We start from the raw sequence: 72,089 nt of genomic DNA, 5'->3' as shown, positions 1-72,089 counted from the left end.
AAAGGAAAGAAAACGGACAAATTTCTAAATAATAGTTCATCATTCTAGTAACTCCCCTCCATATCAAAATCTCATTATTATCCCTCTCGCACTCGAATCTCCTTCAAACTTTCCCCATAAAAGAGAAAAAAGAAAAAAAAAAGGGTCAGCGAAGTATCTCATCGTTCCTCTTTTTAACTTTTATTTATTTTTTCTTTTTTTATTGAAAACGATCCAATATACTGCAGGAAATATAAGTGTTCCTACATATTGTATAATACATAATACATACATACATACATACATAGATTTATCATGAGAAAAATGTGATCCACGTGTCAGCTAGTATTCTTCTATTAATTATATGATAGAATGTGCAAAATTTAAGGAAGAAAATTATTATACAAAATTTTATTATAATTATATTATTATAATTCTTCTTACGATTATTATAAAACAAAATGAAGACTATTAGAAGTATCACGATTTATTTTCTATATTATTCTTTCTAATTTTTATAATTTTTTAGATATTTTATCTGATTTTTTCTTTTCTATAATTCTTCACTCATATATTCCATCTTTTTTTCCATGCAAATTTTCATTCATCCTTTCTCCTCCCTCTCTCTCTCTCTCTCTCTTATACTTATTTTTCTGTAACTATCTCTGTCTTTTTTTCCCTTATCGTTAGCCCCCGATCCAACCAAGTTCACCAAGTAGGATCCAATTTTGTTGTGCCAACATACACGTAGTATTCGTCCAGTGAGCAGAGAAAGGGGTAGAGGGGTGGGTAGGGGGGGGCAGAAGAATGGAAGGGTCGTTCGAGGTAACCGTCGAAACCCCCAACCCCAACCCCTTCCCGTAATTTGACCGGTTCTGGGGGGGAACTTCGTGATATCCGGTCGGCGTCGAATACTCGAAAATTCGACGCCGAAATGAAACCAAGTAAGAGTGAGGGTGGCGAGGGGGGAGGGAGAGAGAGAGAGAGAAAACGTATAAAAAAAAACAGAACAAAACAAAAAACACGGGAGCCGCCGATGAAAAAAAAAAAATAGAAAAAAAGAACAAAAAATAAATAGGCGCACACCGGCGCCGGGTAAACGACACGTCACGTGATCATCGTCACGTGCGCGCGCACGATCACGTGACGATCGGCGCCAATTTTCGGCGGCTACAACGTTTCGTTCTTTTTTCTCTTTCTTTTTTTCTGTTATCAATTTTTTTGCGCGTGTGTTTTACCCCTTTTTTTGTTGTTTTTCTTTACAATCGAGTAAGAAAAATAAAAAACGACGAGTATTTTTCGAGTGATCAAAATTAAACAAAAAAGAGCGAACGAAAGAATGGGTGGGGGAAAAATTGATTGAACGAAAAACTGATCGTTTTTGTTTTTTTCTTTTTTTTTTCTGTACGGGAATACAAGAAGCAGTTATCAAAGTGACGGTTTACTGTTGGTAAAAATTCTTTTTTTTTTGATCATTTAATTTACCGTTACTAGAGGAAACATTTTATTTTTGACATTTATTTATTCGATATATTTGTTATACAGATAAATTAAATAAAATCATATTTTATATTCTAAAATATATGAAATCAAATATTTAAACGAGCTTCTCCGTTCTAATAATGATAAATATTTTCAATAATATTCCAAGTATTGAAAATACAACTTATATTACGATGGAAAAGGAAGGGAATACAAGAGACAATAATCAACAAGAACACGCGCATACAGAAAATGAGAGAGAAAGATCTGTAGAGTGGGATGAAATTATTTTTCCGATTCCATTGAAAAGACGTTGTTAAGGAAGAAAAATTCAATTTATTCGAATGGGTATATAGATGATATATATACATATATATATATACATATATACATACATATCCATCTATACATATATGTATTTTCTATAGAAGTTGACCCTATCGCTCGAGGTTTGGATGATATAAGCGCAATTAAATTACAAGTTGAAATACGAGAGAAATCTTATAAAGAATTTTTCTCCATTCTCCTCCTACTTATTATCGAAGGGTGTGGAAAATAAGAAGAAAAAAGAAGAAGTAAAAAGAAAAAGAAGAAGAAGAAGGGAATTGAACGTGCTGAGAGAATCTCTCACAGATCAAATCTACTTTCCCTCAAGGGCAAAAATCGAAAAGCAATAAGAAAAGAAGATAATCCAATCGAACTACCACCTACACACCGGTTTCTTTCATTTGTCAATTACGTTTGACGTCTTGAATATTAAACAATTTGTTGTTATAGTTTCCTATATCATTTTTATTAAAAGATTACTCAAATACTTAAACAGTCTCTTCAAAAAAAAAAGAAAAAAAAAAAACAATTAGTGAATTGTACTGTTTAAAATTAATTACTAAAAGTATACGTGTAAATTTGGATCCCTTTTTTGTTGAACATTGTCTTCAATTAAAGTAGTAGTAGACAAGCTAATATTCGAACGTAACAAGAAAAAGAGAGGGATAAAAAGTAAATTTATTTGTCAATTAGGATCCGCTAGTTTGGCCAATTACTGCGTGAAAATGGTGACCAGTTTCCCTAGGATATATATAGTGCTGTTAGGTCAGTCGATACATTACGAACCTAAACAATTGCTTCTCTTAAGGATATAACTCTCTTTTTTCTCCCCTTCGTACGAAAGTCTTATCTTTTTTTTTTTTTTTTCCGAAAGGATCTTTCCACGAGCTTATTAACTTTACAACTGGGAAAAAGAATTATTGTACAGAATAATAAAAACATTTTTATAATTTTTATTATTATAGTATTGTATGTTATGCGAATGTTAAAAGTCTCGTAATTTTATATAAAATATAATTTGATATTAATATCTTGATAGTTAATAAATATTAATTTATTGTCATTTTTATTGTTAAAACTATGTTACGTTACAGTATATTATAATAAGGTAATTTGTAACTTTAAAGTAACATGATTATTGCTTGTTCTAAATTATTAATGTTTTTTTTTTTAAATATAAGTTTGACCAATAAGGTTGTAATATAATTATTTCTCACATTAGATAATATTTTGAATCATTTTATAAGGGTTAGCAGATTCTTGCTCAAATTGGTCATCAATTAATATTCTTGACAAGTATAAACGTAAAATAATATTGAATTGTTTAATTATACGATACTTACAATTAGTCAATTGGACAATAAAGCGATTAGAAAGGTGTTTAGATTGGATGGTAAGACTAACAATAAAGGAAGATTAGTATGCGACTGATACACATTGTTCCGTTGAACGTTAAACCCAAAGTGGTCGTTAGAAGCATGTTTGATATCAACCCTTCCAATAGATCGTAAAGTACTTCTAGGGGAATTGTCGTGTCAATCGAACTGAACGAGGGTGAGTAACCACTTCTATTTATTGTATTATATATATAAAGTTATGAAGGGTTTCCAGTATTTCCCCCACGTAGATCGATTAAACATGGTATATAATTAAATGGTCACTTTCATTTAACTTTTATCTTCGAGTATCATATAATAAATATTAAGTTTATATTTCTCTCTCTCTCTCTCTCGATGATCGATGCTATTCTATCGTGGATATTTAAATGTATGTATTAATATTCATTTAACATAATACGAACTGTTACAGCATTTATATATATTTTGCGTTTTATAAATTACTTTTATTAAAATAATTTTGAAGAGAAGACCGAGAATAAACATTTAATAAAATAAAATTAAATTAAAATAAGCACACACGCACACACACGTACATAGCAAACACAGTCGAGTACGTACGTGACCGAAGAAAAAGAAAGATGAAAAAATATATATATATGGGGGGTGGTGGTGGGGGGAATGTTTCTCTTCGTTTATCACGAGTAGACGAGAAATTAATATATATATATATATATATCGATTCTCGAACAGTCAAGCTTTTTCATTCGACTAATAGCAGCAGCCAATAGTAACAGCACTAACAGCACCACCACCACCACACCACCAGTAATATAGCAGCAGTAATACAACAAGCAGTATGCCCTGTAATCCGACAACTGTAATATCACAAGCAATTTCGATAGAAAATACGATGGTGTGTTGTGTGCCTCAGTCGTAGTATAAACTGTGTATCATTGGAAAGCAATAACAATTGGACCTAACGGAAACGGAAACGTACGTGACGTCAACAAGCGTGCAATTTCTACTACGACTATTGACAATTGTTTCCCCCCCTCCCCTCCTCCTCCCACACAGACTCTTTCTATCACTCTTCACTATCACCTCACTCTCGTTTCGTTTTCGTTCTCTTTCTCTCTCTCTCTCTCTGTCTGTCTTTCTCTCTCTTACTCATTCGTTCTCACACGTTATTTCTTTTCTATATATCAGATTCATCACAAAACTTTGAAATTTTTGTATTAACCCTTTGCACTCGAGCGGCGCCGATACGGCGCCCGGCTGATTTCCAGTTTCATTAAATATCACAACGAAACTAATTAGAGAGTGTAGTATTTATCAAAGTTTGTTTTTTTCGACATATAAATGTGATAAACTGATGATTTTATTATTTCTATACGCTTGTTGAAGTTATACTTCTTTTGGCGCGTTTGGGAAAATGTAATGGGAGTGATTTTGTTCCGAGCGTATGGAAAAACGACACCATGAAGTTTGTCGGTATTTACGACGCGCGGCAAAACGATTTCAAGTTTACGGCATGAAGTTGTCTTCTCTTCTTCTTCCCCTTTTTTCTCAAGCGGGTCACCCATCCAAGTACTATCGTACTCAGCGCTGCTTGACTTAAATGATCGAGCGGGAACCAATGCTATCGCAGCGCCATGGCCGTTGACGCGTGAAGTAATTCGATATATCTCTTTTATTTAGTATGGACTGATATCTATATTATGATATTTTCTTTTTCTTTTTTTATTCTTTCTTATATATATATATATATATATATATAATAATATATATATATATATATATATATATATATATATATATATATATATATATATAATTATTTTTTTTTAAGTTATTTTTTCTTTGAAGTTTTTTTTTAAGTTATTTTTGAGGTTATTGAGGTTATATTTGTTTTGGTACGCAAAAGAAGTATAACTTCTTACGTGCGTACATAAGTACACACACAGTTTTTGTTTATAAATGTTTTTAGAGTACCCGTAAAATGTCTACTTAATTTGGCCGAAATCGTCTCTGATCGAGTTGCTGGTTCGCGCAAGAGAAAAAGGCCTCGAGTGCAAATTTTAGTTAAATTTTCCCCCAACGAACGATTTGTACGCCACAAAGTCAGCCGTAATTTTGCATTAATGTTACCAAATACACGGCCACGTTTTGTTCGACTACGATCGTAGTTCAAGGGACTTCGATAATCCTCCCCTAAGCGCTCTCGTACCACCCCCGCCCCAATCCTCCCCTCTCTTCCTTCATTCCATTCTTCTATTACAAACATCGAACGTTTACTAACGCACGAGGATTAACGATACGTAATCTGATTGCGTTTTAGGATATAAATGTTTAATATTTATTCTATGTTTACGATTTTCATGCCTGATATGGATTGAAAATGTAAAATAGTTTTAATAATGTTTGATTAAATTATTCATTATTTCGTTTGACACGAATAATTGTGTTGAAATGTATTATAATGATGAATACGAATTTGTTTTTATATGCAATGTGATTTAAGATAAAATAAATAAATCAATAATATTTCTTTTTTTTGGATATACAATGGTATGAAAAGAAAAATTTCCAAGAATTTTTTAACCACGTGTCAATTGATAACATGACAGGAAATAAAGAATGTGCACGGTGAATTAATTAATTACTCTAATCGAATGCGTTTTATTTTTACATGTAAATATCTTGAGAAAATAAATAATTTTTATCCAAAAATCATATTTTAATTTACATAGGGTATAAAATTGAATCATATAATAGTAATGCAATGATAAAATTAAAATAATACATACAGTACCATAGTATTATATTTACCGTAACGAATAAAAACATTAGAAAAAAAGAAAAAAAAGCAGGAAAAAAAAACCAAGAAAAAAAACCAACAACGAAATAACTAGAAAATAAATTTTACAATATATTTAAAACGAAGTTATCCAAATAAAAGCGAGCGGTTTGTGTGTTATATTTCGTAAAGGATTAATTTATTTCTTCTTTTCAGAGAGTCCCACCCACCCCCCTCTTTTTTCCCCTCTCCTCCTCCTCTTTATTCGGATTTCTTTGGGTAGATATTATTTAATAAGCTTTGAATTGGAACAAAAAGGCGAACCCTTTGTCTTTGTCTTTGTCTTTGCCTTTGCCTTTATTCTTGTAGACCGACGAAAAAAAAAAAAAAAAGAAAAAAAAAAAAGAAAGAAATAGAAAAAGAAAAAAACAAATCAACGCTCTTACACCAAGCGAAAGAAATATCAGGTGAAACGCTTGACTTATTATTAGAAGATTTCGTTTTTGCATAATTAAGTTCACTCGCTGAGAAACACACGTTTAGGACTTATACTCGTTATTCCCCAAACACACACACACGCACACACACGCACATTATATATACGAAGAGAGTTGGTTAAATATTTGCATGTTCTCCAGAGAATGCTCGTCCTTTCATACAACTCGATCCTTTTTTTTTTTATCCCTTTCCGTACCTCATCCTCACCCTTCGCACCCTTCGTCCTCTCCTCCCCCCCGGGTAACCACCCCCTTCAATCGTATTTTCCGCCCTGATTCGCGAATCTTTTTTCTTGTTTTTTTGCCTTCCTATTTTTCTTCTCCTTTTTCTCTTTCTCTTTTTTTCGATAAACAAAATGAAAAGAAAGGAGAGAAAAAATGGAACGCGTTGGAAGAAATTCGCGCACTCGACGCGCGTATTTTATCGAGGGAAAATAGAAGAAAAAAAAAAAAAAGAGAAAAGAAAAAGAAAAAAAATTCCTCGGCGAAATAAAACTTTTTTTTCCTCCCCCCCCTTCGAACTCTGATCTTGAATTTAATTCTCGTTCTCGATGAAAATGAAAAGGAAAAATCAAAGGAACGGTATATAATACCAAAATTTTCGTTATATTCTTTTTTTATCGAATTATCGAAATTTTTATTTAACGTTTCATTTATATAACATTCGATAACAAAAATTCATAACATTTAATTCGTATAATTTTTTTTTTTTTTTTTAATAATTTCTCTTAATAATTATAATTATAATTATTCATTAATTTTTCTCTTTCTCCCCACCTCCCCTCTTTCACCCAACTACTAACATATTTATTTATTTATTTATTTATTTATTTCCCCCCCACCTTTTATCAGACTAATACCACACACCCTTTTTCGTTATTTTTCACATACGAGGGTTTTTCTTTCCGTCTCTTTCGTTTCCATTGAAAGAATATCTGTATGCATGCATGCATGCATGTATGTATGTATGTATGTATGTATTCGTGAGCAAGAAAAAGAGAGAAAAATATAATAAATTTTCGATACGTCGAAAAAGTTTCGCAGTGAAAAGTTAAGCGTCGATGGTTGGGTCGAGCACGTTCATCGTCGTCGTCGTTCCTTGCCGTATTTTCACCCTTCGCCAACTTACCCTTCCCCTTACCCTTCTATTACCTTTTGCACACTCTACCTCTTTCCACCCCATAACCACCCTTCTCTCCTTTCCTCGTCTTCCTCTCTCTCTCTCTCTCTCTCTCTCTCTCTCTCTCTCTCTCTTCTCGTTGAGATTACACATATCTCTATGATGGGTCCAGCAAAAGAGCATAAATCAAGCCTTGCTTCAAAAAAAAAAACAAGAACAAAAAAAAGGATCGAGAGTAAGGTAATATTATTTATTAATCATTTGCTGTCCTTTGATTCCTAAATAGCACATGCCAATTTCGTTATTTTTGATCTGACATTTTAATGGAATTCAAAATTAAACGTAAAAATCATGAATTTTTGTTCAAAATCAAAAGAACAAAACGTGTAAAAATATTTATACGATCGAGTATAACAATTTTATTTTTAGTAATATTTTCATTCAATTGATTCAATTGATAAATCAAAAAAGAAGTAAGATAAAACGCGAAAAAAGTTCGAAGTAAAAAAGAAATGTGGGTAGGGGGTGGGCATTGAAGGGGGGGTGTTACAAAAATTGGAAATAACGAGAACTAAGAGAGAAGGGAAGACATTTTTTGTTGAGTTGTTTTTTTTATTTTTTTTCGTTAGATATCAGTCACAAATTCGAAGTAAGTAGAGAGTGAAGGGTGGAAGGGTGGGGAAGGGTGAAGGGTTGTGCGAAGAAAACTGCTGAGGGCAAATAAAACGTGGAACGAAAAACTTTGACGCTTTTGTCAAGAAAAGAAAAAAAGGAAAAAAAGAAAGAAAGGAAGAAAGGAATAAAGTAGGTAATAGGAAAGGGGGTGAAAGATAAGAGGGGGGAAGGGGGGGTTGAAGAGGGGAAAAGGTGGTCCATGCCAATCAGTGTCCGCTCAGAGCTTTTTGCTTTAGCACTGGCAGACACGTTGTTGCTGGAATAGAAAAGAGAACGAGGGTAGAAATAACATAATAAGAAATGATTTTATTTCTGTCTTCTTCTCTTTTGTATTAGTTAACACGAACACGAAACACGAACATTGAACACGAACGCAACTGCCGTAACTTTTACGCACGTTCTATCTCTCCCTTTCTCTCTCATTCTCACTCATACTCTTTCTGTCTCTCTCTCTCTCTCTCTCTCTCGTTATTCCAAGTCACGTCGTCATTCGTATTTCTAATTTTATTTTACTTTTCTTTTTCCCTCTTGTATCAACGTCAGGACAATACTACTTCAACTAAACAACATTTTAGGGATTCCCATTAATGGCATAGTTGAGTTCCTATTGCATGTTAATAATCATGTGATTTATGTTACTTTTTGTAACTTTTTCTTTTATTTGGTTTCATTATTTGGAAAATATCGATTATATTTCGTATTTCTGTTTTTTTATTTATAATTTTGTTTAACGGGAGAAACGAAAAGTAATTAATTAAAAATTGTTATTCTTATTTAATAATATCTTTATTTCTTAAACTTAGTATTATATAATTTGAATTTAATTTAATATATATATAGGGATTGGATATTTTTGATATAAATTAATGACAATTTATATAATTTCAATCTAACATTAATAGAAATTTCGTGCTAATAATAATTTTGAATGAAATAAAATCAAATATTACAATGAATCGATGCATACATTATAAATAATATTTCTGTTTTTGAAGTTATACTTCTTTTGGCGCGTTGGGGAAAATGTAATGGGGAGTTGATTTTGTTCCGAGCGTCTGGAAAAACGACACCATGAAGTTTGTCGGTATTTACGACGCGCGGCAAAGCGATTTCAAATATACGGCATGAAGTTGTCTTCTCTTCTTCTTCCCCCCTTTTTTTCTCAAGCGGGTCACCCATCCAAGTACTAATCGTACTCAGCGCTGCTTTACTTAAACGATCGAAGCGAGAACTAATGCTGTAACCGCGCCATGACAGTTGACGCGTGAAGTAATTCGATATATCTCCCTTATATTTAGTATGGACTGATATCTATATTTTGATATTTTCTTTTTCTTTTTTTTATTCTTTCTTATATATATATATAATAATAATTATTGTTTTTTTTAAGTTATTTTTTTTCTTTGAAGTTTTTTTTGAAGTTATTTTTGAGGTTATTGAGGTTATGTTCGTTTTGGTACGGCAAAAAAGTATAACTTCTTATGTGCGTACATAAGTACACACACCAGTTTTTTTTTATATATATAATTTTGTTTAACGGGAGAAACGAAAAGTAATTAATTAAAAATTGTTGTTCTTATTTAATAATATCTTTATTTCTTAAACTTAGTATTATATAATTTGAATTTAATTTAATATAAATATATAGGGATTGGATATTTTTGATATAAATTAATGACAATTATATAATTTCAATCTAACATTAATAGAAATTTCGTGCTAATAATAATTTTGAATGAAATAAAATGAAATATTACAATTAATCGATGCATACATTATAAATAATTGCAAACAGATTTTTTTTTATTGTTTATACATATTTAGACACGTATATAAATAATTAAATATGTGCATATACGATAAATATCACTTTTTCTTTTTTTGCTATTAAATTAATAGTAACTTGCATATTGATTATTACTTATATTGCGAGTAAGTGTATCGTGAATATTCATAAGACGGAATTAAACAATTAGCAAAAGCATGTAAATTAAGTTGAACGTTGAAATGAAAATACTTCTCTCTCTCTCTCTCTATGTGTGAATATTTTTATATTACATAAATATAAGATCGTATCAATTATTTTCTCACGGATTATTCTATTTTATCATTCTGACGTAACGCATTACATTTAAAGATTATTTCCTAGAGAATCTCATCGGGTTTCTTACGATGAACACACCGTGTTCCCATTTACTATGCCATTTCGTTTATATACGACAGGCGAAAGTTCATTGCGTGGAAAATACCGAGAAATCTTGCGAACATGGTTCCTAACGAGAACGTATGCTGTGTCCTTGATATTTCTCAGACATTTTATTCCCAAAAGATATGAATATTTTCTACGTTGAAAAATAAGAATGATAGAGTTCGCGAAATGATCATATTCAGAATAAATTGTTAAGAAATGTTAAACTGAAATGAAAAAGAACAAATTATAATTAAACTATAATAATAATAATAATAATTAATGTGAGAAAATAATATTACAACAATGAATCTATCCGAAATTCGTATAAAATCTATTAAATAACTGCCAATATAATAAACTGAAATAAAAAGAATAAATTAAAATCATAAATTCGTAAAAAAGTAATATCAAAACATTAACATATTTAATAACTCCAAAATATAATATAATAAAACATAATTAATAGAACACTTTAACCCTTATATTATCATAAATAAATGAACGAACAATTTTCGATGATTAACAAACAAAAATTAACAAAATAATATTAATAATAATAATTGGAAAAAATAACAATAAATATAAAAAAGCAGTCAAAGGAATATAAATAAAAGTTAAAAATAAACTACAAGGTCTTAGCAGGGAGAAAAAAAATGGTTCGGGTCAGGTAGAGAGAGGGGGTGGGTGATGGTGATGGTGGTGGTGGTGGTGGTGTCGTAATCGAATGATATTCAAGATATTCAAATTTAAATGGCCGGTGCAATAAAGTGTTTAAGAATTTAAAACTTTATTTGACTTTCAAAGTGACTACCACTACCATTACTACTACTACTACTACTATTACTACCACCCTTGTCATACCAGCTTCACGTTCTAATCCCTCCTCTCTCTCTCTCTCTCTCTTACATTTTGCTTCTCTTTGGTGTTGAGTTTTGCTCGAGAAAGAGAGAGATAGAAAGATGGAAGTATATAACCCTAGGCTGTTACTTCCATCTTACGACTTAGGTAGAAGGAGGTACGTTCGCAGTTAATTTCGCATTTCTTCGCTTTTACTATCGTTTTCTTTCTTTCTTTTTCGGTGTACTTCTAACTTCCCTTCTTTCGTGATACACCTAACTTTCTATATACTTTCCCTCTCTGTCTTACTTTTTATCACCTATCCAACGAAATATCAAATATTAGAAATCAACTAAAGGATTGAATAATAATAATAATAATAATAATAATAATAATAATAATAATAATATTTATATTTTAATATTATATATCACATCATATATATTATATTATCTGTCTTACTTTTTATCATCTATCCAACGAAATATCAAATATTAGAAATCAACTAAAAGATTGAATAATAATAATAATAATAATAATAATAATAATAATAATAATAATAATAATAATATTTATATATTCTAATATTATATATCACATCATATATATTAATATATTAAATAACTACAAAATATATATCATAAAATTGATTTAATAGCACACACTCCAACCCTTATATTATCATAAATAATCTATATAATTAATAGAGGTGTCATTTATTTCATTAACTAATGTGGATAAAAAATTGATATATTATGACTGTAGTATACTTTTGTTTATTATCCCCTCGTCATCTTCCTTTTCTTTTTCCTTCTGATACTACTAATTTCCTACATTCCATATTTCCTTTTTTTTCTTTCTCTCCACACCATTCTCGTATTCTTTATCTTTCCTTTTGTCAACTATACTCGTCATTAATAATATTGAAATATCGAAAGTATCAACTTTTAAATGACAAAAATGCAAATTTATCTTTTAACTAATGCTACGATGTACCACTATCTCTCTACGTCATACTTATTTCTATCTATCTTCATCTCTTTCTATCGGATAATATTTCAAAAAATAAAAGAGATATCAAAAAATCTACTTTTATTAACCAACGATGAGATATTATTTCTATTCCTCACGCTGTGTTATCTTATTATAAATTAATTTTATTCTTTCGTATGATCTACTATTCTTTTTCTCTTTCCCTTTATTACATTTTTCTCTCTCTCTATCTATCTCTATCTATCTCTCTCTTTCCCTTGATGATGTAATCTATATAATAAAAAAAAAAAAGATAAGCTATATGTGCATACATATGTATTATAATATTTTCTTTCAAGCTCATAAATGGTACTTATATTATAAATTTGATACATGCTTTTTTTTCTATGCACGATGAGAAGCTTCTTCTACATGTTTCATTAACCACCGTAATAAAACACATTTCTTTTTCACGTGAAGTTAAGCCACCACCCTCCCTTACTTTTGTAATTATGTAACAACTTACAGTAAAAATCATGAGTATTATTTCGTTTCGTTTCAAATATTTTTATACACACCACGAGAGCTTCTTCTTCTTCTTCTTCTTCTTCTCTTCTTTTTCTTCTTCTTCTCCAACTAGGTACTACCATAATAAAATTGATCTCATTTTTTTCTCTTTCTCTTCTCGCTAGCACGGAATTTTCCTTTCCAAGTTATAATAAGTATAGAAAAGAGTTAAAAAAAAAAGAAGAGAGATGTAGCATAAGCCGGTGTATCTCGTTGAAAACGTGTATTTTAAATGAATACGTCCTACAAATTTGTACTACCCGATATTGCTCGTCTTTCTCATCTCCCTCCTCCCCTGCCATCCCCCTATCACTCTCTCTCTCTCTCTCTCTCATCCTCTCTTTTTCTCTGTCCACTTTTTTCTTTGACTTTATCTTTTTCCCTTTCTAATTCTATCTTTCTATCTAAACTTTTTCTTTATTTTTATCTTTTCCTCTAACTACCGATGTGTGCTATTCACCACGGGGTGGGGGAAAGGAAAAAAAAAGAAGAAATGAGCCTCAGGCTTAAAAAAAAAGTATTATAAATGAATATACGCAAGAGGCTATTTCGTACTCTACGAAATATCAGATTATCGCTTCGCAGCGTTAAAATAAAGTCCGGGTGTGCCTTCTAAACGCGAATGGAACATAACCTCAAAGGTCCCCTTTTTGAATATTCCACGTTCATTTCTCGAGAATCAAAAAGGAAAAGAATTGGTAGGGGAGGGTGGGAACTAACTCGTCTTTCTCTCTCTTTCTCTTTCTGCCTGTCTTTTTTTTCTGTAATTATCTTTTTCTCGTAAATTTATAAAAAAGAAAGATAATAAAAGAGAGATGGTGGGACTAATGTGCTTTCCCTTTTCTTCTTTCACACTCCATTCATTTTCATTCTTATGTTCTCCTTTTTTATCTCATCCATCTATCTATCTATCTATCTATCTATCTTATAAATGTAAAATCCGTCGTTAGTAGAAAAATCTTTACTGGTAATGTAGACATCCTTTCTTACCGACTGAAATCTTATGGTTTATAGCTGTTTTTACGATAGGATTATCGAGAATTTTTCTGCGAACTTTTCTTTACTTCGAGAACATATATGAAAGAAGTCACCCCTCATTTCCCCCTCCTCCAGTTCTTCTTATTCTTATTTTGTTTTTGTTTTAAATTTTCTATTTTTCATTTTTAGGTTATTTTCATAGATAATGCAAACATAACCTATCTAATAAATGTACATATATATGTATACGTATATTTGATAAAAACACTTGGCCTGTTGTGTACAAAGAAAAAAAATAATAGAAAAAGAAAAAAGAAAAAAGAAAAGGAAAGAAAATTCTAGACCAGAAAGAGGAGAGTTGTTCGTTAGAACCAAGCAATAATGGAGAGTTTGAGAGTGAGAGAGAGATAGAAAGAGTCCTTCTCAACGAGGTAATGTAGTACGTAAGTAAGAGAGAGTAAGAGAGAATCGTAAGTGAAGAAAGAGAGACGGGAAAACGGTCGACGGCCATTTTTCGGGAAATCCAATTTGGTGGGCTAGACGGTGCAGCACCCCGGAGGCTGGGGACGTACATATTTTATATGCAGTTCGTAAACGGCAGAAACATGGCTCGTGGAGAAAGGAAAAAAGGAATGAGAAACAAACGAGGGAGAAAGTGTGAGAGAAAGAGAGAGAGAGAGAGAGAATGTGGCGAGCCAAGCCAACTGGCACGACCGCTTGCTAAAAGGAAGATAGAGATAGAAAAAGAAATAAAATAAGAGAGAAAGAGTGAGAAAGGGGAAAGAAATAAAGGAGCAAGAAAACACCTCAAAGAATAGAAGAAGAAAAAATGAGGGAGAGAGAAAGAGAGAGAAGAGGAGGGAGGATCGCGTCTGGTTTTCCATTTCCCGCCATTTTCCGTATTTCGAGTCAGCAAAGCTTCGTACCAGCAAGGGGGGAGGGGACAGCAAGGTAAAGGGCTTTACCTTCTTCTTACCGAATACTAGAATAGTCGAAGAGATAATACAGTTCTTAGGTAATAACAGGGGGAAAAGATGAAGAAAAGAAGTAAGAGAGAGATAGAGAGAGAAAGAGAGAGAGGTGAGGAAAAAATTAAAAAGAAGAAAGTAATGTTAGGTAAGACTATAAAAAGAAAAAAATAGAGAAAAATGTGGAAGGAAAAGAATATAAGAATGAAGGAGGAAAAAAATAGAAGAAGAGAAGATCGGCAAGCAGACGTTATAGCACGAGAGGGAATGGTTTGCCTTGTGGTGGTAGTGGTGTATAGTACGCTTGATTAAGCCGAAAATGTTCTCGCCTAAATCTTTTGGATAAATCCAAGAAGCTCGTGTACACGCGCGCTCGCGCGCGCAAGTAGTCCAAGTAATGTAAGTAGGAGGAAGAGAAAGTGGAAGGAGCGTTGGGATTGCGAAAGAACGAAAGGAAAAATCGTGATGACTTCTTGTACGAACTCGTTGGAATCTTCTATCGAAGAAACAGAGAATAGAGTTTTCTCTATTTCTTTTTTTTTTTATTTTCTTCTCTTTTAATTTTCTTTTTTCTTTTTTTTTTAAATATTCCTGCAATTTATTTTGTCGTCCTTCATTATTATTTTTCTCTCCCTTTTTCTCTCGAATTCTTTCGTAAAGTAAAATGCAATAAAGGAAATAGCGAAAGCTTTTTAACTTGAAACTACCGAAATGGTTTTTCTCTTCCGTTACGAGAATATAGACGCCATTTTGAATCTAACGAGAAAATGGCGGTTGTATAGGTTAGAAAGGACGAAATGAAGATTCTCTTTTTCTTCTTCTTCTTCTTCTTCTTCTTCTTTCAACTTACGTTGAAACAGATTTAGTCGCGACACGAAATCAGGAAAGATAAAGATACCAAATTCTACTCGTTTCGACTATTCGATACTTCTTCTTCTTTTACCCTCGTTCGAATCATGATTTATGGATCGGATATCGGTGAAAAAGGGGTTTGACTTTACTCCCGCAAAACTTATCGAAAACTTTACAGGTTATACCGACATTGAGTTGAAATGCTTGCGAAAATATCCGATAGACGTTTTCGATATACATTGGTATATGTGTATATATATACAATATACATTATCATATACACAATACATCATACGTTGGTATCTGTATACATATATCTATACGTGTAATACGTAAATATATTTGTAGTATCACTGTATATCACGATTTAGAAATTCTTTCAACGAGAAAAACGTGAAATAACTTTTTTCGATAACCAAAAATGAAATCTTTTCGTTGAGATTTGTTGTTTCAACGATCGAATATATATTTGCAGAAATTCGAAAGAAACAACATTAAAAGTTTTATTTCTCTATCTTATTATTATTATTATTCCATATCACACGAAGCGAAGGATTTTTTCTTAAAAGTTATTTTATAAACGATTCGTGTCAGAAGCAACTGAGAACCGTTTTACATTACTAAACTCAAAGCAAACATACACATCTATGTACTGTAAAATATTTTATATCTAATTTTTTTTTTATGTGAAAAATAAGAATCTATGTGGTTATGTCTGAAACAGAAGAATGTCATCAACGTTTTTTCAAAGCTTTTTTGTTATGTTGAAATTGAATAGTATACAGACTGAAAAATGACATATTTCGTAATATATACTTTAGAAATTTGTATTCTTTGAGTCGGGAAAAATGTGTTTTATATTATAAAAAAAATGTAGTAAAACATTAGAGACAAAAATTGTCCATATCTCGTTAATTATTAAATTTAATAAAGATAAAGACAAACAGGATTTGTTTTTTGTCGAAATTCATCATAGAAAATATGGACCCATATATATATAAAGTTAATTTACAAATTTGTGAAATACACTTCCACTTAAAAAGAAAAAAAAATATATATATATACTACGCAATATTCCTTTTAAAATCACGCAATTTTTGTATTCAACAATTTCTCATCCAATGCATAATTTATAAGTTATTTGAAATATGCATATTAAGTGTCTCACCCTGTATATATCAATGGTGGCCATTCTATCTTTATTGTCCTTTTTTTTTTCAAAAAAAAAAAAAAAAAAATCTGCTTCTCAAAAACAGTATAACCATGATCTATATATAATAAAATATCAATATCAATACACTGAAAAAAAAAAAAAAATATTGGAGTGTTTTTATCGCAATAAAAAATAATATACAATACATACATCGATAACAAAAAATCGTATTATTTAAAGGAGAGAAAAAAGGAATCATCCATTTCTTCGAAAACAAATGTTTTCAAATAAACGACACATATAATCGGTAGTTCGATTAAAAAAAATATTTATTCGTTCGCGATATATTGTAGAAATGTTTTTACCCAAGAAAAAAAAAAAAAGATTTCTACGTCAAATACAAAATTTTGTCGTAAAGAGGTACAAAGGGTAGCGATCCAACGTGTATCCCCCTGTACGTGTGCACATGTGCGTATTTATTTTCATAGCTTGTAAAAATTTAGTTCCACACGAAAATAACGTGATCCTTCATTTGTTCGTAGCGAACAATCTTTTTTACAAGGGAAAAGATAAAAGAGGGTGTAAAACGAGACGCGTGATATCCAACACGCCGAGAAAAAGAGTTAATTAGTATGCGCGGTTGGTGATGAAAAACAAAAGAAAGGGGCAGAAAAAAGAGAGAGAGAAAAAGAGAGAGAGAGAGACTGACGAGAGAAAAAAAGGGAAAATAATTTTCTACGAAAGAGAAATATACAATGAAGTATTTCTCGAACGTAATTACGAGAATATGTAAATACTTATCTGCTTAATATTTTATTTATAACCAAAAATTTGATATCCGATAACGTGATTCGAAATACATTATTATTTCGGAATCTTCGGATGAAAAAACGAATTACTGTAAAAATAATATGCGTGTGTGTGTGTAAAGATATTGCGTGCAACACATGAATCGTACACTTTTGCGAATGCAATTTTATAATAATATTCTATTATTTATATATACATAATGAAATATACTATTTTACGAAGAGGAATTCGAGAATTACTGTAAAAATAATATGTGTGTGTGTAAAGATATTGCGTGCAACACATGAATCGTACATTTTTGCGAATACAATTTTATAATAATATTCTATTATTTATATATACATAATGAAATATACTATTTTACGAAGAGGAATTCGAGAATTACTGTAAAAATAATATGTGTGTGTGTAAAGATATTGCGTGCAAAACATTAATCGTACATTTTTGCGAATGCAATTTTATAATAATATTCTATTATTTATATATACATAATGAAATATACTATTTTACGAAGAGGAATTCGAGAATTACTGTAAAAATAATATGTGTGTGTGTAAAGATATTGCGTGAAACACATGAATCGTACATTTTTGCGAATGCAATTTTATAATAATATTCTATTATTTATATATACATAATGAAATATATTATTTTACGAAGAGGAATTCGAATGTGTTCTTTCGAAAAAATTTGACGAATTTAAAAAATGACGACCGAATAAGAAAACAAAGAACACAGTTTTAAAGCGCACAACATTTTCCTTTATCTCGCGCATTCTTTCTCAAATGTAAATATATAACTCTTGCGATCTTTTTTGCTTTATTTTACAAAATACCCAACAACGTAACCAACCACGTAAAAAATAAAATTAAAAAAAAAAAACAATTACGAAACAAGTATACGTATAACGTAAGCGTATCTGAAAAAATTACGCGCATAATGCATAAAAATTTTTCCTTGTGCCCCCCCTCCTTTTCCTTTCCTTTTTTTGGGGGGGGTTTTCTCCCTTTCACTTTCTCTCGCGGATAATTTTTGTTCTTCTTCTTCTTCTTCTTTCGTAAACGTAATAATAAAAGGCAAATGGTAAAACGTCGGTGTAGGTATTTCCCTTGCCACTCGTTCGGCTATCTCGAAGCTATCGATATTTTATAAAACCAACCACACCACCACCACCACCACCACGACCACCACCACCACTACAACAACCACCCACAACGCGAAATTAGTTCGTTGGAAAAAACGTTTCTGTAAGAATCGATCGGACGAATACGTATTTTCTTTCGTTTCTTTTTCTTTCTTTTCTACCATATAGAGATTTCAGACAAACACACACAAACGTATGTATATACACACACACAGATGTTCGATCGTACCACTACACACAGTGTGTACCCACGATAATTGTTTTGTTTTCTGGCTCGCAAAAGAATAATAACGCAACGTGTGTCCCATGAGAGAGAAAACCGTGAGTGAGTGAGATCAGGCGAGATTCCTATTGGCTCGTTTCCTCACTCACTCCCTCTCTCTCTCTCTCTTTCACTCTCTCTTTTACTTTTTTCTTTTATATTTTATTTCTTTTTTTCTTTTTTGTGTCTTATATTTGAAGGTGGTACTTTTATTAGCAATATCGTGGGATCGATAAGCATAAAATTCATAACAGTATTTCCCCCTTCCCCCGTTCTCTCTCTTCTTTCCACCCACCCTTCCCCGCCCATTTCACCAAACTCTCCTTTTTCCCCGTAAAATGGCACGGCCTCAACACGATGGGTCTGTTTCCTCCGATGAGACAACGGCGTTACTCAAACCCTCCACCTTAAACTCATCCCTTAAACTCATCCCTTTGGCACAATCCCTTTTCATAGTTCTCTCTATACCTTTCACGTTTATTACTATCACCGTTTAATACCGTCATATAATTTCTTTTCTTTTTTTATCTTGTTCTTTTTTTATTTATGATATCTATCTCTTATTATCTTTTTTTGTCTCTTTTACTATCTGTTTTATATTTTTATCTCTTTTTCACGTTATTACTCTATTCATTGTTATTAATATTATTCTACTTTTATTTGACAGATCTTTTCTTTTTTTATCTTTCGTGATCGAGCTTGATAATATTTAAAAAGATTGATCAAACGATAAAATTTTTATCTACCACGATGATTATAATACGAGTATATTCAAATCAAAGTATGATATAAATATTATTCGTATTTATATTTCTTACGATAACGATTGGTATCGTTGTAATTTTCCGAACGAAATATTATCTGCCCCCCCCCCATAAAAAATGTACTATGAAATTGAAATATCTTAAAAAAAGAAAAAGAAATCTTTCAAGGATTTCAATCGTAAATAGAAAAATAGGGGTTTATTTTATACGATAAAAGTACTAAATAAATATATCAAATAAAATAACAATATTAAATAAATATAAAATAAAATAAAATAAAATAAAAAATATTATATATAATTATACGCGTAATTAAATTTAATAATATTTTTACCCCAAGCACGACATAAAACATACATACATACACCATACACATAGTAGTGCTAGACGTCTATGGTATCATAGTCTCTTTTGAAAATTTCCACGGGGTTTATTTTATACGATAAAAATACTAAATAAATATATCAAATAAAATTAAATAAATATAAAATAAAATAAAATAAAACAATATTATAATTATACGCGTAATTAAATTTAATAATATTTTTAACGTTTACCCCAAGCACGCGCGCGCGCGACATAATACATACATACATACACCATACACATAGTAGTGCTAGACGTCTACGGTATCATAGTCTCTTTTGAAAATTTCCACGGGGTTTATTTTATACGATAAAAATACTAAATAAATATATCAAATAAAATCAATATTAAATAAATATAAAATAAAATAAAATAAAATAAAACAATATTATATATAATTATACGCGTAATTAATTTTAATAATATTTTTAACCTTCACCAAGCACGACACATAATACATATATACATACACCATACACATAGTAGTGCTAGACGTCTACGGTATCATAGTCTCTTTTGAAAATTTCCACGTCAACGTTCCGTGAAGCGTTAGCAGCAAGCGCGTTCGAAAGCCAAACCGCGTAATCTGCGATGGTTAGCTGTCGCCCATGGAAAAGCTGTATTGCGCCATCAACTGGAAACCCTTCTCGTGTCTGTACCCTTTATGGGATCGTTAGTGCGAGCACGTTCGAAGCATCCACGCGCAAGAGTGTGCGTAAGCTTGCAACGCCTATCGTCCTACACGTGTCGCACTAACATCCACACAAACACACACACACATTCTTTCTCTCACTCGCTCACTCATTCTTTCTTGTTCAGTTACTTTCTCTCTTTTTCGTTCTTGTCTCGTTGGAACTCGACGATTACACCTAACTACTGGAGTATAAATCTTGAAAATTACGAAAAAGCTCTTTGTTGTACCTCTCTCTCTCTCTCTCTCTCTCTAACTTTCTTTCTCTTTCTTTCTGGATTATTCGCTTAATTTTTCAAATGTTTTAACAAGTTTGTTAAAACATTGATTGACCGTACCCATTTTCACAAATTTTCTAAATTTGTTAATTAAATAAAGTATTATACAAGAATATTTTCAAAATAATTCTACTTTATTTAGATAGATGATTAGAGTTAATATTCTATGGTGCAAATAAAAAAAAAGAAAAACATTTTTAAAGTTACTCTCAGGTGAAACAAATTGATCATGTAACTTTTATTCAAGATTTCATTTCTATTATATTCAAATAACATTCATCTAATTGTAAGTCTCAATTATTTATCCATATTTATTATATTAATTTATAAATTATATCTCTTACATGTTATTGAATTATTAAATAAAATTAAATCGATATTTTAATCAGCTCTTAAGAAAATGTAAGTCTCCCGTAACCCTTTTAATTTGAATTATATTACATAATATTTAATTATATTTGAAAATGTTTCACACATAATATTTTCTAATATTTCTCTAATTTAATTTTTTTTAATTCCTAATATTTTTTTTAAAATTTAAATTTTATTATCACACCTAATATTATCTATTACCTATCTATCTATCATTTTCTCTATTTCTTAATCATACTATACAAATTACCAGAGCAACAGTAGACTTAGATATAGAGTTTAGAAGATATAAGGTAGCTATTTACCTATCCTGAGTTTATTATATATAAACGAGTAGCTCTTAACTATACACTCGACCCACTGAGCACGACTACGACGAGGAAGACGACACAACTAACTAAGGACTAAGAAGACTGAGAAAGAGAAGGAGAATCGATGTTGACGACAGTTCGTTTAACAGCACGGTAACGGAGCGAACTGGGTTGTAAACACAGATCTTACGCTGAAATAAACATTATCGAGAAGATATATATATATATATGTATGAAATTAGTGTAATAACATATCAACCTTTTACTCCTAGGAAAAGATAAAAACAAAAGACTGGCGTGTGTACTTATGTACGCACGTAAGAAGTTATACTTCTTTGCCGTATCAAAACGAACATAACCTCAATAACCTCAAAAATAACTTCAAAAAAAAACTTCAAAGAAAAAACTGGTGTGTGTACTTATGTACGCACGTAAGAAGTTATACTTCTTTGCCTTACCAAAACGAACATAACCTCAATAACCTCAAAAATAACTTCAAAAAGAAACTTCAAAGAAAAAAAATAACTTAAAAGAAAAAAATTATTATTATTATATATATATATAAGAAAGAATAAAAAAAGAAAAAGAAATATCAAAATATAGATATCAGTCCACATTAAATATAAGAGAGATATATCGAATTACTTCACGCGTCAACTGTCATGGCGCGTTTACAGCATTAGTTCTCGCTTCGATCGTTTAAGTAAAGCAGCGCTGAGTACGATTAGTATTTGGATGGGTGACCCGCTTGAGAAAAAAAGGGGGGAAGAAGAAGAGAAGACAACTTCATGCCGTATACTTGAAATCGTTTTGCCGCGCGTCGTAAATACTGACAAACTTCATGGTGTCGTTTTTCCAGACGCTCGGAACAAAATCACTCCCCATTACATTTTCCCCAACGCGCCAAAAGAAGTATAACTTCAAAAAAAAAAATCAGTGAACATCTGATATCACTATCTTTCAAAAAAAGATACTTAACCCTTTGCACTCGAGCGGCACCGATACGGCGCCCAGCCGAATTCAAGTGCCAACTCAACCAAAACTAATTACAGAGTGCAGTATTTATCAAAGTTTGTTTTTTTCGACATATAAATGAATAAACTGATGATATTTTATTATTTCTATACGCTTGTTTGTTTATAAATGTTTTCAAAGTACCTGTAAAATGTCTACTTAATTTGGCCGAAATTGTCTCGAGTGCAAAGGATTAAACGATCTTAAGTATAAAGTATCGAAAATGAACGATAGGGGATTAACGTGTTCTGGCAAATGAACTTCATTCTATTCGATGAATACTGGGTGCATAATCAATACGGTAAACACAGCAGACTGTATAGACTTAGACGAAGGGGGGAGGGGTGGGGGTAAACCAGATGGAAGAGGAAAAGGGTTGGTTCTGGGGATAGAAAGTGTTGATAATAGAAGAGATGCGGAAGGTCTGAGATGTGAGGAATGATGGGAAGAAGAAAAAGTATGTTAGTATAGTGATAGAATACTTGTATATATATATATATATATATACATGTGGATGATATCCAGATAGGTAGATAGGTGTACAGTCTACCTGTTTTAGTAATAGTAGTGTTGTGTTATCGTATATATATATACATGGGGTTTAACCAACTTGAAACCGCACGCGCCATAACCAGCTTTCCACGCAGCCAAGTATCCTAAAGCATACATATCTCTCGCTTACTTGCACGTATGCACGTTAATTCTTCCCTTCCTACCCTTCCTACCCTTTCTACCCTTTCTACCCTTCCTTCCTTCCTTCCTTCCTTCCTTCCTTCCTAGTTTCTATCTACCTTTCCTCTTGAAGAAGGTAACGTTGGTTAGCGTGCACGCATGCGCAATACAAAAGCTTCTTGGGATACCTCATAACTTAACGCCGACAAATATTGTGGTGGTGTTGGTGGTGGTGTTGGTTTAGATTTACCTATTGTACTGCGAGAGAGAACAACTGGGCTTTCCTGATTATTTTCTCCTTTTTAACGAGCTTTTCTGCTTAAGTATCTTCAATAATTACTATGTTTATTTTTATTACTTCTTTCTTTCTCTTTGTTTTTTTTTTTTATTTCGACATAAGTGATATTTTGGGTAGAAATCTTGACAGTTGATCACGTTTATAGTCCGTTGAATTTGTTGAATGATTTTACTTATTATTTAATGTATAATTTATTAATAATTATAATTGAAAATTGATATAACTTATTACTTAATATAATTATTTCATAATTTTAAATGATATTTAATTTATTTATTATTAACATTATTACTACTACTACTACTACTATCTATTATATTGTATTTATCCTTTATACGAATTTTAAATGCGCATAATTATTTAATAAAGATTATCATTTTGCGATAAGACTAGGAACGCGCGAATAATAATTTTGTCTTTTAGCAAGAAGAAATTTATGTAATTGCCTAAATCTAAATACGATTTACTCAGCGGTGAAACGTTATTTTATCAAACGCCCTGGAGCTTCTTCGTACTTAGAAACTAGGAGGCTTATTTGAGACACACACACACACACAACTAACAAACCAATTCAACCTATACACATAAATATCTATAGTGATTACACGCGTGCATATACAACACAACATAACAGGAGAGTATGTTTATGACAGCAACGGGTGGTATGTTGATGGTTCTTGGTGATGCCGTTGGCTAGTCGTCCTACCTGCTTGTTATGGTGGGGGATCATGGGGTGGTTGTAAGAGAACAGAAAGAGAAAGAGAGATAGAGAGAGAGGAAGAAGAAACATGAACGAAGAGAGCAAACGGGGGTGGAGCTTTCCTTCGAGTTTATGGTTAACAACTCTGGGGGGATTGTTGTAAAAGGTATGGGAAGATGAGAATATAATTGAACAAGATATAGATAGATAAACATAGAAATATAAAAGAGGATAAAAGCAGAAAAGAGAGAGAGAGAGAGGGAGAAAAATTAGATAGATAAAAATAAGAATAAATTTATAAAATTAATAACATATGCATCCCCTTGTAAAGAAATTAAAAAAAAAACAGGTAAAGATAAAAAGAAATGGCGAAATAAATTTACAAAAAAAAAACAAAGTTAATTGCAAATAAAACGATTTAAATTTTTAAATCGAGAAAAAGTAATATTAATTATTTTCTTTTATTATTAATTATTTACCTTATTTATAATATTATTTTTATTATAACAAAATATTGTTATACCCTCTTTCTTTCTATCTCTTCGATCAAATAGAAAAACTAAAATGTTTTACCCAATGAAATTTTTATTACGTTTGTTAGAACTAAAAAGGCAATCAATAAAAGAAAGAACTTTCCATCAAATTGTTAAAAATCGTTCAAATCGTTTTCCTACTTTCAAACGACGTTTAACGACGTTCACTTCAATAATAATTGCGGTATACGAATGACTCGTCGTCGTCCTAGATGCGAGTTTCTCTTCTGCTGCAAGTGCATCGTCGTAACAATGCTCGAACAACGTGTCGCTATACGTAGGAATGCGATTAGACACACACACATAGAACACACACACACATACACACACATACACACAGAAAGAGAACGAAAAAGAGAAAGAAAGAAACGAAGAGGAGAAAGAGAAAGAGAGAAATAAGTGGAAAGGGGTGAACTGGAAGTGTTGCCAGGGGCAAAACCATTTGTTTATAATTCCTTAGGGAGAAAAAGAGAGTGAGAGAGAGAGAGAGAGAGAGAGAAAGCGCGAGAGAGAGAGAGATAGTTTCCTTTCTAGCTCTCGAATTTAAATTTCCCAGATTCTGCACAGCACATCTCCTCCTCTGCGAGTCAAACGACTTTCTTAACGACTCTCTGTGGGGTATCCCGGTCCTCTTCTCCAAACCTTTCCCATTCTTCTACCTTTCCCATCCCCCCCTTTCACCCCTTTCCCCGCACAAACTCCCAATCCCACAACCTTTTCACCCTTCTCACTCGTTTTCTCTTTAGTTCTATCTCTGTCTGTCTGTCTGTCTGTCTGTTTCTCTCTCTCTCTCTCTCTCTCTTTCCTATTTTATCTTTCTTTTTCTATCTTTATTCAGAAAAGTACCTAAAGGTCTTGTCCATAGTTTGAACTCAACGAGTTGACAACGTCCTCATATTCCAGAGAATGTGCCATCATCATCTACCCAAGCTGCTAACGAGTTACTCAGTTTTCCTAGCATGATGGGCTTGCTTCCCCATTATCGCACGATTAACTTTAGATTTGTTTAATCGTTCGAGGAGGAATCTCCCAGTGTAATAATATTTAAAAATAAAGTCGAGGAAAAAGTATTTGACACGTTGGAATGAGTAACGTTTAAAAATCTGCTGTTTTTTTTTTTACTCTAATTCGAAGATAATAATGTTATTTGTCGAAAAAAAGAATAAAAAAGATAAAGAACACTGATATAATATAAAACTTATTTATCATTCATATTAAATTGTATTCCAATCGTAATTTGAAATAATGAGTAAAACAATAGAAAATCTATCGAATTAATTTTAAAGAAAGAAAGAAAGAAAGACAAGAAAAAAGAAAAAACACACACAATGGCAGAAGTAAAAAGTAAATCCCTCGAATGAAAAGAATAGTAGTAGTAGTAGCAAAAAAGTAAAAGCAAAGGAGGAAGTAAGCGAGCAAGGAAAAAGCATAGTCGATTAGATGGCCCGGAAATTGGCAAAGAAAAGAAAAATGAAAAAAAAGGAATGTCAGGCTTGCTTTTCCGTTATCTTGGAGAACAATGACGTTTTGTACTTCGACGAGGATTGGAGGTGACGTAAGCCGATTTGCTATCGTAAATCAGGGAAAGGAAGGTAAACGAAGGAATGAAATATAGATGGAAAGATATTCCTCCATAAAGTCGAACGGGAAAGGCTGTGGGCTGAGGGATGAGGGATGAGAAGTGGTGAGGAGGGTTAATGAGACGTAAGATTTTTTTTTTTTTCGTATTCTTTCACTGTTACCCGTTTATCTTCATCTCTGTACTCCAACTTCAATTCTAACTCTATTTCTCTCTTTTTATATTTATACGAAACGTATTTCCGCGATTATGGCTAATATTCGTGAGCATGCATCTCCTTCTTTGCGATAAGTTTGCATATTCCTTTTAGTGCTGGCTCTGCTGGATCCATTCTAATATAATTACTCTGCCAGTTCCGTGACGCGGATTCGTGCGGTTTTCTCCCCACTCCTCAATTCTACTCTCCCAATCCCACTCCCGCTTCTACTCCCACTCCCATTCTAATGCCCACTCCTATTCCTCCTTCCCCCTCCCTTCCTCTCACTCTCACTATCTCTATCTCAGTCTCCATCTTTATCTTTACAGCTTTGAGAGAGAGAGAAAGAGAGTAAGAAGGATCATTAGAGATCATGCTTGAAGGAAGAAGTACAGTATCTTATCTTTCTATATTTCTATCTTTTTTCTATCTTTATCTGTATCTTTAAATATGCGTATGTACAACACGTAGAGACAGTTACCGGTAATGTTTTAGTATATTCTTGTATCTTTTCTCCTGATCCTTCCTATTTTTTCTTTCTTTTATTTTTTTCTTTTTGCTTTTCTCTCGGATATAAGGTGTTAGAGAGGCGGAATATCTATGTTTTTCCCTCTTCGAGAGAAATAGAAAGATGAAAGAAATCTTTTACCGTGAGCAAAAAGGAGAGAGTAGATAATGGGGATTAAGAAGCTTTGCCTTTGAGTTAAAATGAGTAAAGCAAAAAAAAAGGAGAAAAAAGAAAGTAAGAGAGAGAGAGAGAGAGAGAGAGAGAGAAAGAGAAAGAGAAATCTAGAATTACTCGTAAAGCTAAAAACAGTGAGAACGAAATGAGAAGAAAATGATGAAAAGTAAGGAAGGAAGGAAGGAAGGAAGAGAGGTATTAGAAAAAAATTGGTAAGATTATAGTGTCACCTCGGTAGTTTCTTTCTTGCAATAAAATCTTGTTTGAATTAAAAGTTTGTTCGAAAAGAAAAAAAAAAGAAAGAAAGAAATAAATTAATGATTACGAATTGCAGTATATTACAATGGCAGTATTATTAATGAATCGTCAAGTATGAGATTTGTAATCCATCGTATCGTTAATTTTTATACAAAAAAATCACAATAAAAGGAACCATTTTTCTATCTTATTAGAAAAAATAATGTACAATTTGATATGTATAGTGTTAGATTTTAATTATGTTTGTTGAGAAACTAAAACTTGCGAAGAATCAAATGTGTGAATACGACTAGCATTAATTTACTAACTTTATGTTTCAAGAAGAATAGATTTTATAGTGTGTATGTATCCTATAGTTATGTATGCGTATGCTGTATATGTGTAAGAGAGAAACAGAAAGCACGTCATACTAGTTTTAGCCTCACGTATCTTATTGTCAGCGAAGCACGTTGCGCATTACGTTCGGGGCTTACCGCATCTACTACTACTACTACTACTACTACTACTACTAATACAACAATGCATACATAATGTGCGTACGGTTTGCACTGATTTTTCACTAGAATTTTAAAAGTACTACTCCGAGTTAATCATAAAAGAGAGAAAATTATTATCAAATTTATTTAAAACTAGATGTACTCGTATAGAGATCAGAATTGTCTCTCTGTCTCTGTGTAATATTTATTATACTAATTAAATATATTATAATTATATATAATTCATAATTAATATAATATAAAATATTTCCTATATAAATAAGATATAGAATATTTAATATACTTCGTTTAAAACAAATTTATAAAGCAACCAATTACAATAACAATAATAATTTAATCATTTTATTTTTTTTTTTTAATAAATTACAATAAATAAAACCTATCATGCATGAGAAGATAAAAACGATATATTTACAAAAAAAAAAGAACTGCAATTATTATACAATTTCATTTTAATTTCAAATAAACTTATCCCACATATCAAGTAGTAAAAACATGAGATTATTCCGACATTTATTCCAATAAACTAGGGCCATAAAATAATGCATTATTATATCCTTATATGTGTAGGTATGTTCATTAACAATACTTAACCTATGAAATTTCTCAGAAATTATTGTCTCGGTTGTCACATAATACACGCACAAGTATAATAAACCTACTGTACAAATACTTGTATATATGTGTATGTATGTACGTGCGTGTTCACGTGAAATTGCATACACAGGATTCAAATTCGATGCTTTGGGTAAAAGAAGTACATATATAAGGTATACCCTGTGTCCTGGAAAGAGCGAAGTCGTGACACAGAGGGTGAGATAACGGCGGAAGTGGCGCATATCGGATAGCTGAAATCAAAGTTAGCTTGCGTTTATATCACGAAGCTTTTACCTACTCCCGAGCGTACTGTTCCATCCGAAGTATTTGCAAACACGAGTTATCCACGTCCCTTCTCGAACTTGGAACATGCGATCGCTATTTCTCCTTAAGTTCGTATACGGGGTGTCCCCGTAATTTCGTAATTTCATTGTTCTCTACAAGAAACGAAAATTAAGTTGACAAAAAAAGATTCAATTTTCCTTTTCTAAAAATTCATTATCAATCATATTTATTATATATTTTATTTCAATTAATCGTACGAAAGTGTTTATTTTACTTTGAATTGAACAAATGTAAGATAAATCAATAATCTTTTTATTAATATGTTACATAACATGTATACGATGATCATTGATTTTTTTTTTTTTTTAAACGAATAATATAGAAAAATTCAAAAATTATATACATATATATATAAGTTATTCATTTAAGTTTGTATTATTCAAAAAAGATGGTAGGTATATTATTTTTTTTAAATTAAATCCGATAATAAATTTGGATTTTAATTGAAATCGATTGTAAAGGAAAATTTAATTTTTGTTTTCCTGCAATAAAAAATATCAACTTTATAGTAATGTATAAGTATACTATATAAAAAAAAAAATATTATCATAAAATCTAGATCAATGTGTAAGTTGTATCATAAATTATGGGACACCCTGTATATCTATTCTAGAACGACGAGATGTTGTCTTTTCTTTCTTCGTAGCTCTTTTCCCTTTGGAATACTCGATTACAAATGCGATCTTTAAGCTCGAACACTTTTGAAGCTTGCAAATGTTTTATGAAAAATGTATGCTTTTCAACTTATGTTAAATAAAAAGAAAAAAAAAAAAATGAAAAGGAAAGATAGAAAAAGTGAGAGAGAAAGATAGTAATTCTCACAGGTGAAAGAAAAGATTTGATCGATACATCGTCTATGGTGGTCCTCGTTGAAATGTATATATATATCACGAAAAAAAAATAATAAATTAAATATAAATCATCAAAAAAAAGTAAGAACATCAAATCAGCTATACAAGCGTGTATGTGTGCGTGTGTATCCGAGATCATGCATCTCCGTGTCAAATAAATTAAACTAATTTTTGTTAATAAATTTATTTTAATTTAATTAAACAAATTCTTTAAAATTAAAAATGCATTCTGAAAATGAATTCTAAATGAATTCTACAAAAATTCTTAAAAAAATTAAATAAATTTCTTAACTTATCATTTCTTCTCACGATTACTACACAAATTATTATTATTATTATTATTATTTTTAATAATATTAATTATATTATATATATATTCTTTTAAAAAAGAATTTTATAATTTTTTTATTGCGTCAAATTAATTTTATTTTAGTGTTTTAATCGTTAAATATTACTCTCTTCTCACGATTACTACAAATTGTTATTATTATTATTTTTAATAATATTAATTATATTATATAAATATAATATATATTCTTTTAAAAAAGAACTTTATAATTTTTTTATTGCGTCAAATTAATTTTATTTTATTGTTTTAATCGTTAAATATTATTCTTTAGAAATAGTGCATCAAGAAATCGTTCGAATCTCATAAACATTTATAAGCACGTTTCGATGGTTAATATAAACGAAGATGGTATGCTATCTATTGGATATGCATCGTCGATATTCCTATTTCATCTAAGAGTGGGGAGAGGAATAGAGGAGTTGAGAGGAGAGGAGAGGAGAGGAGAAAGGAAGTATGTATGTAGCTGCATTAGAAGATCGTGCCTATCCACTGTCGGATGCATTTCACTCGTCTACATCAACGTAAAATCGAGTATCTGGGTTCGCTCATGGATATTCATAGTTCAATCCATGGAAGATGTGTGCATCTACGAAACGTCTAACTAGATAGTACAGAAATAAAATCGAATTTTTATATTGGTTAAAGAATTTTATCAAGAAATCATAAGTTATATTAAAATATACATAATTAATCAGTAAAATATTCAACTAAACGAATACTTATTTTTACACAGGTATATGAATTATATAATTAATTATATATAAAGAATGTGTTACACACACACACACACCACATTTGAAAATATTAAACGTTAGAATATTTATATAAATAATTTCTACATATTATATGTTTACCTAGAAATGTATATATTTTATATTTTTGAAGTTATACTTCTTTTGGCGCGTTGGAGAAAATGTAATGGGGAGTTGATTTTGTTCCGAGCGTCTGGAAAAACGAAACCATGAAGTTTGTCATTATTTACGACGCGCGGCAAAGCGACTTCAAGTATACGGCATGAAGTTGTCTTCTCTTCTTCTTCCCCCCTTTTTTTCTCAAGCGGGTCACCCATCCAAATACTAATCGTATTCAGCGCTGCTTTACTTAAACGATCGAAGCGAGAACTAATGCTGTAAACGCGCCATGACTGTTGACGCGTGAAGTAATTCGATATATCTCTCTCTTATATTTAGTGTGGACTGATATCTATATTTTGATATTTTCTTTTTCTTTTTTTTATTCTTTCTTATATATATATAATAATAATTATTTTTTTTTTAAGTTATTTTTTGAAGTTATTTTTGAGGTTATTGAGGTTATATTCATTTTCGTACGGCAAAGAAGTATAACTTCTTACGTGCGTACATAAGTACACACACCAGTTTTTTTTTTTAAATAACACATATTACAAATTTTCATATAATAAAATTAAAAATTGAACCGTTGAAATAAACAAAAAATAAAAAAATACAATGATATTTCAATATACTTTTATTTTCTATCTTCGATTAATCAATTATTATCATACTGCATAGTGTAACAATACATTAACCTTAAAATAAACTTAAATTGTAGGAGAAAAGAAAGAAAAGAAAAATAAAAAACCATAATAGGAGGACATTTGTTAGATATGAAACTCCGAGAGAAATATAAAAGGAGAAGGAAGAAATAAAGAAATCGTAAAAGCAACGTTTTAATAAACGGCACTCGCGTGCTTTGCAACAATAGTGGCAACGTAAATCAAAACTGCGAGGAGATATATATATATATATAAAAAAAAAAAACCAAGTTGATTTAGAATACCAAAGGAGGAAAAGAGAAAACATGAAGGAGGGGAAGAAGAAGGGGAAGGGGAAGGGAGAAAGAATATGTAGTCAAGTCGTGCAAAATGTAGGACGAAAAACGAGTTCAACGTTGGTAGTTTAACGAAACTCGTTCTAGCAATATTTTATCTCTTTTCTAGTAAAGTCTCGCTAATAAAATCACGATTTAATGGAAGCAACGGAAACAACGAGTATGTATCATAGTATAGATACACATAAACATACATACATACATACGCGTATATACAGTGACGTGTAAAACCGAACACACTTTATATATCCTTTTTTTTTTTTTTTTGAGAAAACAAATTAATATATTTATTTCGAGATTTAAAAATATGACTTCAATATTTGAATACTATGTTAAAAGAAAATTAATAAAAAATTATAAAACGAGAAAACATTTTCTATCTCTCGATTTGGAGTAGTGCATTCATTTTTTTTCAATTCAAAGTTATCACTGGACACAGCTACGTTAAAATAATACAAAATATTAGTAATGTACAATACTGCATTAGATATACCTTAAATGATTGTTAATTAATCGAAAAAGTGTGTATTGTAATCTAAAAACGTTAATTTACCTTTTGATGTACCTTCTTCTTCGAAATCAAACAATAGACTGAGTCGTTAGTCCTCTGTAAAAGTACTTTTATTCAATGTTGTTTATATGACTTTCCATAAAAGGAAATTTTATTGATTTCGAGTATTATGTATGTTATACATATGCAACCTTCGAAAAGTCATATAAACAATATTGAATAAAAGAACTTTCACAGAGAATAAAAAAGCCGGTCTAACGGTGGATTTCGAATAAAACGGTGCATCGAACTTATACTCGGTGTTTCTAAATTAAAATATTCATTTTTTTTCGATTAATTAATAATTATTTTAATACTCTAATGCACTCTCCACTTATATTTAAGATTGTTTAACACTAATCATACCAAGACTTAATGTATACCTATCTCTACCATAGCGGGTCAAATGACCCGACTTTATGTTTCATGCTTGAATGTATGAAATATGGATGTTAGGAAGGAAATAAAAACATAAATTAAATTTATTATAATTAAACAAAGTAGTATGTTGAGCATTTCTATTACAAAAGCAAAAAATAAAAATTTTTAATTCATAGTTCATCGCATTTTTTACATATAAGTCTGGCCATTGTACATTTTCCGCAAACATATTTTTTACATTTAGAGCAAATTTTGTTGGTTTTATTTTCTTTACAGTATCCTATTTGACATCTCATACGTTTATAAGCATCTGTAGTAGACTTAGGCAACGATCCTTTCGTATTTGTTCCTTGTTTTGGTTGTTCACGGGCTTCTCGAAAATCGGCGCCAAGTTCTTCTGCTAGCTTGAGTAAAAAATCTTGTCTCGAGATATTTTCTCCTGTCGTTTGCTTGTACAAAATCCAGGCATTTATGCCAGCTAAATCAAGGATATTGAAAAAAACTTGGAGAGGCCATCTGCAAGACTTAGATTTTGTAGTAAATTTTCTCGCCATTTGATCGGTCATGTCTACACCAAATTTGGTTTTATTGTAATATGAAACAGTTTCAGGTAAACGTTTATCATTGTTTTCTACTTTAACGAATTTATGTTTAGAACTAAGTAAAAGTACTTTTTTTGTTGGCTTACTTTTATAGATTGTAAGAGTACAATTATCTGTTGTAAAAATTATTGATGAAAATCGTTCCATATCATCTTTCTTTTGCTTCGCAATTAGTGGTAATTCTCTTTTATTTGACCGAATAGTTCCAACTAACGTAGTTTTTTTGGCTAGGAGTTGTGTTGCTAGGGATTTGCTTGTGAAGAAGTTGTCTGTGGTCACAGTTCTTCCGCAACCCGTAAATGGCTCAATGAGTTTGAGTACAACATATTCAGAGAGTGGTACTGAAGAGGGCCTATATTCATCTTTTCCAAGATATGGAAGTGCATTTATGACGTATTTGCTATCGACGTCCGATGCTAACCAAAATTTGATTCCAAATTTATCCGGCTTGTTAGGCATGTATTGCGTAAATCTACATCTTACTTTAGTCGGAAATAGCTGTTCGTCTATAGTAATATTTTCACCTGGTTTGTAACAGTTTTGGCTGTTCTCAATGAAAATATTCCAAATTGCAGATACCATAGCGAATTTATCTGTTTTCAAACGTTGGCTTCGCTGACTTTTTTTATCAAAACGAATAAATCTAAGAATTTCGGTAAAATTATTTCTGCTCATAGTTTCAGAAAAAAATTTAGGCCCCCATATGTTATTGCACAAAAAGGAAATATTCAAATTATTTGCTCCATATGCAGCTCGAGCATATAAAATTGCAATAAATGCATCTAATTTTTTTTTAGATAAACTCCAATCGGAACCTAACACTCTCTTTGCTTCTTCTATTGTGAATGTTCTTATATGGTTCATAATACGGTGGTCAATTATCAATGAAAATGCAGTACTAACTTTCCTTTCATTATATGACGTTTTGCATATCCTGTTGGGCCTACTTCTTGCCTAAAAATGTTATAAGTGGTGCTCTTCCAGGTGTGCCACCTACATGCATTTGTTGCCAAACAGATCCATCATTCGCAACATTTTGTTCATTTATTTCTACTTCACTTTCTTCCGAACTTGAGAGTAATCTTATTCTTTTTCGGCCACTACATACATTCACAATATTTTCCTCTTCATCGTCAGTATCTGTAGAATCAAACTCATTTTTATTTGCAACTAATATATCTTCATTTTCAGAAAATTCATCTTCACTAATTTCTGAAAACTCTTCGCCAATATTATTTATATCTTCTAAGAACTTGTACTGTCTTGTTTGCTTCGACATTTTTCTGGGTAAAAAATTACCTGTATTACTATAGCTATCAAAATAAATATAAGCTAGGTACTTACCAAGACTTTCAATTTTTGCCACTTTTTCTTACACTAAAAAGCTATTTTCAATCTAAAATTTGATATTTTCTTGAAATTATTCTGAGCTATTTTCGTTGAACTACTTTACGCAACAGTCTTTGGAAGAATGTGCAACTTAGTGACTACAAATATGACTCGATGATCTCATAAAACAAAAAAATTCTCTCCGGGTCAAATGACCCGTTGTGGTAGATATCGGTATACAACAATGATTACTCAGAATAAACAAAAGAAAAAAAAAAAAAAAGTTTCTGTAACTGTACATTAATTACTTAGAAAAAGTCATGAAGTCAAATGTGCAAACGCAATGAAATTATATTTGCATTTTCAATGCGAAAGTTCAAAATGGGTCATTTGACCCGTTATGGTATGTTTAGTGTTAAGAGTATGAACAATATATATCTATTAACATATTTTTTAATGTTAAATAATTTCGATTTGATATTCTATTAGACGAAAATTTTACCTTCGAAGTCATCACTGCACGCAGGAACGTTAAAATAATACAAAATATTAGTAATGTACAATACTGTATTAAATATACCTTAAATAATTGTTAATTAATCGAAATACATGTATATTATAATTTTAAAATAAGTATTTTTTAATTTCTTAATTATATTAATATTAATTATAAATATATAAAATTTTGTAGAAGATTTATGTGACGAATATTATCAACGAGTTCATCTTATTTGTGTTGAGTAATTACGTAAGTAGTACGAGCGTAAAATTAATACACCAACGCAAGTATACCCATTGTATGATTCGACAAATGCTACGACGAGTAAAAGGATTAAAAAAAGAAAGAAAAAGTAATAGATAGATATATAGGATCGATTGATACATAGATAAAACGATTCATTCAATTTTATCGAACCATTAAACGAAACCTTTCGTCACCATAAAAACGGAAATTCGATACCATACACGCTGAGATGTATAACAATTCATTAATAGAATTCATTTCAATTCGTGTCAAATCTATTCAACAATCTATCTTAATTGTGAGAACGATAGGTGAAAAAAGAGAGAGAGAGAGAGAGAGAAAGAGAACATTTATTCATTTTACTCGATCAAAATGTGTTGCGAGAACAATAAATCTATTAACAAAAGGATCACATTTCATGCATAAATTATCTTTTTGTACGATAACATTTATATACAATTTATTAAATTAACAATAGAACTTCTTAAATTACGTATTCGTATAAAAATTTCGTTAATTCTTCTTTAGTAATTTTATCGTGAAAATTATTTTCAAATAAAAACAAAGAAAGAAAGAAAAAAAGTACGAGAGGAAATTTCATCTTCGTAACTTTTTTTTTCTTCTTTTCTTCACACGCGAGATCGTATCATCGTTCGTTTAACATTTTTCCCTACTGATCGAAATCGTAATGTAAAAAAGAAAAAATTAAAAAAGAACAAATTCGTATGACTTTTTCCGAAAAGGGGATGGATGTGGGTGGTGTTGTAGTTTGCGAGCACTCGAACACCGGACAACCCATTCGAGTTTCAACCCATGAATTTTCGATATGAATTCGTTGTAATGAGAACACGTTGGTTATTCGTTGCATATTCGTTGCATATTTGAAAGAGGGTTTGTTGCGACCGACGGGGAACTGGTTTACAGACATTTTAACTGTCGGCCGTGACACCATATAGATAAAATGATAGAAAGCAAGAATATATTATTAAAAAAAAAAGAAATGAAATATATAATAAAAATATAAATAAAAATGATAAAAAAAACTGGCGTGTGTACTTATGTACGCACGTAAGAAGTTATACATATTTGCCGTACCAAAACGAATATAACCTCAATAATCTCAAAAATAACCTCAAAAAGAAACTTCAAAGAAAAAAAGTAACTTAAAAGAAAAAAATAATTATTATTATATATATAAGAAAGAATAAAAAAAAGAAAAAGAAAAATATCAAATATAGATATCAGTCCACACTAAATATTATATAAGAGAGATATATCGAATTACTTCACGCGTCAACAGACATGGCGCGGTTACAGCATTAGTTCTCGCTTCGATCGTTTAAGTAAAGCAGCGCTGAGTACGATTAGTATTTGAATGGGTGACCCGCTTGAGAAAAAAAGGGGGGAAGAAGAAGAGAAGACAACTTCATGCCGTATACTTGAAATCGCTTTGCCGCGCGTCGTAAATACTCGACAAACTTCATGGTGTCGTTTTTCCAGACGCTCGGAACAAAATCAACTCCCCATTACATTTTCCCCAACGCGCCAAAAGAAGTATAACTTCAAAAATATAAAATATATAATAAAAATACAAATAAAAATGATAAAAAAGAATGATTGTGTTAAATCATTTTATTTTGGAACCAATGTTTAATCGGGATATTACGAATTTACCATTGCTTTATATATGTGTATGTATGCGTGTGTGTATGTGTGTATACGAGAAAGATAAATGGAAAAGGGTTGGTAAAAGGAATGGGATGTTGAAAATGAGAATGAGAGAGAAACTCATGAAGAGAGAGAAAGAAAGATTGGTTGTTCGTGTGTGTCTATATATATGTATGTATGTATACGTATGTTTGTGTGTAAGAGAGAGAGAGAGAAAGAGAAATAGAGAATATGTCAACGCTAGGGAGTTGCGGTACATAAATACAGACTAGCGCAACATCATCAACAATTCATTGCCATTATTACCGTGGATCCTGAGGGATACGCGAGGAAACGTCGTCATTCGAGATGTCTCCCTTCCTTGCTGTTACACCCACCCCCTTAACGTGTAACTCCGCGAGCCGGTAATCTGCATTCCTAATCACGCGCTTTGCTTCTTGTTTGGTGGTCTCTCCCTCGTTAACGATCTCACTACATCGACAAAACTCGCTGGAATAATACTATCATGTTTTTTCAAAAATAAAACTAAATTAAAAATAATAATAATAATGATGATGATAAAGATTTTGGAGGGGATATGATTCGATAGGTTAATTACTTGATCGCCAGATTTTCATTGGAAGATAAAAATAAAATAAAAAATGCGAATAAAATTTACGAATGAATATGAGTGTGTTGATTTCTCTAGAGTATGTGTTGATTGTTGTTGTTGTTGTATCATCTTTTTAAAAAGAAAAGTTAAATTGAAAATAATAATAATAATTATAATAATATAGAAATTAGCGATCTGATTCGGTAGGTGGTGGTTATATTACGTGACCACCAGATTTTAATTGAAAGATAAAAAGAAATTAAATGCGAATAAAATGTGCGAATGAATATGAGAGTGTTGATTTCTTTAAAGTGTTGCTTGTTTTTATTATAATTGTAATACGAGATAAAGATGAAAAAAAAAGAGTTTTGTTTTACTCAGTCAGTTCGATTTGCTATAATCGTGTAATTTCGTAATAGAGAGGTGAGAAAAAAAAGTAAAACGGGACGATTATTTAAGCGACCAATTGAATTTTTAATTGCAATATAGAAAAATTCAATGGAAATTAATAGGAGTTAGTTTTTATGTTAGAATTTATACTATAACTGCAGTTTCATGATATCGGACGGTAAAACGTTAAATGTTCGTTCCCGCAAAATTGCACTTTTATCTATCCTAACGTTGTCACGGACGATTATCCTCGGATTTATGAGAGTGCGTGGTTTCAAAAAAAAAAAGGAAAAAGAAAAAAAAAAAAAAAGAAAAAAAAGAAAAAATAAGGAACTCGACCGCATTAATTTAACGAGGAATTCCTGAAAACCAACGTGAGTTTCTTTTCGAGTTGATGAATGATGGTCAAGTTACATAAATCGGTGATTCTTCATACTTTTACAATCTATACCTTACGAATTATTATATTAAAAATATTAATGATATATAATATATACATTATTCATTAATAATAATTACAATATTATACATTTATTATTTACGAATATATTAAAATATTAAAAATTCTATAATTATAAATATTAAGAAAGAAACAAATTATAATATTATTAACACGTTATTTACAAAGCCATTTCCAAATATTTTTTTACGTAAATATAATAATATACATGTGTATACATGTCATTGTCTATCTTATTTAAAGATAAACAAAAAGAAAAAACACTATATGAAAATTCTTTCGGTAGGTTTTATTCGGAAACCTCGTGCAATTTATGAACGCGTAGGTTAAGGTATAACTCGTATTCGTTTCATAAAACCCTTTTCATTTTGTTTCTTTTTTTTTTTCATTTTTTTTTTTTTAATTTTATTTTTCCCTTCTTTTATTTTTGCAGCTGAACGAACAATCCCGTGCATCATGGTGCACACGCGCATGAACTTCTCGCTAAATTTTTACTACGAGTGAAAAGGTGTGTGAGAGAGAGAGAGAGAGAGAGACAAAGAGATAAAATTGGTGCTAGTTGACTGCATTTGCTGAGGAACAGGTAGACACAAGGGAAAGGTGAAGGGAAAGAGGGGCGAGGGGGAGGGGGAGGGGGGAAATATAGTGAAACAAATGCGATTAAAACGACCTGGATACATATTTCTGATTTATCCAACCGCCGATATATCGATCGTTCGTTCGTTCGCACCCTGTTATCCTCCCTCCCCCTCCCCACCACCTACCCCTCCCCCTCTCTATCTCTCTCTCTCTCTCTCTATTATTCGTTTCTACCTCATCCAGACAATAATAATTCTTTTTACAATAAACTACACGGTTGTAATTTTCCAATGATCAATAATATCAGTGCAAATGAAATGGTTTTAGCTAAAAAGTTTCTTCCATACGTTAACGAATAAACTCACATACAACGTAATGTCTTATATGTACACACATATATAGATGAATAAATATATACATACAAATCTAAACATACATTGTATATACATGTACATACAAACGTATATAAGTATTGAAATATTTGCCCACGTATAAAATAAAATATTAAACTAAAAAGAGAAACAGAGAGAGAGAGAGAGAAATAGAGAGAGATAGAGAAAGAAGCAAACACAACCATGTTTAAATTTAATTTCGATAACTCCTGGTTTTAATTACGATAAGATTCGTACTTGCATTAACTCATCGTGCAACGAACGGACAGGTCCTTATCGATTTTATTTATCCCGTATTCGAGATTGCTCTATAAAAAGAAAAATAAAAAAAGTAACACAGAATAATATAATAATAATAATAATAATAATAATAATAAAACGATAATATAGCAGGTGGAAAACATAATAATTAATTAATTATTGTATTAGATTCGACCAAGATTTACTCAATTTTATTACAAAAAAAAAAATAAAATAAAATTAAAAACAATAATAATGAAACGATTTAACAGAAAGAATACAGGATGTCATTAATTAATTAATTATTATTATTATTATTAGATTATTTCATGTCGGGGTATTGCAAACTCGCAAATTAACGTTTTTTAAATTGATATATCTTATTAATATTCATTAACGAATACATATACACATATACACATACACATACACACACATACACTTTAAAACGAAAAGAATCTTCTTGCGGTATTAACAGTAGGGAAATTTCACATCCCCGAGTAAAATATTCCGTTCTTAAATTCCATTCGTTCGTGACAACGAATGGTGGGGAAGGGGGACAGGAGGAGGAGGAGGGGGAAAATACGACACGTCGATAATCGATCGATGGTTTCAATAGGGGAAGGAGGGAGGGGGAGGAACGCTGTAACGAAGTACTTGTAAAAGCGATGAATTTAATAGCTAGCTCCGTTAACTCTAATTCCAAAGTATACCCTTACTTGAAATTAAATAATCACGAGTGATTTAATCATTTTCTTTTTCTTTCATTTCCTTTTCCATATATATATCTCTATTATATTTTTTTTTATTCTTATATTATTAAAAAATAAAATTAGTTAATTTTTTTTTTGTTTTATTTATTTAAATGTACGAATAATTATATAAAATTGACCAATATATTAATAGTAAACAATTTGTAACGTAATTGTATAAATATATTTTTTAAATAAATGTATTATTTGTAACGAAATTGTATAAATGTATTTTTTAAATAAATGTATTATTTGTAACGAAGTGTATAATTGTATTTTAAAATCATTTTTAATATACAAGATGTTCTACTTAATTTTATCTTACTCTTTGAAAAAACACATATGAAAAAGAAAAAGAATAAGAAAAAGAAAAAAAGAAATGCGAAGATAAAAGATTGGCCCCCGTATCGAATAATGTGGGTTGTGCCTATAAAACGAGGGATGAATTATGCAAAGTGGTTCAATAATTTAACTTCTTACTTTTTGAAGTGGTAAGCAGGAAAAGAAAAAGAAGAAGAAGAAGAAGATGTATATATATATATAGAAGAATAAAGAAAAAAGGAAAAGAGGGGAAGATAAAAAGGGAATAAGAAAAAGAAGGGGCCAGTTTCCACTTAATAGCTATTTCTTTCAGAACTCGTAAAGGGTAACTCTCTGCAACCCTCCAACCCCATTTTCAGAGCCGCGGTTGCATTACTTTCGTTTGTTTCGAACCCTCTCAAGTCGTCGTCTCGAGACGGATTGAAGTAGTAACAGTCAGAAAAGGAACTGGACCATAAGTAAAAAAAGATTAAAGTGTGGAGGGGGAAGCTGGTGGTAGGGGTTGGTAGTCGTAGTGGTGGGGGAAATGAATTTAAAAGATTCTTAAATTGATCCTTCTACGATCGCGACAAAAATTTCGTCAATTTTTCTTATTAACGATAAGTAACAATATTTCGATTAACAATTAAATAATTGTAACTTCGATACACGTTAAATTGATACAGTAAGTTTTAATAATAATTTACTACGACGTATTAACGTAAGTAGTAGGAGAGTAAGCATAAAAAAAAAGAAACAAAAGAAAAGTGGAATATTTCGTTTAAAAAATATTTTAAAATATATTTTTTCTCTCTCTCTCTCTCTCTCTTTCTCTACGTTGTGTGGTATGTTGACGAAAAAAAAATTTGATAAATTCTTCGCGCGACTTTTTCTCGATTCTTTTCTTCTTTGTTTCCCCCCCCCCCTATCCGTCCATTTTTCCCTCATTTATATTTTTTCTTCTTTTTCGTCTATATTCATTTTTTCTTTCCTCATAATTCAACTCCTCTTTCAAGCTGAAATATATGTATGCATATTCGTAATAGCTTACACAGCAGCAGGATGAATCTTTCCCTCTCTCTCTCTTCCCCCTCCCCCTCCTCTCTATCTCTACCGGTCGACGGATTTTTCCAGATTAAAAATGTTTACACGTAACGAGATGGCCAGGAACGAGAGACATGTGTCAACAACGTGAAAACACACCACCAACCGCGAGTAGAAGAATACCATAACTCCAATGTAGTTAAAATTTGTCTATACGAAAAATAAACTATTTAATGGGGATACAAATAATGTGATGGGGAAAAAAATGTGTGATATATATATAAAAAACTGGTGTGTGTACTTATGTACGCACGTAAGAAGTTATACTTCTTTGCCGTACCAAAACGAACATAACCTCAATAACCTCAAAAATAACTTCAAAAAAAAAAATAATTATTATTATACATATATATATAAGAAAGAATAAAAAATATATAATAGATATCAGTCCACACTAAATATAAGAGAGATATATCGAATTACTTCTTAGTTAGTTACAGCTTTAGTTCTCGCTTCGATCGTTTAAGTAAAACAGCGCTGAGTACGATTAGTATTTGGATGGGTGACCCGCTTGAGAAAAAAAGAGGGGGAAGAAGAAGAGAAGACAACTTCATGCCGTATACTTGAAATCGCTTTGCCGCGCGTCGTAAATACTTGACAAACTTCATGGTGTCGTTTTTCCAGACGTTCGGAACAAAATCACTCCCCATTACATTTTCCCAAATGCGCCAAAAGAAGTATAACCTCAAAAAAAAAAAAGAACAAGAAAGAATTGATTATGATCATATCGAACGACACGTTATTTCTTTTTATTACGTTCTCTGAATAATTATTCATTCGAGAGGATTTGAATAAGGTTACACGATCATCTTTTTAATAATATATTATATAATTTCAAGTAAAAAAAAAAAAGAAAAATACATCTCACAGAACAGATCTTGTTCTCGTCGAAAGGATAAGTTTTTCATCATGTGATGTCATATCTTACGATTTTCAACTCGATGAATCTTCCAATCTATTTTTTTTTCTTTTTTTTTTCATGTAAAAAGAAGAAGAAGAATAATAATAAGAAGAAGAAGGTAAGAGCAATTAAAAGTTTTATCGATGTGCTCGTCCCGTTTTCTAACACCAATATACTTACACTCGAGAACAAGAGTACATGGACATGCACACGCACACAGACACGTGCAAACAAGCAACTTGTGCTATCTCGAACACGGTGGTGGTCTACGAGTAGCAAACCAGAAGAGAATGCAACGAGAAGAGGATGCAACGAGCAAGAAGATTGCCGTTTAATGTAGCGTTATAAAACGTTTCGCTTTTCGCGGCTCGTGCGAGAATATACCCACCCCCTACCCCACCCCTAACCCACCCTTATTTCACTCCTACCTCTTCGACCTTTTTTTTCCTTTTTTTCCTCCGTCTCTTTGTTTTTCTCTTTATTTTTCTTCTTTACTCGCATCACTGTCACGTTTTTTTGTGTTTCTATATCGTACTACTAATCACTGGTATATTTATTATTAATATATAAGAGAAAGAGAGAGAGAGGGGGAAAAATTGTGAAAGTAATATTTATAATTATTACGATTTAATCGTAGTTTTTTATTTTTTTTTGTTTTAAGAAGTATTTTCAAATAAAGTTTATTATTATTATTATATTTTTATTATTATATTATATTGATGTGTTTATTATTATTATATTATTTTTATTATTATTATATTTTTTTTTAAATACGTAATTATAAAATCTCTCTCTTTCTCTATCTATTCGTACGAGAGAACAAGTTTTTGAATAAAAAGATAATTGCTTTTTAATATTATCGGAATATTTATTTAAACGAAAAGAATATGGAAAAAGAAAAGTTATTATTATTATTTTTTTTTTTTTTTTTTTTAAATAATACTAAATATAAGAGAAGGAGTCGAGAAGTGAATAGATTCTTTGCATATTTCAGCATCATTAAATTATGAAGAGTTCGAATGAAGTTCCGAAGAGTTCCCGAAAAGTTCCGAAGTGTTACGAGGCACCTGCAAAAGTTCTTATTCAAATTCCTTTTCTATTATCCTCGATCTCTATCCTACTCCCCCCCCCCCTACCTACCGTATTATCTTTATTAAAATATTCGAAATAATATAGAAAGTACAGAAAAGTTGGAAAAAAAAAAAAATTATTATTTTCTCAAATTCTTTTCCACTCTTATAATATTTTTATTTTTCATAATATAATTTAGATATTAAATGTAATGCTGTACTGTATTAAAGTTCACATTCAAATTTCTGTTCTAATACTGTAGTATGTGTACGTGTATTTAGGCATTTGTGTGTGTGCGTGTGTGTGTTTCATTTTCTACTGCATTTATTAAAATATTATTCAAGTAGTGTAGAAACTAAGGGTACAGTTTTAGAATAGTGTTATTCAAATTTCATCTATTTTGCTGATATCGTTATTAAAAACATTTCAGAAACTAAGACTATATAAGTCTGAAGAAAACTCATATTAAAATACTGTTCCAATATACCGCTCACTCGTTCTACTTTTTATTACGATGTTTTAAATATTGAAAACAAATGTGTATGAAGTATATATAATCCGAGTAATACTATAATTAATCAATTTTTCAGATAATATAAAAATTAAATACAATCAAAAAGGAATTCAACAAACCTAATCAATACCATTATTAAAAACTATTCATAGATGTGAATCACACAATTGGAAAAAAATAAGTTAAAAAATATGATTGAAATCTTATTACTATTATGAAAAAATAACAATTAAAATCCATGGAGAAACATTCTTATTCAAATCTCAATTAAAATTATTATCTTTAATAAATTATTAAAAATATTGAACAAAAATGAAACCCCAATGATCAAGAAGTAAATATATTATACATACACGATAAATATATACATGCATAAACGCTTGTATGGTAACAAACGGTGATCGTAAAACATAAATTCGTTTCAATTTTTCTTTTCTTCTCTTCCATTGGACAACGTCCACGATAAAATACGCGAACGAAAGAGAGAGAGAGAGAGAGAAAAAGAAGTAAAGAAAGTAAAAGAAATATTGCACATCGTTCGATTGACACTCCGTAAATTCGTGCAAGCCACATTGTATATTTTATACATACATTCCTATATACGTATACATATATACACCGATATTTATATATAGGTAAGTATATATATATATATATGAACGTCAAGCGGTAAAGTGCGAGATAGAATGGTCTTCGTTGGAGTTCTCTGTTCGAAAGGAAATCTCGGTGTACTTTATTACAACACGATTTATAGTCAAAGACCTAGATGAAAGATGTCTTCCTGTATAACGTATACGGTCTTTACATACGATGTTTTTCTATCAAAAGACTTGATATATTATACTCACTTTCACGGTAACATCATTACTCTTGTGTGTTTTACACATATATTTTATTTTTTGTTTTGTTTTATCATTACTGATCATACGATTTGTTTTGTATAATAATATAAATCATTGTTTTAATATATACAATTAAATCGCGTATAAGATTTACTCTTTTTTATAAAGAATTTTTCGATTGGGTAAACACTATCGTAAAAAGAACAAGAAAAAAATAATAATCGTAAAATTTTTGACGCGTTATAAATACGAGTATATAACCGTATTACCGTATGTTTTTTTCCGTGTAATATATTTCCTACATGAGATTTCATTTCTCTCTCTCTCTCTCTTTCTCGTTTCTTTTTTCTACTTTTATTACCGTATTATACAAATTTTGTCCCATCTCTTATATTTCAAAGTAAAAAAAGATGAGAAGAAAAAAATACATATATATATAATATATAAAACAAAAAAGTAAATCTAATAAGGAAAAAACGTTTCTGCGGGAAGATTTATTGACATTTATATATATATATATATATTTTTTTTAATTACTATTTTTATTTCTCTTTTTCTCAACTCGACCGGCCGAGCAACGAAACGAAAATTCAAATCGTTGGCAAAATTTCTCTCTCTTTTCCACTCGAAAAGTATTTCCAGGTTTGGACTACCCAAGCCGCTTTAAAATGAATATCGATTTGGACATTAAGGTTCACAGTGAAAAAAAAAGAAACGAGAGAAAGAGAGAGAGAGGGGGAGGGAGAAAAAAAGGAAGAAAGAGAGAGATAAAAGAGATTTAGGAGTCGAGATCGTTGAGAGCAACGAAAGCTTAATGCGCGATTTCTCCTGTTATTCCAAAACCTTCTCCCATCCGCTTTCCTTCCTCTCTCCTACCCCTACTCTCTTTTTATTTTATTATTTTTATTTATTTTTTGCTTTTTCTATCTGTCAAAAGAATATAAATATATTTTAAGATTCTATATAGTGTACATATAGATTTATTTTATTTATTTTATTCTCTTCGCATTTTGGTTACTCCTTGATAATTATTATTTACTTATCTTCGAATTAATTGGATATAAAATAATTCAATTTCTTAAATGTAAAATATAAAGTAATTATTTTAAAATCATTTATATATATCTACAACACACACACATACTCGTTAAGATACATCTCTGTCTTCTCAAAACGAAATGCACACACACAATCTATATTTATTAAACTAATTTATATTTACTTATTATATTTAATTGTATCATTAATAATTCTATAAAATATTTTGTTTTTGTATTTCGTATAAAAAAAATAATTAGAAATTGCAGCATTTTATGATTTGAAGTTACGAGCGCCGCCATTTTGTACGAGGAATCTGTTTTACCGACATATCACAGACCCGATTTACCGTCAAGATAAATCATGAAAAAATAACTAAATATAGATAAATATATATGTTTTATTAGAAATATATCTAGTAATACGATCATTGTATACATTTTTCGGTCAATCTATATAAAATACCCAAAATATATACGTTGAATATAATATATATATTATATATGTATGTTACATAGGTTAGAAAGCCAATGAACGAAATGAAAGAATATAGAACGATGCAACCAGATAAGAAAGACAAAGAAAACGAATTCTCTACATGTTGAAATGCAAGGGAAAGAGAGAGAAAAAAGATGAATGAGGTTGGATGTTGAATTCGACGTAATTCGGCAACGTGCCAGTTTCCATTGCAACGAGAAGAACTATTGCCAGATTCAGAAAACGATAATCGACTTGATTTCCGTTAGTATCGCTAACAGATGTGAATTCTAGGTTAACTGGAACTCCGTCTTCTCTTTGAAAATCTGTGTGTTTTAAAAATAGATTGGCTTGACAGATCAAACTTGCGAACCCTACGATAATCTATTCTGACTTTTATCTTTCGATTGGATTAGAAAAAACGAAAAGAAATAATATTTTTTAACGTAGTATAAACTTGATACTAGTTTTACTGAACACCCAGTATATACTATAAGTATAATATTACTTTTAACATAATATAATAAATTACATTTATATTTTAACAATATAAATTCGTTGTTAAATAACTCTCTTGAAGAAATTGATGAAAATTTTATGATAAAATACACAAAAGAATGTTACGAGTAATGTGCAATGAAGTATTCATGCGTGTGTATGGGTAGATTAGTCAACATACTTTTCTTTTTTGTTAACTAACTTATAACGAACTTACAAATTACTTCGAATTATCGTTCGAAACTTGGCCGGGGAGTTTTAAACAGAGAACACGCTTATTAAAACTCCCTCGCGTAAATTTTTTCGCAGTTAAAATTATAAAACTTAATTGTAAAGAAAAAGAAAAAAAAAAAAAAGAAAAAGAGGAAAGAAAAAAAAAACGAAAAACAAACGAAGATAAGAGGATACAATATTGTATCTTGCAATTAGTAATTTAGTTATTAACAAATGTTATAAACTTTATTTCAGTATATTGACTGTTTATTGCAAACGTCCGTTTTAAACATTTTCAATATAATAAATTAAACAAGGGACCTTCAATCCTTTTATTTGCTTTGAAATTAATTTCAAAAATAAATTAATATATAACGAAGGGAAGTTTTATTCGTGAAAACAAAAAAATAAAAGTACAACAAGTCAATTTCGCCATTATTAATCCCAATATTAAATAACATGGCAAACTTTTAATCTCTTATTTGCTTTTTATGTATATATACTTTTTAATAAATTTACGTACTATAAAAAAGTTTGTTGATCTTTACGGATAAACTTTAGAAATCCTAAAAATTAAAACAGATAACACATGAGTCACTGACTAAAGAAGAAAATAATAGTTTTGCGTGAATCAGTTCTTCTCGACTTAGAAGAATCACGATCTATATTTATACCGAAACTATGATCTATTTTTATTTACTCCGGAAGGGAACAAAAATATAATTTCAAAGATTTTCATCTGGAAATTCTTGAATACTTCTATAATCAAAATCAAATTCGTTACGAATTGTATATCTTATTTTTTTCTTCTTTTATTATTTTTCTCTCATCTATTATTTATCCAATTTATTTATTTTTAAGGGAAAAAAAAGAAAACCAAAAAATTATGAAATAATATACACATAAATATTATTCTAAATTTAAAATATATGATTATTGTAAAAAAAATACACTGAAAAGATTAAAACAAAGGTGAATTACATGAACGTGAAATATACGACAACGTATAGGAAAAGAAATCAGGACAATAATTTAAAATTTAACGAAGACCATGAACTAAATTGTAATTAATAACCCGTTTTCCGAGTAAATCCTAACCGTTAATCAAAATTTTATTCGTAGAAAGGATACATTAACTATGAAGATCGGTTGTAAACGCGTGCACGACCATAACGCAAATGGAATACTAAACTGCTTGCCAATAGCTGGCTGCTTAATTATGCGATCGAACGCGATTAATTACCTCGTATAAATTTATAATACTGTGGTTGTTATTTTTGTTTGTTTATCTTTTTAACGTACGATTTAATTTATTTCTTCACCCTTTTTTTTCCTGTTTAAGAGTATAATGACGATTTAAAAAAATAGGAAATAAATAATTATTAATAAATAAATGATCATAAAAAATTATAATAATAATGATAATATATATTGTATATTTGTTATCAACTGATTATTACTTAATATCAAAAAATAATATAAAGTTAACATAAAAAGAGATAAATTAAATAATAATATTAACAAATTACAAAATGAACGTATTGTCATCGTTTAAAAAAATTTAACTGTAAATTTGCATTGTATACGTATTTACAAAAAAAAATATATACATACACATATATATAATGTCTATTGGCAATTATTAAAATAATAAAATATTTTCCTTGTTTTTTTTAGATAGGAGTATAAAAAAAAAAAAAACAAAAAAAAAGGAAATAAATAAAAACGAAAAATGGGGGATGGAAAAACGGCGATGGCATAAATTCATTCGTAGGTTGACAAGTTAAAAAGAGTTTTCGTGATCACACTCGTGGTGACACGGTTTCACGACATTTGGGTCGCACTTGGGTCTCTCTCATCCGGATTCAAAAGTGCCTACCCAGAGTGCCTACACTTCCGAGCTCATTCCTTCAAACTGTTTTACACACGCCCGTGCCTTTTTCCTACGAGAAAAAAAAAGAAAAGGAAAGAAAAAACGCTTTTTTCCAAAGCTTCTCTCTCTCTCTCTCTCTCTCTCTCTCTCTCTGTCTGTCTGTCTGTCTGTTTCACTTTATCTCTCTCTTTGCTAAAGCCACTAAAATAAAATATAGAACAAGAGGAAAAAGATGACGATGACAAGGAAAAAAATCAATGACAAATGATTTTTCATTTTTCAACAAATTTTCTTACATTCTAAAACATTTGTACTCTTTCAGAAGTAAAAAATATTATGTTCATTTTCTAGATTTTTTTTAATTACTTTTATCGTTTGTATTGTACAGATAAAGTGTGGTTTAGTTTAGTTGTGATTGATTTAACTATAATTACTAATAAATAATCAATTATAATTATTAATCAAAATTTTGTTTCTTCTTTTTTTACATAATATTAATAATTAATTTAATAAAAAAAGAAACACAACATTATATATACGTTATTTGAATTAATATTGACGAACACGTGTATGCGTTAAATAGCATTCAAAGGATTTAATTGAATAAAATAAAATATTACATTATATACATATAACATTGAAAATAAAAACAATGTCTTAATTTAACAACAAAAAATTGTGATCCATATACCGGTTTGTTTAGAAAAAAAAACACACACAGATACGCACACACAAAAGATAACTTTCAATTGAAACTACTATTCTTTTCCCATGTACAATTTCTATTATAATAAAAGGAAAAAGACAACTTGAACGAAGAATAAAAAACGAAAAAATAAAAAAAGAAAATAGAGAGAGAGAGGAAGGAATAATCTACATTGTCGAATAAACTACAACAGTGGAAAACAGTGAATATATTTTGTCTATAAACAAAGGGCTATTGCCTTTCATCGTTCGCATCCCTGCATCCCTTCTCATCCCTTCATCCCTGCGTATCAATTTGTACGCGACGCATTTCGATGCAAGTAATGTGAAATACGAATAGAAGAAAGTGGTAAAAAAGGAAAAATAAAGGAAAGAGAAAGAGGAAGAAGACTAAAAAGGGCACGAACTGAAAGACGTATAGGTAGATGAAGATAAAAATAAAGATAGAAAGAGAGAGAGAGAGAGAAAAAGTGCATATACGTTCGTATATATTTGTGTGATGCAAGGGAAAGAGAATGACAATGGATAGTCGAAGCGGTGAGCTTGCGGCTTCGCGTTTATTAAATCAACAAAAGCCTTGGGGATGGTTTTCAGACGTGAGTGGTACATCTGCTACAGAAAGCTTTTCATTGTATTTCTCTATCCCTCTTTCTCTTCTTCTACTTCTCACTCATTCTCTCATTCTCTCTTTCTTTCTTTCTTTTTCTTTCGTTGAATCCGGTATCTCTGTCTATTTCTATTTCTATCTCTCTCTCTCTCTCTCTCTCTTTCTTTCTATCTTGCTACAGAATAGGGTCAAAAGTCCCGAGGTGAGCTATTATTTTTTTCTTCTTCTTCTTCTTCTTTTCTTTTTTTTTATTTCTTCATCATCGGAACTTCCGTTCTTCTTTTCTTTTTTTTTTTTACAAGTTAAGCCAAACGTCTTCCGTGTTCTTATTCTCTTCACTGCAGTATAAGCATGAAATTCTTAAATGGATCATTTTTCTTGTATTTTTTATTTTTTTTTATTTTTTATTTATCCTATATCTTCGAAATAAGACTAATGTTTCATGAGTTAGGAATAAAATTCTTACATAAGATCTTCCTTTTTTTTTTTAAATAATACTTCGAGCGTTGCAATATTTTCATTTCTTTTTAAACAAGAACACTCTCGTGTGGCCGCAGTTATATAACTTTTAAATAAAAAAGCAAAAGAAAAAGGAGCTTTCCAAAATCTCGACAAAAAAAAGAAATGTGAGAACTTTTACCCTACCTTGTACCTTTCTCGTTTCTTTCTTTAGTTTCATTCATCCCCACCTTTGCTTATTTCTTATTCACCCTTTTCTACCCCTTGTTTCTGTCTACAAACGACTATAACATCGATGCCATATTCAAATGAGCATAAACTTCAATGAGCAGTGATCTCTCTCTCTCTCTCTCTCCCCCTCCCCCTCATTCTACCAATTTTCAAGCAATTCACGTGATAATTATTGAGATTACACATGTACCTATTCTTTCCGGTAATTAACAAGTTCATTAATTACATCTTTTGTTATTTTATCAAACTTCAACTTACATATATAATACCGATAACAATTTATTCTTGAACTTAATGATACGATTAATGAAATCGTTTCAAAATATTTCGTGCAAAACAATTTTATCGAATTTCATCGAAAACCTAGAAGTACAAACTATTATTAATATTAAATAAAATTTGTTTCGAATCTCATCGGTCATTCTTATCGTTTAAAAATAATTGAAATATAATAATAATAATAATAACATACGTTTTTACGAAATATAAAATATAATAGTTTGGGAATTAGTTACATCATTTTTTTTTTGGAAAATGACAACCACAACAGTCGAAACAATAATTTTAATTCGAATAATAAACAAATTATATGAAAATAGGATAATAATATAATATAATGAAAATAACAGCCACGTCATTCGGTGAATTTGTTATTAACGGTTCAACCATTTTCTGTATATCTTCTCTCAACGTAAATTATATTATTCATAGGCATAAATGCGTGATGCGAGCAGGCAACCATGAGGTGGCGGGTCTTTCATACCTGTTTATACCGTAGCAACGGTATACCACTACCACCAATCGATAATATCGTTGAGTTATTCTTGCGTTTTCTCGCGAACGATTCTAATATCGATAGCGCCATGAATATAAAGAAAAGAAGAAAAAGAAAAATAACAAAAAATAATGTAAACAAAGTATTGATAGATGATACTACAAAAAAGAAATATATATATTACGTATTAAAATAGATAAAAATATATAAAAATATATAAAAAATATAAATATATAAAATATACTAAAAAATATATAAAAATATATATTATATTTACGTATATAATACACATGTGTAAAAGTATTGTTTAAAAATCTTTGAGTTTTGTATTATAATCTATATATTATACATATATAAATTAATATATTATATATAATATATTATATATAATATATTCAAATATATATAAAATAATAATTTTTGTAAAATAAAGTAAATATGATTGTCTTATAAATATAAATATAAACAATACATGTTGTTATTCATCGTATACATTGAAAAATCAATGTTTCGTTGATCGTGTTGTATTATTTTGATTTAAAATTAATCTAATAAAAAAAAAAATTAGATAAAATATCTAAAAAAAAAATATGTAATACAAAATATTGTAATATAATTTATATGTATATTGAAAATATGTAAGATGATATATTTTGTATTAAAATAATAATAATAAATAATTAATTAATGCAAGCTAGACGAATAATAATGGTTTATCCTGATCCAAAGGAAATTCGAGTGTTTCGTAGAACGTTAATGAACGATTCAATCTAATGGCATGAAGGAGAAGCCGCGAAACCCTCGTGATGCTAAGCTATTGCTGATTGGCACGCGTTAATCATTAGTTGAGACAGGGATTGTTTCGATAGGTCAAATACCTGTACATGTATACCTAAATACCTATCTATCTATATATATGTGTGTGTATGTGTGTGTATTTACAAACCCTTGTATAATACATCCTATGTGCAATATAATATTGAACTAATTTCTAATAAATTGTTGATATATTCTCCGTGAGATATATTAATCAAAATATTATAGCAATTTGTGTAATTATGTTTTTTTTTGTAATAATTATTATTATCGTTTATTTAAATATTTTGTATTATAACATATTTATTTTAATATCCAATGTAAACGACGTTATTGATCGAATTATTTAAAATAATACTAATTGTTTATACAGTTCAAATATACAGTATCAAAAATTTTTCTAAATTACTATAATTATCCTAATTTAAAAGTACGTTAATATCATAATATTATTTAATTGAAAATTAAATAATATTTTTTCGATATAAACATCGCGTATAGAAAAATTTTATTTATATTATGGAAATCCGTTTTTGTTTTTTTTTACGACGAATGAAATAGCTCGAAAAATGTCGAATGTAAGAAAAGAAACTGTAAAAAAAGGGAGAGAGAGACTAAAAATTGCTCAAGCTCTTTTAAATTTATGCCGACGTCGTTTCCTCTCGTCAAGTGTTTCCTGTTATCTTCAGTGAAACGTTCGAGCATACGGTTTGACGAGGAAGCTCTTCGAAAAGAAAACACGCGGATAATAAACGACGAATATTTCGAATAAAACGATACTTCAAACGAGAGTATTTCGATCGATTGATTAATTGATAAATAATTTTTAACATACTGATCGATCGAATGTTATATTAAAACAATTTTCGTTGATGATTTGATTTTTCGTTAAAATGAAAAAACAAAAAAAAGGAACTCAAAAAGTAAATGAATTATATACGCAATCGATATTATATTTATACAGAAAAAAAAAAAGGAAAATCTAATTTAATTTCCTTATCCTAAATATAAATATAATATTCATTTACAAACTTTATATTAATAAATTTTATTATAATAGAGATTAACATTAAATGAACGTATTTAATATATAATATCTTCTAACATTTGGAAAATTTATCGTTTACTATATACAGGTATAGTAAGAAGAGCACTTTAATAGAACCTGAAATGTACTTAAAAGTATTTCACAGAAAATTATTTGAAAATGGAACGAACTGGGATGCAGCTGACGCGAGGAATGCACAAAAATCGTTTCTCGTCTCTCTTCGAAGAGAGTAGAGAGAGAGAGTCCTCGAGTCATCCGTAATGCGACATTAATTATCGCGGCACGGTTCCACAAGTACAATTCAACAAACGTGGGGAGGAGGGGGGGGGCTTGGGAAGGGTAACTGTCCTGATTACGTAATGGCGGGGTAGGTAATTCAAGATAGATAATAATTAATTGAACCTCTCGCAAAAGAAATCGCTTGGTAATGGCAAAAATGAAGTATAGCAAAGAACAACAATGAAAACAAAGAAATCGTTAATATTGTTATTTTTTTTTAGTATAGTATAACAAAGAACAACAATGAAAACAAATAAATCGTTAATATTGTTATTTTTTTTTCTGATCTGAAAATCTTTTTCTCATCTGGATTTTTGAGATCGAATTTGATATAAGATTTGCGTGCATACGTACACGTGCATGCACGTTTTGCTTTTATTCGTATCGTTCGTTGGATTGCAAAACACACGAGTAATCTTTCTATCGCTATCTCACTCTCTTATTCTTTCCCTCTCCCACCCTTGAGACTATAAAATTAAAAAAAATGAAAGAAATAACAAGTAGTACACATATGTACGTTGCGCCAGTCAACTCGAGTAAAAAAAAAAAAGAAAAAAATAATTAAAAACTGCGCTCGACGAGTGAAACACCCACGAGAAAAAAAGAAAAAAGAAAAAGAAAAAAAAAAAATTCTTCCCATTGGCGTGCGAAGAAAATTCTTTTTCTCACCTTTATTATTTTAAATCTAATCACTAGTTACCTCTATCGATTCTTTTCTTTTTTTTTCTCTCTTCAATAAATGAGAAAGGAAAACGAGAAAGAAAGAAAGGAGTGAGATGCGCGTAAGTGTGTGTATTCACGTGTATATGTGTCCATATAAGAGAAAGATAATTAATAATTATCTTTCTTCGATGTGTAATGATGACACATATACACACACACGTGCACGAAAAGAAAGCCCATATCTATAATATATAAACTTTCACGAAACACTAAACTCTTATACTTTCCGACCTCCCCCCACCACTCTTCCTACTACTCCCACCACTTGTAGTACACTATTCGCTTAACCCCCACTCCTATTAGCGTCATACACGAATAGGAACGAAGAGAAGGTACACTGGAGTGTTAGCGAGCTTTTCTCAAGAGAAATAAAAAGTGTACTCCTGCGAATTTGCGCGACGTTAAGCGAAAGAAAGTATGAGAGAGAAAAAGAGAGAGAGAGAGAGAGAGAGAGAGGAAAAATCACTTGAAAAAAACCGCAGTGACTCTTCCGCGTCTACCACGCGAGAATACTACTAACGTCGAAAAAAAGCTTGTTTTATTTTGTTGTTTGTTTTCTTTCTTTTTTTTTTTTTTGCTTTTCTTCACTTTGTTTTGAGTTGTCGTCCTACGTAAAAGTGAAAAAGAGAGAGAGAGAGAGAGAGAGAGAGAGAGAGAGGAAAGAGAGAGAGAGAATAGAAAAACTATAAAAACTTCGTGTTCCTTCCTCTTTAAATCCATTTGCTGCTATTTTTTTCTAGTTTTTTTTTTTTTCTTTTTTCATTTCTTTTCTTTTCTTTTCTTTTTGGACTATGTAAAATATTTTACCGTAAAGGTAAAAGAGAAATCTAGATTTTTACTGCGACTTCGTCCAACTACCACCACACACACACACGCGGTTTCTCTACTCGGAATAATAATTCTCTTTTCGTCGAATTTTTCTTGATTTTTCTTGATTTCTCTTGTCGATGAACGTAAAAGAAAAGGAAGAATATCTTTTATGAAAAATCTAATAAGTAAAATTAAAATCGTTTAATTGTTTATTTCTTTTGAAATAACGTTTCAATCAATTTACGAGTTACGTTGATAATTATCAATTTTTTCGTTAAAATTATTCCTCAAATTAATATTGAAATATTTTGAAATATCTAATCGCGCGTTATAAAAATGCGAAAAAGTTATGAACATCGTCGACAAATTTATATTGACGATGAAATAATATTATCGTAAGAAAAAGAACTAAGAAGGGTGAATAAAAGAACAGATTATAGTTTAGTACCCCTTAACTCCTATCAACCACCCCACATTCTTTCTCCTCACCCTCCCAACCACCATTTTTTCCATTCGTATTCGCGAAACCTTGCACGAAGGAATTTCTCCCTTGAAACTACTTCGAAATTAATTTAAAGGGCACTTATTCCTTGTCTCCTGTTCTGTCCTATAAAGTTTCTCAAGTACAAAAAAAAAAAGGAAAACATTCAATTAAATATATTTCGGCGGGGTAGTCGATTCACGTTTACGAAATTAGCGTGTTCTTTTGTTTTCTACTTCTTCTTCTTCTTCTTCTTCTTAGAACCTGGAAATGAACGTTGTTGTTACTCGTTAACATAACCGTCGTAATCGCTAAAACCTCGTTGGCTACTACTTTTCGTTCCTAGCGGCAAATTCAAATTCCCTACGAATTCTAGAAACTTTTCTTTATCTCGATTATCGATCGGAAGGGCTGTCTGACTGTAAACAAAAGAAACTCTCTTCTTATTCTTATTCTTATTCTTATTCTTATTCTTCTTCGTAATCGTAGTCGTTCACGAACTTGAGACTTCAGGCTGTCCCTTATGTTTCTTAAATGCCTACTTAAATCACTTTTTAAATGTTCCCTGAATATTTTCCATCGAAAACTCTTGGAAAATCTATTCAATTTTTACTCGATGGAACATCCGAGAAGAAATAAGAAAAAATGTTTATAAAATGCCTGATTATACGTGTATAATAATATTATAATATAGTTGTGAATCAACATGTTTAAAAACAATGTCACTTAAATAACTATTATAATTTTAGTAATAAAAAAGAAGTACGTGCAGGTGAAGATGAGTAAAAAAATTTAAAGGTAACCGTTTCAGGTGATAAAGTCAATTAATGTTACCTTGTATATATTATGATTATAATTAATTTAAAAATAAATATCTTCTTCTCTATATAATATAATAAAAAATAAAATAAACAAGTTTATTCGAAGTTTAATAATCTTTAACAATTACTATTACTTAATAATTAAGAAAACGTTTAGTATAATTTTAAATAAAATATATAATAATACAATTTATTATAATTTATACAATTTATTATTATTTATTATTTCTTATAATGAATATCACATAGAAAAAAAAATATCACGAAGGGAAAAGATAGAAAATAAAAAATTACTAAGCTCACGTACGTATATCATAGAACAAAAATGAACAAAACGAAAGATAGTTGACGCGAATGCGAGACATCATAAATGGACAGGAACTGCAGGGACTTTTATCCTTTAGGTCCCTTCAGGACCCTACGAATGGTTGGGGAAATCCGGAAATGTCTTACGTGATCGTCAACGTTTTTACTTCAATTTCGACATATACGAAAGAAAGGAAAGAGAAACGTACACACAGAAACGAACGCATACACGTACATGTAACATTGAAAGAAGGGGTGGTAAGCTACGTTGAAGAATAAAAAAAAAAAGGAAAGGGAGCAAAACGAAGATAGGAAGGAAGGAAGGAAGAATAAGAAGAGGAGTTCCGAGAATGGGCTGAGAGGGAAAATAGTGAGGGCAAATGAAATGTAGAAAAAAATAAAAAAAAAAAGAGAAAAGCAAAAATCGAATTAAACCGAGCATCCCTTCGTTACTGCATGTAACGAAAGAAAAAAGGAAAAATAAAAGAGAGAGAAATATAAAAAAAGAAAAAATGAATCGGGACGTAAATGAAATAACAGTTAATAAAAAAAGTTACATTAGAAATAGGAGAGAATAATTAATAAAAGTGTTAAAGTATTGACGTAAATAATTAATTATTATTCAAGAATATTTCTAATTTAATTAGATATATTTAATGCGAAAATGTTCGTGGTAACTCCCGTGCGTGCACACGTGAGATAATTTTGTGAATATGAAAAAATACACTCAACAACGTAACATCAGAAATTTTATAACATTTTTTAAATAATATCAAACTCTTATGAATCTGTAATCAAAATAAAAATAAAAAAAGAAAATATATTTCTAATTCACAATTGCAACAGCAAAGATTTGTTTTATATTAAACTCACAATTATTAACATTATAAAATTATAAAACGTTTATAAAAGTAAATTACAGTTAATAAATATGAAATATATTTCTACGAAAAAATACAAATAATTATTCACGTATTACACGCTGACTAATTTAAAAATGAATCATTAAAAAAAAAAACACCCCTTACTCAATCGAACGAAACCTGTGAAATAAAACCAAAGGACGAAAAACAAAAGTAATCCCCACTCCTCCCCTCACCCCCAAATTGAATTACATTCCAATTTCACCGGAGCACAGATTAAACGGTAATACCGATGACGTTATAAAAAAAAAAAAAAAGAAAAGAGAGAGAATAAAAATAAAAAGAAATAAAAATAAAAAAAAAAAAAAACAAGAATGCGAAATCAGAACGCGATTTTACGTATTCCCTTGTACAGCAGAGTGGTAGTGGTGGTGGTAATAAACAGAAAGGGTAGACAAAAGTGTGGGGAGGGTGAACTGGTGGTGTGGTAACCGTTAGATAAGTTTTAGAAAGCAAGAGGATACGAATTCCATTCCATTAGGCGACCTATTAACGATCGAACGTGCTTCTTTCTTTTGGTTCGCATAAAAACGCAGAATGCAACTAAAAAAAGGGAAAACATTTTCTCTCGCGAAGACTCCGAGGAATTTAAGAAAAGTCTTCGGTAGTAGATACGAGGTAGTTGTACACGGGAAGAGGAGGATGGGTGGGTGAGTGGAGAGGGTGGTTTGAAGGGTAGTAATAATAGAAAATTAGGGTAGGGGACGAACATTCGAATGAGAAAAACGAACGTAAAAGATTTTCGATTAAGCTTTGTGTCGTAGCTTTGCAGTCCGTTCGTTTTATCACGCCCCTTACGAGTATTATACAGACCCTTTTTACACCCTTTACGAATTTAACCCTTTCAACTCTTTACTTTATATTACCTTCAACATTACGCGTTGATTGCTATATTAAATGTCGACTCTTAATTATCTCTATTATATATCATTTTAATTATAAATTAATATTGTAATATTAATAACACTTTAAATTGTTATATAATATTATTATAAAAAAAACATAAATTTATGGAAGGAGGAAACTATATAAGATCATTTTTTGTTGCTTTCTGAGAAGAAATTATTTTTTAATTTATTTTATTTAATTTTCTACAAAAAAAAAGAAGAAAAAATTTGTATAATAACACAAACTGAATAAAATATTGATATTTATAATTAATTAAATAAAAATACTAATCAAATATATAAATAAGAGAAATATTATTTTTATTTATATATATATTGTAATATAGGATAGATTATTAATATATATTTTTGATTTCTTCTTGATCATTAATTCTACGTTTAAATTTTCTCCAATTTCAAATTTCCCGCGCAATGAAGGAAGCAGTGTACGAACGAATATACCAGGAAGCAGAAAAGCCGTTTATTTGTATGCAAAATTAGCGCAGAGATAGGAAACTCTCTCTTTCTCTTTCTCTCGACGTTTATTACGTTCGTTTTCCTTCTCGCTCGTCGAATACGCGATCGTTTCCTGAGAGATACGAGTTCGCGACGAAATCGTTAAAACCCGTCCGTGAATCTAATCTCAAAGTTGTAATGGCGCTAGTAACGATTCGTCTCATAACCATTACCTACAACCCCCCTCCAACCCCCCAACCACCATTTCCCACCACTACTACCTCATTCTTGTTTCATTAGAATTTTTTTTTCCTTCCAATTAATGAAAAATATATAATAATTTCGTATATTATTATATTTACATAGAATAAATAAATTGTTAATTAAAAATGTAATCGTTGTTTTTTGTGAATGATATTTTATCTGAAATAAATTACGTTATATCATATTTTAATATATCGTATTTCAATCATTCGCATATTATATAAATATAATATCATAATTCTTTAACAACATTTACAGATACGCGCAGAGATCTTTTAAAAGATTATCATAATAAAATGAGTCGTGAGTTTAAACGCTCTTACGCTTACTAATTCTGGCAAATCTCTTGTTTTGTGAATGATAAAAATCGTAAAGATCGTGTAATAATAAGTAAAGTTACGATCGTTTTACTCGTACGATCTCTCATCGTGTATAATCCGATTTACAATTCTACGAATTTGTAGAATAATAAGAATTTGTGAATAAATATCAATATTAAAACGATACTAACGATTATTTTATTACTTCGATATTTCTCGAATGAAATTAACTAAACAATAATGATAACTCACGTTTCATACATAATTATTAGTAATAGGATTAATATCAAAATGTGAAATATCGCTTGTATTCGTAGAAATGTTTAAAATATAAAATCGATATCCTTAAATTATTTCTGTATAGTCATCTAACAAAATAATAATACTCGTACGAAACGCATAACCATACTTATAAAAGTATTAATAAAAATATTATATAAATATACTTATAAAAGTATTAATATAAGTATTATATAAAAGTATACTTTTTTTTATACTATTTCGTAATTGTACATCTACATTGTATACAGTAGTATACCCATTAAAAAAAAGTTGCAAAATAATAACCATAAAAAAACTAGTTACATTGAAATATCACTAACAAACAATTGCACTAATATCAAAAAAAATCATAATTTGAACAAACCAATAACTAAAGTTACAATTTACAAGTATCCCACTTGTAACTAAAATGATTACGTTAAATAAATCATATAACTCGAAACATTATCGATAAAAGAAAAGAAAAATATCAAAAATACACTAATCCAATCATACTATATGCATAATACTTAAATTCAAAGTATTACCTTCATGAAAACATATCGTATAAAATTCGTACTCTCAAAATTCCAGGAGTTAATCTAAGCAAACTTTGAAGAAATGGGAAGAAGTGAAGCTTCGTTTTAGTCGAAGAACACGTGGAATGGAATACGGTATCAGAAAAGGAAATAAAAAGTGGTAGTGGTGGTAGTGGTAGTATCTTGCGTAGCAAAAGGGGTTGGTTGTTGCTGATGGTATAAGTCTTACAAAACCGGGAAGATAAAAGAAGTCACCCTGTGAATAGCAGAGAAAGTCTCCCTTCTACCTTTTACCTTAACCCTCAGCCTTACACTCACCCTTACCTTCACCCCTTTTCTCCCCTTTTTCTTCTCTCAGCTGTATTCGCATTCTCCGCATACTTGAGTACCTTTCGACGCGAAGCAAAAAGAATAAAAAGAGTAAGAGAGAAAACACATAGGCATAGAGAAGGAAAGAAAGAAAGAAAGAAAGAGAAAGAGAGAGAGAGAGAGAGAGAAAGAGAATTTCTTCCATGGCATTGGCGAATGGCGAATCGTCGAAGGCAGCCTTCAACCGAAATTCAATTTCGGCATCGAGTTGCTTTCTAATTCGAATTTGAGGTCTCGTATGGAACGTGCTCGAAAGAAGAACGCTACGGGGTTTAAAGAGAGAGAAAGAGAGAATTAGAATAAGAGAGAGAGAGAGAGAGATACATACACATATATAAGTGTACATATATACATACACACGTACATACACACATACGTGCGTATATATACACAGACATGTGTATACTGTAGGATTTATTCGACTCGAATTTGAAGAGAGAGAGAGAGGGGGGGGATAAGAGAGAGAGAGAGAGTGAGAACGGGGTGGAAATGTTCGGTGTCCCGCAAACGCGAACCGAAAGTGCAAAACTATGGAGACTTACGAGGCGAGAAGCGGATTTATGGAGAGGTGGAAGAGAAAGAGAGAAAAGATGAGGGGGTGGGGAAAGGTGGTGGTGGGGTGATGTGGGGTGGAAGAAGAGAGAGAGAAAGAGATTCGCGTGCTACTTGACTACTTCTCTCGCTACATATACATACACACACGTAGATGTATTATATATGTGTGTAGTATAAGGGGAGACCAAAAACATTTCAAATTCGCATCAAGCCCAACCACTGTGCACTTTCCTATAACCCCACCCTTCCCCCCTCTCCTCCCCCTCCCCCCATCAGCCACCACCAACCAGCCCAGTCCCATTTCCATCCCAACACACCACTTTTGCTGTCCCACTCAACCCAACGAGCTCTCCCGATAATTCTAAACTTCTCCAATTACTCTTTCTCGCATTCCAATGTGTACACCGGTGTGGTATCTCCCTCTCATATGGTTTAAACGCCAAAAAGAGAAAAATTATTTGAGAATAGCAAAAATTCGATAGAAATTTACATTGGTTTGTGGTTTTTTCTCTCTTTTTCTTTCCTTTTTTTTGTTATATCAGATAAATATTATTAATAAGTTAGATACCTTTATTATATTGTATTACTATCTTTGATGCTTAGTAGGGTGTAAATAAAATAATAATTAAAAAAAAAATTGTTGGGATACTTATAAATAGGGTATTAAGATAAACAAATAATACTCTAATAATTTAATTATGATAATACGTTTTTGTGCTATCGTAAAAATAAATCGTGTGTATCGTTTGATATATATTTTAATTGAAATACGTGTAAAAATATAGACGGATAACGGTGTCTATATAGAAAAATAAATGAAATTTATGATAACACATGTATTAAAGGATACATATATATATATATATATATCTAAATACACGTGTTTCGCATACAAGTAAAACATTTAAAATTCTAGACTTTATATCGTATTGATCACGGATTGAAATTGTAAATTTGCCCTCGCCATAAATAAGTTGCACCGAGTAAAAAAAGAAAAAAGAAGAAGATATATATATATGTATATGTATGTGCACATGTATATGCACATGTATATGCACATCTACATATACATAAAGATACTAAAGACGAAAGCTATTCTCGCTCTCGTAGAAAACATAAATAACAGCATGGTCCAACCATTCATATCGATTTATGGTTTATCTAAGTGTTCGGTATACTAAACCCCGAGCTCTAAATTCTCTAGATCGATATTTCTTACTATTTTCTTCGCTAAAAAAAAACTATACCTATGTGTTCTATTTTTTTCTATTTTTTTTTTTTATCGTCTTATTACAATTCCAACATAATTCGATTAATACAAATATCGAATATAAAACGTTACAATATTTATAATAAATAAAAAAAATCAAATATACTTTCCCCCCTCCCCCACATAAATAATAATAAAAATATCGTTAACGAGTGAACGATATATTAATAAAAATTCGTATCCATATAAAACAAGTAGTCGTGCTACGATTGTCTCTGTACATTTAACCGAAGCATTTTAATAAACGTCCAAAATGATCCATCACCCCCGCATACACGCTGTTTTAATGATGGTGGGGCGATGGTGCTAGTCATGAATATAACAGTGTCTTCTTGGTCGTTGTGTACAATATTACGCTTGTGTTTCCAACGCTCTATATACAGTATACAACACCGTTGACAATATTGCACAATTAAAGCAGCGCTTTATGCCGGTACCTCATCGTTCGGTTTCAACCCCCAAAATTTCACCATAGATTAATAAACCTACTACTGAACCATATTTATTAGTCTTTTACTAATAATAATATCAATAGATACGCTAATAATAATGGATAATACTTATTGACGATAGTATACAAAACTAAAGTGTGCATTAGGGGGACAATTTGATTTCCCAAATTGTGAAAAGTGCACAGTTGCAAAATATTGTTTTCAATTGAAGTTGACTTCTTCTGCTAATTTAACGTGCATACCACAGTATTTCATTATTATCTTCATATTATGTATAATAATACGTATTAATTATATTATACGAATATGATAAAATATCATTATTAAAACTTACCAATAAGTTTGCCGAATTGTGCCGGTGGCTTCCATTCAGGATAATGTCGTGGAAATCGTGCTCTCGACCAATAAGTTCTCAGAGTGATCTTATACAAAGCTAACTTGTCTTGCCTATCCTGCCTTTCTTGTCTATCTTGCATAGACGATCCGCATTGGGCAACTACCAATAATATATTGGAGCCCAATAAAAATGTTGATAGCAATGGCCATCGTATCCAAATCCCACGAAACATCTGTTGAAAATTAATAAATAAAAATGGTCAGATATTATACATGGTTTCTTTTCTTTTTTTATTTTATTTACTTTTGTATCTTTCTGATACCTCCTCCTCCTCCTCCCCATCTCTCGAAATTGATTATTAATAATAATATTCGTAATATTTGCGAATCAATTAAACATTGATCATTTTTTAAATAAATGAATTACTACTAATACTACTACTGTTTCATATATATATATTATATAATTATATTAACAAATAAATATATAAAATATACATTTTTGTAAATATTTATTAAATTCTATTAAACTAAAAAAAAAAATAAATCCAATGGAATAAAAATGTTTCTCTCAGCTCTTTATTTATTTCGTTAATAATTATTTTCATATAATCTAAATATGTGTGAGAAAAGTTTTGTCTTTGAAAACTTAAGAGTAGATTTTTGTTTGATACGTCATAGATAACTATAGTCTATCGAATAAGAAGCACGACCGTTAATTTACCTAACGAGCTGTCGTCCATTAAAACTCCATAGCGTGCCAAGTTAACGTGTGGATTCGAACTATCGATTTTCTTGGCACGAAGCCCACTTTGTCAGTATCTCCCCCTCCACCTCCCACCCCCACCTCCTCCCCTATCCTACACCCATTCTAAGTTTCTTCCTTTTAGATTTAATATTCAATAGATATCAAACATATTAAGAGACCACCTAATTAACCTTAAATAATATAATAGATCGTATTGAGATGACAACATTTTGTATGCAGTTTTTCCCCTGTGGTACACGTTACCTGGTCAACATTATTTTACCATATACGAGAAACATCGTTAAATTTTATCAAATAATTATTGTTATAATTGTTTGTTAATTTTTTGTTAAACAAAAATCTATGCGAATGAATACGTTGACTTTATTTTCTTCGTTTCTTAATATTTCTTCCTCCACCTTCCCCCTCCCCTTTTCCCACCCGCCAATCGAAAGTTTGGAATATTAAAACTTATCCACATTCGATGAAAACCAGACAGTTAAGCGAAATTGATAAATCTTTATTCAACATTTTAACTAGAAACTAAAAATAAATCGAATAATTTGTGCTATAAAACCGATAAATCTCTTCAACGTAATAGAAATGTTTTGGATTCTCTCATAACTTTTATTGGACGTTGTTCATCTATGGTTAAACGAAGCTTGTTTCCAGTCAACATCTCTCCCCCCCCATTGATGGAAAAGGTAAGTGACTTAATAAACTTTTTAATTTCAAATATTCTCTGTTCTTCGAATCGCAATCTATTTTCCCCCCCCCCCCCATTCAAATTACCTTTCATCCATTCTATATTAAGCAATATATTCTCTGTTCTATCGCTATCATCTTTAAATTATTATTATTTTTCTCAAAATCATTCTTCGATAAAGGTTTCGTCGACAGATCAAAAAAAGAAACTTTCCAATTTATATATTTATAATTATTATTATTAAAAATTGTTCATAAAATGCATCTCAAGTTACGAATTCACGAATAAAATCAAAAATAACTAGAATAAAATAGAATAAAATAATTATAAGCGTGTATATGGAGAGAAAAAACTTCATTAATCAAAATTTAACAATAATTAATAAAAAAGGAAAAATAACAATTTCCAATTATTTTCCACTTATCAGTTAAACACGCGACTGTTGACAAACAACGAAACGAAATAACTCTGTACGTGTTAATAGATACATACAGGATATTAAAAAATAAAAAATAGTAGACAGAGAGAGAGAGAGAGAGTGAGTGAGAGAGAGAGAGAGAGTGAGTGAGAGAGAGAGAGAGAGAAAATCGATTGGAGAATAATGAAAAGCTCGAGGAAGAGTGGGTTGTTGGACTAGACGCATAAATTTTGCGAGATGATCTTTCTATGGTAAAGAGAGGCAAAAGAGAGAAAAAGAGAAAGAAAAAAAAATAAAAAAAAAAGGGTAATAAAAGAAGAAAAAGAAGAAAGAAAGAAAGCAAGAAAGCAAGAAAGAAAGGAAGAAAAAAAAGTGGTGGGGATCAATCGGTGGGCCGAGCACGAATCACGAGATTAGCCTCGTAGCGGCATAGCAAATGGAACGAATCCCATATCGGAAAAAGTAGTGGGGGGGGTAGTAGGGAACGAGGATTGGCCAGGTAAAGAGCTCATAGGGATCGTGTTCCTCTCTTCGATCGTACGATGCGTGTGTATGCGCCAATATGTATTTGTGTCTATATATTCGTGTGCGTGTACGTATGTATGTTTGTATATATGTATATACGTGCGTGCGTGGGTGTGTATATGTGTGTGTGTACTACGATGCATCGTCACAACGACGCGTCGTGTTTACATATGCAGATTCGCGAGTGTACTCAAAATTCAAATCACATTCAAATCGTTTCCGATCGGACTCTCCCGGTCTAGCGAATCCACCAAATTTCATAGCTCGACGCGAACGACCAACTCTCTCTTTTTTTCCCTCGGTTACTAGTCAACAGAATAAAATAAAATAAAAAAAAAAAAAGAAAGGAAAACGAAACGACTGGAAAGTTTGAATACGCGAATGGGGTTGTCTTATTCGACTGTACTGAACTTTAAGACATTTAACTTACGAATCATATTTATACATCATTTTCTTTTTTATTTAAGTTAGATATATTTTTTTACAATACGAATTTCGTATTGTTTTATTTTTTTTATATTAGGTTATTAGGTATTATTAAATTTTATCGTGCATTTATTATTTTCTTATATTTTATTCAGCTTGAAATGGAGAAACGAGAATGAGAATAATAAAAAAGTAAAAGAAATGAAAACGATGGAATAAGGGAATAAAAGGGAATAGAGGAATAATAAATAAGAAAAAAGATAGGATTAAAGAGAAATGAGAAAAAATAAAAGAATAAAAAAGGCAAGGAAATGAGAAGACAAACAAAAGATTTAAAAAATGAAAAATAATTAGAAGGGATGGAAAGAGAGGATTAGAAAAAAAAAAAAAGAAGAAAAGTAAGAAATATAAGTATAATAATAATAATAATAATAATAATAATAATAATAATAATATCGACGACTTTTCTTATTGGTCGACAACCGACCAATAAAAAGATTCGAATTTCGAGTTTGGCGCCAATTTAATCCACTCGAGTAAGACAAACATGTTGTAATTTAACGAATACTAGACAAACAGCTAGTTAACGAAGCGCATCCAACTGCCAAGTTTACTACTGGGGTCTCCGTAAAAGTTATCGGCCGGGTGGTAGGCTAATTAATCACTTTCCAACAGAAAGAGAAAGCAACAGAATGAAAAAGAATGAGAAATACTGATAGGAAGAAAAACGGACGAAGAACCCTCTCTCTCTTTCTCTCTCTCTCTCTCTCTCTCTCTCTCTCTGTAAAAAAAATAAATCTTTAGAGTTTCGATTTAAATTTTCTTGGCAATCGCGTTAGCCCGCTCTTTGCAAGCATTGACTCTCTGCTTAAATGAAGAAAAAAAAAAGAATTTATTCAATTAGTAAACGGACAACTTCATTCCACGTGTTTTCGTACAAACTTTTGGAAAATTTGAAAAAATACAAGAAGAGAACGAAAATTATTTTCTTTTTACGAGTGCACATTTTTTTTTTGTTTTTTCATTAGAAAGTTACACGAACGTGCAAATCATTATTTTTGCAATGGCTTCTTTTCTTGTTACAGGGGCTACTTCTCTCTCATTTTTTGTTTGTTTTCTTCTTTAATTTTTATTTTCTACTTACTTTTATTTTGTATTTCTTTTTTTTTTTTTTTAACCGAGTAACCGCAGCAGCATCGTTAAAACGGTCGTGGCAACGAGCCACCTTCGTACCAGCTAATTTCCTTCTACCCCCCCCCTTCCCCACCTCTCTCTCTCTTTTTCTTTATCTTTTCCTATTTTTTCTTTTTCACTTTTTTACTCATTTGCTTTTACCCTTTGAAGCTTTCCAATGGTGGATAAGTATTTATGTAAATTTCTATTTCTATATATATATATATTATTTTTAAATAATTAATAAAGTCAATATATTTTTAATCAAACTTTAAAATAAATGCCACACACAAACATATATAAATAAAATATATTATTTGTTAAAATATATAATAGTAATATTTGCAACAATATTATTAATATTTAAAATCTTCGTTTGTATGATAAATTCAATGCAAACCGGGGTAGTCTCGAACAACTGAAAATAAATTAAAAAAAAAAAAAAAAAACAATCTTATTAATCCTAAATATAATATTTAATCGTATTTCATTATTATTCATTAAGAACTATTCACATACGGCGAGTATTATAAATCCCTTTTCGAATATTACTTACCCTCCCACTTCTCCCTCACATCATCCCCACAATGACCTAATTCCGCAGACGTGATATTTTCTTATTAAATTAAAGAATAACGCTCGGGAAACAAAGTTTCCAATGTGTATTCACCAACCGTTCACTAGCTGTTAATATTCAAGGATAGAAAATGGTGCTGGATTGCTGCTTACAATCGACTACAGAGAAAATTATACGAAAATATTCAATATTTGTGATACAGTTAAAATATATAACTTCTTTTTTTGAATAACTCGCCATATTTAAATCTAGTTGACAAATAAAGTATTAAGAAAGAACAAGAAAACTGAAATAGTTCAAGGTTTTTTTTTTAACGTGCAAAGAAGTGCTATTCTTGAAAAAGTACGATTAGAAACGTATTCTTTGTAAAATGTGTAAATGTATGTAATATTCTATCTCTCTCTCTTTTTTTCTTTTTGTAGGCGTGTGGGTTGGAGTATGTGTGTGTATGTGTGTGTGTGTATGAGTGTCAACGTATGAAAAGAACATCTCGTTCAGAAAGCTTTCGCGACCGTTTCAATGCATTCTAGGAAGAAAACGATTTCCTAGAAACATGAAGCTATAGTAAAATATAAAATACGTTAAAGTTGTGTGTTATATCAGTGTGTTATATGTGTGTGTGTATGTTGTCTGATGCGCGTGGTTGGTATGGAAAAAAAGAAATTGTAAAAAGAGATTTGTAAAAAGTAGAATATAAAGTGTCGAGGTTCCAAATAGGAACGAAAAAAATATCCGAGGACAAATATGCATTGTGATTGGTGGTGGTGGTGGTGGTTCTCTTCAGAAGTTTTTGCGACGTCGTTTCTAAAGATCTTAAAAAATAAAAATAAAAAAAAATGAAATAAAAAACAAGTGAAAAAGAAGAGAAGAGAGAGAGAACCCCCTTTTTTGACGATGCGTTACGATTTAGGGTTGAAACATTTCTAAGAAATAAATCATCAATATCAAACATTATTTAATTAACATTTAAGAAAGGAAAAATATATATATACTTTTGGATAATATATTTATTAAAAATTACAACAACAACAATTAACAAATGTTGTTAACAAACGAAAAATGTCAATTTTTAGGTAGATCACATTTCTGAAATTGTTGTAAACGATTGTTACATATATACATTGTGTATACATGTTAAATAAATGATAATATTTTTAAATATACGTATTATGTATAATCATGATAAAAAAATCCGATAACAGATATTCATATACTTGAATTTAAGACTGAATATTCAGGTACCACCCCCCTCCCTCCCACCTTTCCTCCCTAGATTTGAATCTAGACTCGGATTTCAAATTATAACGAGTAATTTGAGTATTTAGATATTTAGATAGAAAGAGCGTTACTTTGTATACGTAGTTATATGTATATATATATATATATATATACACATACATAGATGCTCGTTACTTATTTGACTAAATTTTCGTTTCGTTCTAACTAGAAACGACAGCCGAGTTTGTCGAGTTTCATCGAGCAACAAGTTGTAAAATACGCATTCGGGCGTAAGTAATGAAATACGTGTATGCGTGCGCATTTCTCTCTGAAAATAGATCTGTAGTTTTTTTTCTCGAAAGAAAAATAAAAATATATACGTATATATATATATAAAACAGAAAATTTTCTTTATTCTTTATCGATACGTTATATTGATAACGGATATTTATAAACGTAAACAATTGAATTTATTTTTGTACACCCCTTCACAAATATGTAATACCTAAAAAACATTGCGAAATGATTAAACAATATGACTGTAAAAATATGAATAATTAAATAAATAATATTAGGATTAGAGTCTTAATAGTAATGTTATAAATTTATTTGAAAATAATGAAATATATATATCTGGATTAATAATTTGTCTTGTTTCATAAAATAATAGAAGAAAATTGAATAAAATTGAATAAAATTACTCGAATTTAAGCTGTAAAAGTAAATTTGACAAATTTTATATCATCAAATTTATGATATAAGGTTATGTATAAAATATTATAGTTTACTTTGTATATGTATGAGTGTGTGTGTGGTAAAAACAAATTGTTAATCCTAATTTTAACATAACAAATGTAAGAGTATATATATATATATATCATTAGATCATGATATTATCTGAAAAAATAAAAAAAAAAACATTATTTCCTTCCTCGAAGTACAAATAAAAAAGCCGCCATATTGTTTTCTGTCGCGACTTACATAGTCGAGATATTTCGTAACGATGTTTACTCAAGAAAAACAAACTGATTAACTTTAAAACTAGAAGTTACCTGCACTTTGGAATGATGACGAGAGAACAAAAAAGAAAAAAAAAAGAAAAAATACGGGGAAAAGTTGTCTCCCTAAACAAAATGAAAGTTTTTCTACTACCTTTATCCGATAATAATTAAATAAAAACGTAAAGATAATTAAACCAACTTTGTTTTCTCATTTGTATTAAAGTAGAATTTTCAACAACAACAACAAAAGAAATAAAGATATAATTCTTCGATAAATAATTCTTGAATTTTTTTTTTCACAAAAACTCGGGTAAATGTTTTTAAATAATTTTCTAAGAATAAAATCTATCGAATGTTAAACAAAATGAATGTTAAAAATTATTGAGAAAAAAAAAGTAATTGATTGTTTAAAATCATCTGTATAAATTGTCGAAGTACTCGCGTTATTAATAAAAATTTTGACAATATTTATTGGCCAATTCGAATATATTCAAATGACACATAGGTGTATACGAAATATCATAAAAGAAACGAGAGATGAAAAATATTCGATTTCGATATTTCGACATTACGAATTTTCAAGAAACTTTTTCGTTCTGCAAAGTCTTCTTATACTACGACAGAGAAAACTTCGTTTCTTTTTATATGGAAACTGAAAGAGAAACGGGAGAAAGAATATATTGCCTTTTTTGTTTTATTTTCCAACGAAATTTTAAACATTTTCATCGTTCAATATTCCATTTTGTGTTCGTACAAATTTTCTTTTTAAAGAAGAAGAAGAAGAAAAGAAATCAGTAGATCAGTTCGATTCAATGAACAAAAATATGAAATTGTGATACGAAATGAATTATGTTAACGTTAAGATTATTATAAAATAACAATAAAATTAACGTTATTAACGTTATATTAATTTAGTTATATTAATATTTAATTATAAT

General features: G+C 30.3%; 2 protein-coding genes and 1 long non-coding RNA gene across 3 annotated transcripts in view; all 3 read right to left on the bottom strand.

Moving 5' to 3' along the window:
- Positions 1–33,079: 33,079 nt before the first annotated feature.
- Positions 33,080–34,363, bottom strand: LOC122524995 (piggyBac transposable element-derived protein 4-like). Its single transcript, XM_043647526.1, has 2 exons — positions 33,775–34,363; positions 33,080–33,654 (listed from the first exon to the last, which is right to left on the bottom strand). Exons 1-2 carry the CDS (start codon positions 34,361–34,363, stop codon positions 33,257–33,259), a joined length of 987 nt encoding a protein of 328 aa, XP_043503461.1. The 3' UTR covers positions 33,080–33,256.
- A 268-nt stretch (positions 34,364–34,631) lies between these two features.
- LOC122524994 lies at positions 34,632–34,967 on the bottom strand. The gene has a single exon (XM_043647525.1). It carries the CDS (start codon positions 34,965–34,967, stop codon positions 34,632–34,634), a length of 336 nt encoding a protein of 111 aa, XP_043503460.1.
- Positions 34,968–61,726: 26,759 nt separating this feature from the next.
- LOC122524607 overlaps positions 61,727–72,089 on the bottom strand; it is an 11,807-nt gene continuing 1,444 nt past the window's right edge. The window contains exons 3-4 of the long non-coding RNA XR_006305586.1: positions 64,358–64,592; positions 61,727–61,766 (exon numbers count right to left, since the gene is read on the bottom strand). This is a non-coding gene — a long non-coding RNA (uncharacterized LOC122524607). The remainder of the gene's footprint in view (positions 61,767–64,357; positions 64,593–72,089) is intronic.

This window comes from Polistes fuscatus, unplaced genomic scaffold, assembly GCF_010416935.1.
Source record: "Polistes fuscatus isolate 324 unplaced genomic scaffold, CU_Pfus_HIC Scaffold8, whole genome shotgun sequence".
Classification (NCBI taxonomy): Eukaryota; Metazoa; Arthropoda; class Insecta; order Hymenoptera; family Vespidae; genus Polistes; species Polistes fuscatus.
Note: the sequence above shows the minus strand (reverse complement) of the source record. Positions and strands in the feature narration are given on the sequence as shown.

Bases quoted from the DNA above. Each gene is read 5' to 3' on its own strand.
- LOC122524995 (XM_043647526.1), bottom strand. From the start codon at position 34,363: ATGAGCAGAAATAATTTTACCGAAATTCTTAGATTTATTCGTTTTGAT. The intron at 33,655-33,774 runs GTAAGCCAACAA...AATTTGGTGTAG, and splicing joins TACTCTTACAATCTATAAAA to ACATGACCGATCAAATGGCG.
- LOC122524994 (XM_043647525.1), bottom strand. From the start codon at position 34,967: ATGTCGAAGCAAACAAGACAGTACAAGTTCTTAGAAGATATAAATAAT.